The sequence below is a fragment of the Arachis hypogaea genome, chromosome 1 (genome assembly GCF_003086295.3).
Source record: "Arachis hypogaea cultivar Tifrunner chromosome 1, arahy.Tifrunner.gnm2.J5K5, whole genome shotgun sequence".
Lineage (NCBI taxonomy): Eukaryota > Viridiplantae > Streptophyta > Magnoliopsida > Fabales > Fabaceae > Arachis > Arachis hypogaea.
The window spans coordinates 26,848,877-26,920,965 of NC_092036.1; the positions used below are offsets into that span (position 1 = coordinate 26,848,877).

At 38.6% G+C, this 72,089-nt stretch overlaps 1 protein-coding gene, 1 long non-coding RNA gene and 2 other non-coding genes across 4 annotated transcripts in view; 2 read left to right on the plus strand and 2 right to left on the minus strand.

Annotated features, from left to right (window-relative positions):
- LOC112801027 (AT-hook motif nuclear-localized protein 23) overlaps positions 1-19 on the plus strand; it is a 1,655-nt gene extending 1,636 nt beyond the window's left edge. Inside the window, exon 1 of the mRNA XM_025843538.3 lies at positions 1-19. This exon is cut by the window's left edge and continues 1,636 nt beyond it. The gene's annotated coding sequence lies outside the window, so the exon portion shown is untranslated.
- A 23,564-nt stretch (positions 20-23,583) lies between these two features.
- Positions 23,584-24,172, minus strand: LOC112763635 (uncharacterized). Its single transcript, XR_003182961.2, has 3 exons — positions 24,111-24,172; positions 23,990-24,024; positions 23,584-23,674 (listed from the first exon to the last, which is right to left on the minus strand). It is a non-coding gene; the product is annotated as an uncharacterized lncRNA (long non-coding RNA).
- A 10,318-nt stretch (positions 24,173-34,490) lies between these two features.
- On the plus strand, positions 34,491-34,596 carry LOC112713369 (small nucleolar RNA R71). The gene has a single exon (XR_003158347.1). It is a non-coding gene; the product is annotated as a small nucleolar RNA R71 (small nucleolar RNA).
- Positions 34,597-45,214: 10,618 nt separating this feature from the next.
- Positions 45,215-45,322, minus strand: LOC112715193 (small nucleolar RNA R71). The gene has a single exon (XR_003159521.1). It is a non-coding gene; the product is annotated as a small nucleolar RNA R71 (small nucleolar RNA).
- Between the last annotated feature and the right edge of the window lie 26,767 nt (positions 45,323-72,089).

Here is a 72,089-nt window from a genome sequence, read left to right on the forward strand (position 1 = left end):
TAGTGACTGTGTTTTGTTTTGGACTTTTTTTTGGTAATATCAATATTTAAAGTTTATTTTATATAATATAATATTTATAATTTCGTACATATTACATCTATAATTAAATATTTATTATAATTATAAATTTATTTTAATAATAATTAATATTAAATAAAATAAATTTAAACGGTTTGGATTTTTTTTTATTATCTCTAAACATTATTATTTGTTTTCATCGCTCGGAAGTTCACTTGTTGATTAGTTCGCCAGTTCTATAGTGGCATAAGGAATGATGTCTAAGGACGGTTATAGATTGACCTATCAGGTGTGACACATGACAAATAAATTTTGAAGGTAAATTTGTTTAATTAACAGGGAAAATCAGAATGGTGCGGTAACTCATTAATGGTTACCGTGAGGGTAAAATTGGAAAGTGGATGCCAAAAATAGAATCTTGTAGTGTGGACTGTTGAGTAGGACGACAAAAGAATGAAAAATGAAACATTATTAGCTCAAAAAATAATGGGAGAAACCAGAAAAGAATGGTTGTAACGAAACCTTCAAAACAGAGTGGAAAATAAAAGAAAAAAAAAACACCTTTCTTGATTATTTTAGTAAGAAAAAGATTGACATCAAATTATTTAAAACACAACTGAAGATGACGTAAAATCAAGCTATGAAATAATAAATAATATAAATAAATTATTTTAAAATATTTTTATAATTTTAGAAATTTATAATACAAATTTATTTTTTAAATAAATTATAAAAAATGAACTAATTTCACATAATTTATTAGATATGTTGTGTGTTCATACCCTGGACCGAGCTGTAAGGTCCGGGTTGGACGAAGACAAGGGACCGACCTCTCTAAAGGCCGGCCCACTAAAAAAGAACTCTCACCAAAGAGCTCGGAAGACCCTCGCAGAAGTCCGCAGAGGCCCAATAAAAGGATCACCGACTGCTAGGAGGCGGTTGGTCCAAAGATACGATCTCACCCACAAAAGATAAGATAAAATAAACAAACTTATTTCAAAGAAAGATTGTCAAGCACTACTATAAATACACTTGAGCACCTAGGTATAACTCATACTCCAATTCTACGAAAAACCTGCCTAAAGCCCGAACTGACTTAAGCATCGGAGTCTCCTACAAGTACCACAATCCCTCGGTGAATCGAGAACCAGCAGTACCTCCCACTCCAAACAAAGTCGGGCATGGCAGCCTCGGCCAAGACCAGAAGATCTCGTTCGAGATCGAACTCCCAGTTTCAGGTAACCCACAGAACATTGGCGCTGTTGGCGGAGAACCTGGAAGTCATCCCATCGTCATGGCAGACAACCCTCCTACCAACGACCTTACCTCCGGATTAGAAGAAGGAACGCCAATGAAGAACACGGATGCTACACCGACCTCCCCGAACGACACACACCACTCCAAGGGAGACAAGTAACCCCAGAGTGCAGAAATCTTAGATGCCATCCACGAACAGCAGGATTGCCTCAAACAACTCGAGCAAGAAGTCGAACGGCAACGAGAAGCCGAGCAAGATCTCCGGAGAGAAACAAGATGGCGTCGGGAACTAGAAGAAAAACTCCTAAAACTCGAAGCCACCCTGAAAGCTAAAACCGCTCACTCCGATCGAGAAACTAGCCCCCATAAGGACCAAGACCCATTAACGAAAGAAATCATGAAAGACAAGGCCCCAAAAGACTTCAAAGCTCCTGACATGAACTCATATGATGGCACGTCTGACCCAAGCCATCACCTCAGCAACTTTAGGAGTCTGATGTATCTCATGAATGCCTCAAACGCAACCCGTTGCAAGGCTTTCCCGACCACCCTGACAAAAAATGGCAATAAAGTGGTTCGACAGCTTGCCCCCAAGATCAATCACAAGCTTCGACGACCTCGCCAAAAATTTCCTAGCCAGGTTCTCCATACAAAAGGACAAAGCCAAACACGCTCCAAGCCTGCTAGGAATCAAACAGGGACACCGGAAAAGTCTCTGCAGCTATATGGAAAGATTCAATAAAGCATGCCTCAACATACAGAACCTCCCCACAGAAGCAGCCATCATGGGACTCATCAATGGTCTACGTGAGGGGCCCTTCAGCCACTCCATATCTAAGAAACACCCTATATCCCTAAATGAAGTGCAAGAACGGGCTGAGAAATACATCAACATGGAGGAAAACTTCTGATTAGGAGAAACCTCTAAAGCTGAATTTTCCTATCCACCTTGGGACAAAGACAATGAGTCAAGGAAAAAGGAAGACCAATCCACAGAGAAACCCAGGAAATACCATAACTATACCCCTCTTCGGGTATCCTTAGTAGACGTCTACCGGAAAATATGCAACAACGAAAAGATCCCACCTCCTCGCCCAATCAAACACAAGGGGGGGAGTCGGACTGAATACTGTGAATACCACCGGATCTATAGACACCTCACTAATGAATGCTACGACTTGAAGAATGTCATAGAAAATTTGGCACGAGAAGGAAAACTAGATCGATTTCTCGCCAACAGAACGGATGAACCAAAAAAGAGAAGGAGGGATGAAGAGGGCGGACAGGCTGAACATCCCCCTCACACCCTAGAAAGGCACGTCCAAATAATCAACGGAGGATTCGCAGGAGGGGGAATCTCCAAATCATCCCACAAAAGACACCTTAAAGAAGTATACCATGTCGGAAAAGAGGATAGACCATCCGACCTCCCCACTATCACCTTCACCAAAGAAGACGCCACAGGCATCATTCCTGGGCATGATGACCCTGAGGTCATTACCATCATACTAGCTAATGCCAATCTCCACCGAACACTGGTCGATCAGGGAAGCTCCGCGGACATCCTATTCAAATCCGCTTTTGACAAGCTCGGATTACAAGACAAAGAGCTCAAAGCGTATCCCAACAGCCTGTTCTGGCTAGGAGACGTTCCGATCCAGCCCCTCGGATACATCCCACTACACACGACCTTCAAAAAAGGAACCCGGTCCAAAACACTGAGCATAGATTACATCGTGGTTGACGTGAACTCCGCATATAACACCCTTATAGGACGGACGACCCTAAATTAGCTCACCACAGTAGTCTCCACTCCACACCTATGCATGAAGTTTCCAACCCCGGAAGGGATAGCCACCATAAAAGGAGACCAAAATCTCGCGCGACGATATTATAACAAAAGTCTGAACCTTAAAGGTGACCCCAGAGGAAAGGAAAACAATACCATTGAACTCGGGGGAACCCGGGCTTGCGAAGAATTTCGTCCTCAAGCAGAAGGCGAGACCGAAGAGGTCCAAATCGGAGACACCAGAGATAAAACAACAAACATCGGTGCAAACTGGTGGTTTGAAAATTGCATTGGTTAGGAATTTTTCTTATAGAAAGAAGAATTTCGTTCTAAGCATAGTTCCAAACCAACAAATAACTCTCACATCAAATTAAATTTGGTTGTCACAAGTAACAAACTTCAAATAAGAATTAACCGAAGTATTTAAACTCTGGGTCATCTCACAAGGGATTGCAATGAAATGTTCAATTATTGGCTATGAAGGAACAAAGGGGTTTGGTTGAAAAAGGGCAAGAAAGTAAATGAACAATTAACTAAGAAAAGAAAGGAAAGATACTCTTGGCTAAACATAGGTAATTAAGATTACTATCCTTGTCTACAAACCATATATTGACAATTATGAGGAACCAAACTCATTAAGTCTACCTTCAAAAGCTTTAAGTACGTAATATCTACTCCTAAGCTTGAGGCACGTCAAATGGCTTGATCAACATCAGCCCATAAGTCCCAACCTAGCTACTAATGGACTTAGTAGTAGGCTAGAGTCAATGGTTCTCAAATTGATCACCAAGGATTCTCAAACCACCAATTCATTGGGACCCAATAACTCAAGATCACTCAATTCCCTTAGCCTAGGCCAAGAGTGGAAAAAACTACTCAAAAATTAAGGGAAGCATTCTATCAAACACTTAAAGTGCAATAAAAGTAAACATCACCAATTGCAAGAATTAACAAGACCCATAATCATCATGAGCAAGAAATCAACAATATCAATGAAAACAAACATCAAAGAGAGCATGGAAACATAAAATTGCATTAAAAGAAAAGGAAATCTAACAAGGGTCCATCAACATAAAAGAGTGTAAAATAAGAAATTAACAAGAGAAACTAGGGAATTAAGGCATTAACATAAGAAATTGTAGAAGAGACAATATGAAATCAAGAAATTACACTTAGATCCAAGAGAAATTAACCTAATCCTAACCTAATTCTAGAGATAAGAAGAAGTTTCTATCTCTAGAAAACTAACTAAAGGCTCATCATGACTAACTAAGTGCTCCCCCTTTTGCTCTAGGTTGAATTCTGTATGAAGTAGCTTCAGAAGTGAGTTGGGTTGGGCCTGGGCAGCTCAGAAATTGCCCCCAGTATTTTGCCTTTAAGTGGGTCACGTGAGAGCATCGACGCGTACGTGTCATGTACACGTCTGCGCCGTTTGGCAATTTCTCTATCCATGACGCGTACGCGTCGCCATGCGATGACACTTTTGTGCGCGCGCGCCTTGTACGCGTCCGCGTCCATTGAAGTCTTCCCAATTCTTGTTTCCTCATGCATTCTCCACTTTGTATGCTTTTCTCTTCACTTCTTCCATCCAATACCTGCCTTATGAACCTGAAATCACTAACAAAGACATCAAGGCATCAAATGGAATTAAGGTGAGTTAAAATCACCAATTTAAGGTCCTAAAAAGCATGTTTTCACATTTAAGCACAAATCAAGGGAGAGTTACAAAACCATGCTATTTCATTGAATAAATATGGGAAAAGGGTGATAAAATCCCCTAAATTAAGCACAAGATAAGCCACAAAATTGGGATTTATCAAACCTCTCCACACTTAAACTAAGCATGTCCTCATGCTAGATTCAAGAAAAAGGCAAAAGGGTATCAACATTTATTCAATGTAAAATATCTAAATGCAACTATCTATATGAATGCAAAGACTTGGTCAAAACAAATCAACTTCCAAGAAAACATATGTAAGTATAAGGGCTAGAGCAATAGGAATCAACTCAAGCCAAACCAAACCCACAATTGCATTGGATTATTAAATTAAATTCACAAACTTGCAAGAAAAAGAGTAATCATGGTGGAAACATGTAATTGAGCAATCGAACCCTCACCGGATGTGTATCCGTTCTAGTCACTCAAGTGTTTAGGGGTTGATTCACTCCGTTCTCTCCTAATCATGCTTTCCAATATTTATTCTTCATCTAACAATCAACAATCATTCAATGCATGCATACAATCATCATGAGGGCTTTCCATAAGGTTGTAATGGGCTTAGGGTCAAGGTAAGGTCATATATGGTTAAGTAGACTAAAATTTGAATCCTTGATTAGCCTAGACTTTCCACCTAACCTATATAATAGCCTGTACAATTAACTGCTAACCTAACTACCCATTTTTCACTTCTCACACACTCATGTATTTCCTCTTCATTTACAACACTTATGCATTGATTTTATTGAACTTCACTTTGGGTATTTTTATCCCCTTTTTATTGCTTTTCTTCTTTTTCTTTCTTTTCAATTTTTTTTTGACATGGATATGTACAAAAACATCAATGCATAAGGTCACCATATTTAATCTATACATGAGCATGCATCTAATTCCCAAATATGGAGATATATAATACACTCTTTTATCCCAACCAATGTTCACAAATCTCCCCAAACTTGAACAATAAACACTCATCACTAGTCTAAGCTAATCAAAAATCCAAACAAGGGACTTTTATTGTTTTTCGCTTTAGGCTTGTAATGTGCTACAATAAAAGAACAATTGGGTTAAGCATAGGCTCAAATTTGGTTAACAATGGAGAGTAAAAGGTACGCTATTTAGGTGAGTGAGCTAATGAAACAATGGCCTCAATCATATAAGTGCATGTATGCAAGGAATGATGGACATATAGAATTAAACAAATCAAAGATCACAATCATAGGAAGAGAACAATTACACACAAGAAGGAATATAAGTGGTTATAAAATGTAACTACACCATTAGGCTCAAATCTCGCGAGCTTGTGTTCTTTGCTCAAAACATGATCCACAAAGTGTATGATTCAAGCAAGTTCTAAATTTTTTTTCAATTAATTGGGGTGGGTGGTGCCCTATAAATGAGTTACTTGAAAAATTTCATCATTTTGACTAAGCTTATTAATGCAATGTTGTGATTGAGAATTTTCACAAATTCCTTAATTTACCCTTTCTTTTTCTCTTTTCAAAACAAATCTCATATGAAAAAAGGGTTAACTAAGTTTCAACAATCCAAAACATTTTTCTAATCACAACCAAAAGCTAAGACAACTATATGACTACAAAAAATTTTGGTAAAAATGGCGGTATTTTTTGGTATTTACGGCGGTTTGAACCGCCATTATTACCAAGAATGGCGGTTTTGTAAAGCGACGTAATTCTGGACGCCATTCTGGTTATTATGGCAGTTTTTTAAAAACCACCACAATTCCCTGGGTTAAAACGGTGGTTCCAAACCGCCGTTATTTACATGGATAAAACGGCGATTTTTGGATAGGTTAAAACGGCGGTTCAAACCGCCGTTATTTCAAGGGTTAAAAGGACGATTTTTGGATAGGTTAAAATGGCGGTTTGAACCGCCATTATTACCCTGACCGATTGACGTTTTAGTTGATTAAAATAGCATTTTTAAAACGCCATTTTTACCCTAACAGTAGCGTTTTGGTTGGTTAAAATGGCGTTTTGAACCGCCGTTTTACCCTGACAGTGACATTTTTTATCGTTTAAAAAAGTAGTTTTTACCGACATTTTTATCGCGTTAAATAAATAATTTTGTGATTAAAATTTCACAATAACAAAAAATCATAATCCATAAATGAAATATTATCACTGATGAGCAGATAATTTATACGCTTTTTGGCATTGTTTTTATAACAAAGTACTTTTAGGGATGTTTTCATTAGTTTTTATGTAAAATTCACATTTCTGAACTTTACTATAAGTTTGTGTATTTTTCTGTGATTTCAGGTATTTTCTGGCTGAAATTGAGGGACCTGAGCAAAAATCTGACTCAGGCTGACAAAGGACTGCTGATGTTGTTGGATTCTGACCTCCCTGCACTCGAAATGAATTTTCTTGAGCTACAGAACTCCAAATGGTGTACTCTCAACGGCGTTGGAAAGTAGACAACTAGAGCTTTCCAGCAATATGTAATAGTTCATACTTTACTCGATATTAGACGATGCAAACTGGCATTCAACGCCAGTTCCATGCTGCATTCTGGAGTAAAACGCTAGAAACACGTCACAAACCAGAGTTAAATGCCAAAAACACGTTACAACTTGGCGTTTAACTCCAAGAGAAGCCTCTGCACGTGTAAAGTTCAAGCTCAGCCCAAGCACACATCAAGTGGGCCCTGGAAGTGGATTTCTACATCAATTATTTATCCCCGTAAACCCTAGTAGCTAGTTTAGTATAAATAGAACTTTTTACTATTGTACTAAGTGTCTAGTCTTTTGACCATTCGGTCTTTTGATCATTCAGGGGGGCTGGCCATTCGGCCATGCGTGGACCATCACTTATGTATTTTCAATGGTGGAGTTTCTACACACCATAGATTAAGGTGTGGAGCTCTGCTGTACCTCGAGTTTTAATGCAAAGTACTATTATCTTTTATTCAATTTAGCTTGTTCTTATTCTAAGATATTCGTTGCACTTCAACATGACGAATGTGATGATCCATGACACTAATCATTATTCTCACCTATGAACACGTGATTGACAACCACTTCCGTTCTACCTCAGAACGAACGAATATCTCTTGGATTCCTTAATTAGAATCTTCGTGGTATAAGCTAGAATTATTGGCGGCCATTCTTGAGAATCTGGAGAGTCTAAACCTTGTCTGTGGTATTCCGAGTAGAATTCAGGGATTGAATGACTGTGACGAGTTTCAAACTCGCGATTGTTGGGTGTGGTGACAGACGCAAAAGAATCAATGGATTCTATTCCGACATGATCGAGAACCGACAGATGATTAGCTGTTCTATGACAGAGCATTTGGACCATTTTCATTGAGAGGATGGGATGTAGCCATTGACAACGGTGATGCCCTACATACATCTTGCCATGGAAAGGAGTATGAAGGATTGAAGGAATGTAGTAGGAAAGCAGAGATTCAACAGGGACAAAGCATCTCCATACACTTCTCTTAAATTCCCACCAATGATTTACATAAGTGTCTCTATCTTTATTTTATGCTTTATTTATTATTAGCTTCGAAAACCTTTATAACCATTATAATCCGCCTAACTAAGATTTACAAGATGACCATAGCTTGCTTCATACCAACAATCTCTGTGGGATCGACTCTTACTCACCTAAGGTAATACTTGGACGACCCAGTGCACTTGCTGGTTAGTTGTGCGGAGTTGTGACAAAGTGTGATTCACGTTTGAGAGTGCTACCAAGTTTTTGGCGCCATTGTTGATGATCACAATTTTGTGCACCAAGTTTTTAGTACCGTTGCCGGGGATTGTTCGAGTTTGGACAACTGATGGTTCATCTTGTTGCTCAGATTAGGTAATTTTCTTTTCAAAAATTTTTCAAAAATCTTTCAAAAAATTTTTTTCTTTATTTTCGTTTTTTAAAAATATAATTTGGAAAAATACAAAAAAATTAATAAAATCATAAAATCAAAAAAATATTTTGTGTTTCTTGTTTGAGTCTTGAGTCAAATTTTAAATTTGGTGTCAATTGCATGTTTTTAAAATTTATGCATTCTTTTTTTTGAAAATTCATGCATGTGTTCTTCATGATCTTCAAGTTGTTCTTGATAAGTCTTCTTGTTTGATCTTTACATTTTCTTGTTTTGCGTCTTTTGTTGTTTTTCATATGCATTCTTGCATTCATAGTGTCTAAACATGAAAAATTTCTAAGTTTGGTGTCTTGCATGTTTTTTCTTTTCTTGAAAATTTTTCAAAAATAAGTCTTGATGTTCATCTTGATCTTCAAAGTGTTCTTGGTGTTCATCTTGACATTCATAGTGTTCTTGCATGCATCATGTATTTTGATTCATAATTTTCATGTTGTGAGTCATTTTTGTTGTTTTTCTCTCTCCTCATTAAAAATTCAAAAATAAAAAAATATCTTTTCCTTTTTTTCTCATAAATTTCAAAAATTTGAGTTGACTTAGTCAAAAATTTTTTTAAAACTTAGCTATTTCTTATAAGTCAAGTCAAATTTTCAATTTTAAAAATCCTATCTTTTCAAAACTTTTTCAAAAATCAAATCTTTTTCATTTTTATTTTATGATTTTTGAAAATTTAAAAATATTTTTCAAAATATTTTTCTTTTCTCTATTTCATAATTTTCGAAAACTTTACTAACAATTAATGTGATTGATTAAAAAATTTGAAGTTTGTTACTTTCTTGTTAAGAAAGGTTCAATCTTTAAGTTCTAGAATCATATCTTTTAGTTTCTTGTTAGTCAAGTAATCAATTTTAATTTTAAAAATTAAATCTTTTTCAAAATATCTTTTCAATCATATATTTTCAAAAATTTGATTTCAAAAAAAAATCTTTTCTAACTTTTTATCTTTTCAAAATTGATTTTCAAATCTTTTTCAACTAACTAATTGACTTTTTGTTTGTTTCTTATCTTTTTCAAAACCACCTAACTACTTTTCTCTTTCTAATTTTCGAAAATGCCTCCCTCTTTTTCAAAATTCTTTTAATTAACTAATTATTTCAAATTTTAATTTTAATTTTATTTCTTCTCTTAATTTTCAAAAATCACTAACCTGTTTTCAAAAATAATTTTCGAAAACTCCTCTCTCTCATCTTCTTCTATTTATTTATTTATCTACTAACACCTCTCTTCTACTCAAGAATTCGAACCCACTCTTCCCCCTTGTGTTTGGATTCTTACCTTTTTCTCATTTCATTCTCTTATTCTTCTACTCACATAAAGGAATCTCTATACTGTGACATAGAGTATTCCTTTTCTTTCTTTGTTCTCTTCTTTTTCATATGAGCAGGAGCAGGGACAAGAACTTTCTTGTTGAAGCAGATCCGAAACCTGAAAGGACTTTGAAGAAGAAGCTAAGAGAAGCTAAATCACAATTATCCAGAGAAACCCTTGTAGAGAATCTCGAAAAAGAGAGAGACATGGCCGAACACAATAACAATGGTGGAGGCGCAAGGAGGATGCTTGGTGATTATACTACACCTACTTCCAAATTTGATGGAAGAAGCATCTCAATCCCTGCCATTGGAGCAAATAATTTTGAGCTGAAACCTCAACTAGTTGCTCTAATGCAACAGAACTGCAAGTTTCATGGACTTCCATCAGAAGATCCCTATCAATTTTTAACTGAATTCTTGCAGATCTGTGAGACTATTAAGACTAATGGATTAGATACTGAAGTTTACAGGCTCATGCTTTTCCCTTTTGCTATAAGAGACAGAGCTAGAACATGGTTGGACTCACAACCTAAAGATAGCCTGGACTATTGGGATAAGCTGGTCACGGCCTTCTTGGCTAAGTTCTTTTCTCCTCAAAAGCTGAGCAAGATTAGAGTGGATGTTCAGACCTTCAAACAAAAAGATGGTGAATCCCTCTATGAAGATTGGTAAAGATACAAGTAGAAATATGAAAAGGTGTCCTTCTGACATGCATTCAGAGTGGACCATTTTGGATATATTCTATTATAGTCTATCTGAGTTTTCTAAGATGTCACTGGACCATTCTGCAGGTGGATCCATTCACCTGAAGAAAATGCCTGTAGAAGCTCAAGAACTTATTGACATGGTTACAAATAACCAATTCATGTACACTTCTGAGAGGAATTCTGTGAGTAATGGGACGCCTTATAGGAAGGGAGTTCCTGAAATTGATGCTCTGAATGCCATATTGGCTCAGAACAAAATGTTGACTCAGCAAGTCAACATGATTTCTCAAAATCTGAATGGATGGCAAAATGCATCCAATAGTACTAAAGAGGCATCTTCTGAAGAAGAAGCTTATGATCCTGAGAACCCTGCAATGGCAGAGGTGAATTACATGGGTGAACCCAACGGGAACATCTATAATTCTTCATGGAGAAATCATCCAAACTTCTCATGGAAGGATCAACAAAAGCTTCAACAAGGCTTTAATAATGGTGGAAGAAACAGGCTTAGCAATAGCAAGCCTTTTCCATCATCTTCTCAGCAACAGACAGAGAATTCTGAGCAGAGCTCCTCTAGCTTAGCAAATATAGTCTCTGATCTGTCTAAGGCGACTTTAAGTTTCATGAGTGAAACAAGGTCCTCCATTAGAAATTTAGAGGCACAAGTGGGCCAGCTGAGTAAGAGAATCACTAAAACTCCTCTTAGTACTCTCCCAAGCAATACTGAAGAGAATCCGAAAAGAGAGTGCAAGGCCATTGACATAATCAAAATGGCCGAACCTAGAGAGGAAGGGGAGGACATGAATCCCAATGAGGAAGACCTCATGGGATGTCTCCCACACAAGAAGGAGTTCCCTATTGAGGACCTAGAGGAATCTGAGGCTCACATAGAGACCATAGAGATTCCATTAAACCTCCTTCTGCCATTCATAAGCTCTGAAAACTATTCTTCCTCTAAAGAGGATGAAGATGTAACTGGAGAGCAAGTTGCTCAATATTTAAGAGCTATCATGAAGCTGAATACCAAGTTGTTTGGTAATGAGACTTGGGAAGATGCACCTCCCTTGCTCATTAGTGAACTAGATACATGGGTTCAGCAAACGTTACCTCAAAAGAAACAAGATCCTGGTAAATTCTTAATACCCTGTACCATAGGCACCATGACCTTTGAGAAGGCTCTGTATGACCTGGGGTCAGGCATAAATCTTATGCCACTCTCTATAATGGATAAACTAGGGATCTTTGAGGTACAGGCTGCCACATTCTCATTAGAAATGGCAGACAAGTCAATAAAACAGGCTTATGGAATGGTAGAGGACGTGTTAGTGAAGGTTAAAGGCCTTTACATCCCTGCTGATTTCATAATCTTAGACACTGTGAGGGAGAAGGATGAATGTATCATCCTTAAAAGACCCTTCCTAGCCACAGCAGGAGCTGTGATTGATGTTAACAGAGGAGAATTAGTCCTTCAATTGAATGAGGACTACCTTGTGTTTAAGGCCCAAGGCTATCCTTCTGTAAACATGGAAAAGAGGCACGATAAGCTTCTCTCAAAACAGAGTCAAACAAAGCCCCCACAATCAAACTCTAAGTTTGGTGTTAGGAGGCCACAACCAAACTCTAAGTTTGGTGTTGAACCCCCACATTCAAACTCTAAGTTTGGTGTTGGGAGGTCCCAACAATGCTCTGAAAATCTGTAAAGCTCCATGAGAGCTCACTGTCAAGCTATTGACATTAAAAAAGTGCTTATTGGGAGGCAACCCAATTTTTATTTATCTATATTTTTATTGTTCTTTTATATTTTATTAGGTTCATGATCATGTGGAGTCACAAAAAAAATACTAAAATTAAAAACAGAATCAAAAATAGCAAAGGAAACAGCAAACCCTGGAGGAAGAGCTTACTGGTGTTTAAACGCCAGTAAAGAGCATCTGGCTGGCGTTCAACGACAGAACAGAGCATGAATCTGGCATTGAATGCCAAAAACAAGCAGTATCCTGGTGTTTAAATGTCAGGATTACACCCTGAGGAGAGCTGGCGTTAAACGCCAGAAACAAGCATAGAACTGGCATTCAGCGCCAGAAACATGCTGCAGATTGGTGTTGAACGCCCAAAACAAGCATCAACCTGGCGTTAAATGCCAAGATTGCATGCAGAGGTCATTTTACACGCCTAATTGGTGCAGGAATGATAAATCCTTGACACCTCAGGATCTGTGGGCCCCAGAGGATCACCTCAGGATCTGTGGACCCCACAGGATCCCCACCTACCTCAACTCACCCTCTCTCTTCTTCACACAATCCAATAACACTATTCCCCAAAAAAACCCTTCACCAATCACCTCAACCTCTCTTCCCAATCACCTCTTCACCACTCACATCAATATCTCTTCCCCATAAACCCCACCTACCTTCAAATTCAAAATCTCTTTCCCACCCAAACCCACCTTAAATTGTCGAACCAAACCCCTCTCCCTCCACTATATAAACCCATCCATCCTTCTTCATTCTCACACAACACCACCCTCTCTTCTCTTCCTTGGCCGAATACATATCTCTTTCCCTCTCCTCCATATCTTCTTCTTCTTCTTCTATTCTTTCTTCTTTTGCTCGAGGACGAGCAATATTCTAAGTTTGGTGTGGTAAAAGCATAGCTTTTTTGTTCTTCCATAACCACTTATGGCACCTAAGGCCGGAGAAACCTCTAGAAAGATGAAAGAAAAGACAAAAGCTTTCACCTCCGAGTCATGGGAGATGGAGAGATTCATCTCAAAGGTCCATCAAGACCACTTCTATGAAGTTGTGGCCAAGAAGAAGGTGATCCCTGAGGTCCCTTTTATGCTCAAGAAAAATGAGTATCCGAAGATCCGACATGAGAATCAAAGAAGAGGTTGGGAAGTTCTAACCAACCCTATTCAACAAGTCGGAATCTTAATGGTTCAAGAGTTCTATGCTAATGCATAGATCACTAGGAACCATGATCAAAGTATGAACCCGAATCCAAAGAATTATCTTACAATGGTTCGGGGGAAATGCTTAGATTTCAGTCTAGAAAATGTAAGGTTGGCATTCAACTTGCCTATGATACAAGAAGATGCACGCCTCTACACTAGAAGGGTCAACTTTGATCAAAGGTTGGACCAAGTCCTTATGGATATATGTGTTGAAGGAGCTCAATGGAAAAGAAACTCTAAAGGTAAGCCAGTTCAATTGAGAAGACTGGACCTTGAGCCTGTGGCTAGAGGATGGTTGGAGTTCATCCAACGCTCCATCATCCCCACTAGCAACCAATCCAAAGTTACTGTGGATCGGGCCATCATGATCCATAGCATCATGATTGGAGAAGAAGTAGAAGTTTATGAAGTCATCTTTCTAGAACTCTACAAAGTAGCCGAAAAGCCCTCCACCTTGGCAAGGCTAGCTTTTCCTCATCTCATTTGCCATCTATGCTACTCAGCTGGAGTTATCATAGAAGGAGACATCCTCATTGAAGAGGACAAGCCCATCACTAAGAAGAGGATGGAGCAAACAAGAGAGCCCATTCATGGATCTCAAGAGACACATGAGGAAGCTCATCATCAAGGAATCCTTGAGATGCCTCAAGGGATGCATTTTCCTCCAAACAACTATTGGGAACAACTCAACACTTCTCTAGAAGACTTGAGTTATAACATGGACCAATTAAGGGTGGAGCACCAAGAGCACTCCATCATTCTCCATGAGATTAGAGAAGATCAAAGAGCTATGAGGGAGGAGCAACAAAGGCAAGGAAGAGACATAGAGGAGCTCAAGGACATCATTGGTCCTTCAAGAAGAAGACGCCACCATCACTAAGGTGGACTCATTCCTTAACTTCCTTGTTCTTATCTCTCTGTTTTTCGGTTTTATGCTATATGTTTGTCTATGTTTTGAGTCTTTATTACATGATCATTAGTGTTTAGTAACTATGTCTTAAGGCTATGAATAATTCCATGAATCCTTCACCTTTCTTAAATGAAAAATGTTTTTAATACAAAAGAATAAGAAGTACATGAGTTTCAAATTCATCCTTGAAATTAGTTTAATTATATTGATATGGTGACAATACTTTTTGTTTTCTGAATGAATGCTTGAACAGTGCATAATTTTGATCTTGTTGTTTATGAATGTTAAAATTGTTGGCTCTTGAAAGAATGATGAAAAAGAGAAATGTTATTGATGATCTGAAAAGTAAAAAAAAATTGATTCTTGAAGCAAGAAAAAGTAGTGAAAAAGAAGCTTGCAAAAAAAAAGAGAGAGGCAAAAAAAATTATATAAAAAGAAAAAAAAAAGCAAGTAGAAAAACCCAATAGCTCTTTAAACCAAGAGGCAAGAGCAAAAAGCCAATAACCCTTTAAACTAAAAGGCAAGGGTAAAAAGGGTCCAAGACTTTGAGCATCAATGGATAGGAGGGCCCAAGGAAGTAAAATCCAGGCCTAAGCAGCTAAATCAAGCTGTCCCTAATCATGTGCTTGTGGCATGCAGGTCCAAGTGAAAAGCTTGAGACTGAGTGGTTAAAGTCGTGATCCAAAGCAAAAAGAGTGTGCTTAAGAGCTATGGACACCTCTAACTGGGGACTTTAGCAAAGCTGAGTCACAATCTGAAAAGGTTCACCCAGTCATGTGTCTGTGGCATTTATGTATCCGGTGGTAATACTGGAAAACAAAGTGCTTAGGGCCACGGCCAAGACTCATAAAAGTAGTTGTGTTCGAAAATCAACATACTTAACTAGGAGAATCAATTAACACTATCTGAACTCTGAGTTCCTATAGAAGCCAATCGTTCTGAACTTCAAAGGAAAAAGTGAGATGCCAAAACTATTCAGAAGCAAAAAGCTACAAGTCCCGCTCATCTAATTAGAACTAATATTAATTGATATTTTGGGATTTATAGTATATTCTCTTCTTTTTATCCTATTTGATTTTCAAGTTGCTTGGGGACAAGCAACAATTTAAGTTTGGTGTTGTGATGAGCGGATAATTTATACGCTTTTTGGCATTGTTTTAGCTACTTTTAGGGATGTTTTCATTAGTTTTTATGTAAAATTCACATTTCTAGACTTTACTATTAGTTTGTGTGTTTCTCTGTGATTTCAGGTATTTTCTGGCTAAAATTGAGGGACCTGAGCAAAAATCTGATTCAGGCTGACAAAGGACTGCTGATGTTGTTGGATTCTGACCTCCCTGCAATCGAAATGAATTTTCTGGAGCTACAGAACTCTAAATGGCACGCTCTCAACGGCGTTAAAAAATAGACATCCAGAGCTTTCCAGAAATATATAATAGTCCATATTTTATTCGAGATTAGATGATGCAAACTGGCGTTCAACGCCAGTTCTATGCTGCATTCTGGAGTAAAAACGCCAGAAACACGTCACAAACCAGAGTTAAACGCCAAAAATACGTTACAACTTGGCGTTTAACTCCAAGAGAAGCCTCTTCACATGTAAAGATCAAGCTCAGCCCAAGCACACACCAAGTGGGCCCCGGAAGTGGATTTCTACATCAATTATTTATCCCTGTAAACCCTAGTAGCTAGTTTAGTATAAATAGAACATTTTACTATTGTACTAAGTGTCTAGTCTTTTGACCATTCGGTCTTTTGATCATTCAGGGGGCTGGCCATTCGGCCATGCGTGGACTATCACTTATGTATTTTCAACGGTGGAGTTTCTACACACCATAGATTAAGGTGTGGAGCTCTGCTGTACCTCGAGTTTTAATGCAAAGTACTACTATCTTTTATTCAATTCAGCTTGTTCTTATTCTAAGATATTCGTTGCACTTCAACGTGACGAATGTCATGATCCATGACACTCATCATCATTCTCACCTATGAACACGTGATTGACAACCACTTCCGTTCTACCTCAGAACAAACAAATATTTCTTGGATTCCTTAATCAGAATCTTCGTGGTATAAGCTAGAATTATTGGCGGCCATTCTTGAGAATCCGGAAAGTCTAAACCTTGTATGTGGTATTCCAAATAGGATTCAAGGATTGAATGACTGTGACGAGCTTCAAACTCGCGATTGTTGGGTGTGGTGACAGACGCAAAAGAATCAATGGATTCTATTACGACATGATCTAGAACCGACAGATGATTAGCCGTGCTGTGACAGAGCATTTGGACCATTTTCACTGAGAGGATGGGAAGTAGTCATTGATAACAGTGATGCACTACATACAGCTTGCCATGGATAGGAGTATGAAGGATTGAAAGAAGGTAGTAGGAAAGAAGAGATTCAACAGGGACAAAGCATCTCCATACACTTACTGAAATTCCCACCAATGATTTACATAAGTATCTCTATCTTTATTTTATGCTTTATTTATTATTAATTTCGAAAACCTTTATAACCATTATAATCTGCCTAACTGAGATTTAAAAGATGACCATAGCTTGTTTCATACCAACAATCTCTGTGGGATCGACCCTTACTCACGTAAGGTATTACTTGAACGACCCAGTGCACTTGCTGGTTAGTTGTGTGGAGTTGTGACAAAGTGTGATTCACGTTTGAGAGCGCTACCAAGTTTTTGGCGCCATTGTTGATGATCACAATTTCATGCACCAATAACTCATAAACAAAGTATTAATATAATATATAATTTTTTATTATTGGAAATTAAAAGTAATAACTTTTATACAAAAACTTGTCTTACTAAACTTACCAAAATACAAGGATTGCAATAAGCACTAATTAGTCAAATCTACCATCTAGTTCCCTAAACTATGAATATACAAGACAAATAGCTTAGCTAAGTGATGATGAATAAGATTTGAAGGCCAAAAGTTTCCTCCTTTCGTAATTAGCTTTAAAACAAGCCTGCCTTAGTTTCTTGGTTTCTTGTGTGAGTTCCATCCCGGGACTTGCTCCAACATCTTTGTTTCTTGCTCCAATAGAAAGTAAACTATATGCAATAAAATTTACTCACAATGTAGTAAGGGATGACAAAGTCCCTATTGAGGAAGGTAGCTGACCACTCAAGTTGTTATTTGACAAATCCCTGAAGCATAGCACATGATTTTCAATACTGAATACCAATATGATTCAACACAATCTTTTTACATAGAAATCAAACTCCGATACAAAGAACACTTTAGATTTATCCAGTTAAAAGGTTTAATCGTAGCTAACATTTTGTGCAGAAGAAGAGTTAGCGAGAAAGAGAGCATATTTAACAAAACACTCAAGACACAACAAATATAAATATTTTACTGATTCTTTTCAAGTATTTGCATTTTGCACGATCTAGTACCACAATGCATTAGCATTACACAAATAAATATGAAAGCATGTGTATATAGGAGCACTCTACCTTAACTTCTTTAAGCCATAAATTCTTTAATTCTGGGTCACCAAGAATAGTTGAAACTATAAGTGCTCCATGAACAGGTGGATTACTGTACATTGGTCTAGCAAGTAGCTGCAATTGACTTTTTACTGCCACAGCTTGTTTCTCATCTTCACAAAGCACGCTGCAAGCAACTTAAGAATGAGTTCCATCCTTTGATGAATGTCATTGAAAGGCAATCTAAGATTTTAAGATTAAGAATTTTCAATGTTTAAACACATTTTAAATGATTCCATTTTTATAGAAAATGAAATATATTAAATAATGTTCTTTTAGTGAATTACCATCTTGGTAATTCCATTGGTCATCTAAAATAAACTTGAACCAATTGAGGATACAAAATCATAATAATCATGTGAAAGCTTGTGTCTTAATTATTATGACTCTGCTTCAAGCAGAAAGCTAAGAAGGAAGCCAAAATTTATGAAAGCTGAACTACGAAAATCAATTTAACAAGAAACTTAAATTGAAGTACGAAATAGTGTATATATATATGTTATGTACTAAAAGAATGATCTCAGTTCAACATATACCATTATAAACTGTTTACGCCATGTCAAAGAAAGGAAAATGACCTTTAACCTGAAACAAGAAAAGGGTCAATAATCCAAATCAGAACAAAAAATTAAAGCCCGGCAATGTTATATACCATTATAAACTGTTTACCAATTTACCTTGAAGAGGGACGAGATCTCTCGCCATTGTTCTTCTGAAAGATCTACTCTAGTAGGATTGTGAGCACAAGTATGAAGCAGAAAGAATGAACCATCTGCTGCATTCTGTATAAAAAGTAATAGTTCTAAGAGGTTAAAAGTATAAATTACTAGCAACATTTGATCTAAAAGTTGACCAAGAAAGAAAAATCTGAAGAATGAAGGTATTATACCTTTATGATAACAAAACCTATTATCATGAGAGAGACCTAAAATATCAGAATGAAAGAAAAATTTCCAAGTACATTTGTAAATATGCCTATGGCAAAAAGATGACTAATTACTATGTCCAAAACAACAACAACAACAAAGCCTTGTCCCACTAAGTGGGGTCGGCTACATGAATCAAACGACGCCATTTTGCTCTGTCATGTATCATGTCTACAGTGAGACCGTTTACATGTAGATCTCGTCTGACCACCTCATGGATGGTCTTCTTAGGTCTTCCTCTGCCTTTCGCCCTTTGTCCATCTTCCATCTCATCCACCCTCCTGACTGGATGTTCTATCGGTCTTCTTCTCACATGTCCAAACCACCTGAGACGCGATTCAACCATCTTTTCCACAATGGGTGCTACTCCAACTCTCTCCCTTATATCTTCATTCCTTATTTTATCCAATCGCGTATGACCACTCATCCATCTCAACATCTTCATCTCTGCCACACTCAGCTTATGTTCGTGCTCCCCTTTAGCCGCCCAACACTCCGTACCATACAGCATCGCCGGTCTTATAGCGGTGCGATAGAATTTACCTTTAAGTTTTAAAGGCACTTTTTTGTCGCATATAAAACCAGATGCACTCCGCCATTTTGACCAACCTGCTTGGATCCTATGATTTACATCATGTTCAATCTCTCCATTATCCTGTATGATGCACCCGAGATACTTAAAACTTTTAACTTTTCGTAGGGTGTTCTCTCCAATTTTCACCTCTATATTGGAGTTTTCCCTTCTCAGACTGAACTTACATTCCATATATTCCGTCTTGCTACGGCTTATGCGCAGACCATACACTTCTAGAGCTTCTCTCCATAACTCCAACTTCTTATTTAGGTCTTCCCTTGACTCTCCCATAAGGACGATATCATCGGCAAAAAGCATGCACCATGGCACAGGCTCTTGGATGTGCTCTGTGAGTACTTCCAAGACTAATGTGAAAAGGTATGGACTTAAGGATGATCCCTGGTGTAATCCTATACCAATAGGGAATTCCTCTGTCACACCACCTTGAGTCTTCACACTAGTTGTGGCCCCATCATACATGTCTTTAATTGCCCGAATATATGCGATCCTTACTCTCCTCTTTTCTAAAACCTTCCATAAGACCTCCCTTGGTACCCTATCATACGCTTTTTCCAAATCAATAAACACCATGTGTAGATCCCTTTTATTACTACGATACCTCTCCATCATCCTTCTTAATAGGTATATCGCTTCAGTGGTAGATCTGCCTGGCATAAATCCAAATTGGTTCTCTGTTACTTGTGTCTCTTTTCTCAACCTCCGTTCTATCACCCTTTCCCATAACTTCATAGTATGACTCATAAGCTTAATCCCTCTATAATTTCCGCAACTTTGTATATCCCCCTTATTCTTGTAGATAGGTACCAAGGTGCTCTTTCTCCACTCATCAGGCATCTTCTTTGACCTTAAAATCTCATTAAAAAGCTTGGTTAACCAGTTGATGCCTTTTCCTTCAAGACCCTTCCAAACCTCAATCGGGATATTATCAGGTCCTACTGCCCTGCCATTTTTCATCTGCTTTAGAGCCTCTTTTACCTCGAAGTCTCGAATCCTTCGATAGTAGTCAAAGTTTTGATCTTCTTCGCTTGTGCATAATCGACCAAGGCTCAGAAGAGTCTTCTGTCCCTCATTAAATAACTCGTAGAAGTAGCTCTTCCACCTTTCATTAATCTTCTCCTCTTGAGCCAACACCTCTCCATCCTTATCCTTTATGCACTTAACCTGATCTAAATCTCTCGTTCTTCTTTCCCGGCTCTTTGCAATTCTATATATACCTTTTTCTCCTTCTTTCGTGCCTAAAGACTGGTAGAGACCCTCATATGCTCTTGTTCTTGCTTCACTTACAGCCACTTTTGTCTCTTTCTTAGCCGCCTTATATTTTTCCCAATTATCTGCATTGCGGCATAAAGACCACTCTTTAAAGCATTCTCTTTTTATCTTTATCTTTTCTTGTATACTCGCATTCCACCACCAGGACTCCTTGTCTCTTGGTCCTATTCCTTTAGATTCACCAAAACTTTCTTTTGCTGTTCTTCTAATAACTTCTGCCATCTCCCTCCACATTTCTTCCGCGCTTCCATTCCCATCCCATTTTGCCTCTTCTCCTACCCGTCTTAGGAAGCTTCTTTGTTCCTCACCTTTCATCCGCCACCACCTCGTCCTTGGGTTCTTCGTATGATGTCTTTTCCTCAACTTTTGCTCAACGCGAAAATCCATGACGAGCACCCTATGTTGTGTTGTCAAACTCTCTCCCGGGATAATTTTACAGTTAATGCAAAATTTCCGGTCGACTCTCCTCAACAAGAAGAAGTCGATTTGAGAGCTTGTCATGCCACTCTTATAGGTTATAAGATGTTCGTCTCTCTTTTTAAAACATGTATTTGCGATGAGAAGATCAAAAGTTGAGGAAAAGTCCAAAATAGTTTTACCCTCGGCATTGATCACCCCGAAACCATGGCCTCCGTGAATACTCCCATATCCAGTCACTTCTCTCCCAACATGGCCATTTAAATCTCCTCCTAAGAAAATCTTATCTCCCAAAGATATGCCTTGAACCAAACTCTCTAGATCCTCCCAAAACCTTATCTTGTGTTGTTCGTCCGAACCCACTTGCGGTGCATAGGCGCTAATCACATGGAAAGCACCTCCCTCCACCACAAGTTTGATAGAGATGATCCGATCTCCCACCCTCTTGACATCAACTACGTCCTTCTTCCACTGCTTATCCACAATTATTCCAACTCCATTCCTATTCTTCACCTTTCCTGTATACCAAAGTTTGAAACCAGAAGAATCCAACTCCCTAGCCTTTGCACCAACCTATTTCGTTTCTTGTAGGCACATAATGTTAATCTTCCTCCTTGTCATGGTGTCCACCACCTCCATGGACTTTCCTGTTAGAGTGCCTATGTTCCATGTCCCAAATCTCAACCTTTTGTCGCTTCGACCTTTACCTTTTCCTTTGTGAACTAGCTTATTTACCCTCGTCTGTTCACGAAAACGCGAGAACCCTTGCTCATTTAACACTACATCCGGGCACCGATGCAGCGGCTCTTGCTTTGACACCGTACTCGAGCCATACGGCGCGTTACTTCCGGGTAACGACCTAGCTTTAGCGCAATAATGTCTTTGATTCATGTCATGGGGGGTTCGGCTATATTTTTACGTTGGTTGCCGAAGACCTAACACAACCCTCCTCCTTTATCTGGGCTTGGGACCGGCTATGTACCGTCCATGATAAAAAAATTCAAATGTGAAAAAGATATAGATGCATAAAATCAAGATATAGATGCGTAGTTATTTTGGTTTGAATCCATTATTTTTCTTTTCTTTAAATGCTTGCTTGGTGTTGCAGGTCAGATGTGAACAATGGAATTTAAACTCATCAAGACCATACTATCTCACACATATAATGCAAATCCTTCAATACTACTAAAGCAATCCAAGTGACTTTGTAGTACAAATTGATCACATACGCACATTATTGTTTACTTTGATGAATCTTGAATCATGCATATCATCTATTTTAATTCTTCTAATAATCAAGATAGATGCATAAAATTCAGACATGTATGTGTTATTGATCTGAATTCTTCTAAAGTTATAGCTATATATATGTGATGTCTGTGTGTGCGTCTAAAGTTATATATTAATGAGAATTCATATCAAATTATTAGCTTCTTTGGATAGAAAACAATCTTCACCTGAGAAGGTGCACCGTGAAAGTGACCCCCAAGACTAAACTCTCTCGATTACACATAATTTGGTTAATTTTGTATTTTTCAAGTCCTATAATACAGAACAGTGGGGACAGATAAGGGAAATATACAGATCAATGAATATTACCTGTTGTTGCTTCTTAAGCGATTTTTGTTTGCTTTTTCAACAGCTCACCTTTAGCATTACAATCAGAGAGTGCTGAAGTAAGCTTATCATTTAATCTTTTCAAGTCTTTCTCCAATTCTTCTTTATCAGATAGAAGAGCCTGTACCTAAAACACATAACAATTATTTTTACTTGTAGTTTTCAGCTTCCTCCGATCCTATAAAAATGTCTAAACATGGACCAACAATGCAAATTGAAACTACCATCAGTGAGCTAGGAAAGTACCATATATAGTCTTAAACTCTTAATTGTGGAAACATGGTGAATAACTCAATTATCTAAAAGTGACTTCTTTTTAAATGGGTCCCTTTTAGTGAGGAGACAAGAGCACAAGGGGCAACACAAAAGAGAAGCATTTGTTTCTTTCCAATCCAATCCAGTAAACTGCACATGTGTAACAACATAAATTCGGCCTTATTACTAGCAACTTTATTCAGCTTTTCCTATTAACAGAAACTTAGATAAATTTGGTATTAGTTTACTTACTAAAATTATAGGATAAATTGTATCACAATAAATAAATATTTGCAAAATTATTTACAGATCGTCTATATACTAATAAAAAGAATCTCACAACAATAAATATCAAAAAAATTTAAACTAATTATTTCAAGGTTACAAGCACTATTTTAAGTTCAGCATGTTAATACTCACTAGATGAATGAAAAGATGATGTCTATCTTCAAGTGGTTCTTATTTAGGTAGCTTCCATCTTCTAAATAGTTCCAAATCAATTTATCTTCATCACCTGCACAGAAAACAACCTCATTGTTAACAACTTCATTGTTCTCTAAAGCAAATAACTTAACAAAGCACAAAACCAAGTGTCAAGCTAATAAAAGAATTTGTTGATATGTTTGCAAAAGAGATATGTCACATACAACAATGACTGAATAAATGTATAGACAAAAAAATAAGCATTCAAGCAATTCATCAAACACGTGCTATGCAAATCAGTAAAGCACGAACCGAAAGCATATTTACAAATCAAAACCGAGAAGAGAATGCAAATTTGTATATACGCATGTAAGAAAAAATCGAAGAAATTACATGAAGACCTTACCCCCAATTTCTGCTAACAAGGAAGAAAATCAAAACCTAAAATTATAGAAATAGAAGTAATAACAATTTGCAAAACAAAATATGAGTAATTAAAAAAAGAGAATGTGGATTTGTATATAAACCTAATTCAACGAAGATGGAGAAGGAGCAGCTTCATAGAGGATAACACAGTGGAGCAGAAAAATGACACAGCAGATCCATTAATTAAAGTGAAACGTTGATGGAGGAGATCGTAGCTGGAAGAAAAGCAGCTTACCGCCAGAGGAGAGCCTCGTGGATGAGATTGCAGATCTCATGTTGCGATAAAAAAACTTCTTGCTTTTTCACATTGGGATGGAGGCTCGATCAAATAAACAAATTAGATGAGTTTTTACTTTTTATATCAGTGAAGCAGGAGCAGGAGCAGGTAATGGCGTTTAAAACCGCCAAAAGCACCAAAAAACCGCTGCTTCGTACCGGCAAATTACGGCAGCCGCATAATGTAACATCCTGCCATACAGAGTCTTATGCTTAAGTCATAATTTAGAGATGACAAGATATTACGACCTCTAAAATAAAAATTTAGTACATATAGTAGTATGAATGATTGATTTTAACTAGGAGCCTTTGTAGAAAAAAAGGGGGTAAACAAAAATCGCAACTCAAAAGCGCAACACTCCGATCGATAACGTAACGAACAAGGATGAACCAGCGCGAGATTATATATATACAAAAGAGTGTCAAAAATGAGAATATCAAAACTCAAAATCCGATTGCGAAGATAACCGGTCTGAGCATAGCAATATATACATATAAATAGAATAAGATATCCCAAGGAAACCCAAAGGGACACAAATACGTAAAACCTATTCTCCAAAATCTCCTATAAGAGGAGTCATCACAGTTTGTATTATTTAACGGAAATAAAAGTATCTAAGCAAAACATATAAACTAAAACAGAGTCCCCAAGAACAAAAGATCTTCGCTAATCCAGAAGTCTCCAGCAGGCCTCAGTGAGAAACCTCATGTCCTGCGTCTGAAAACCACAAAATCCGCATGGGTGAGAACCAGAGGTCCCCAGCATGGTAACAGCTTCCACATATATAATACATAATAATAGAGGAAAGACGAAGGCAATCCTAGAACTTCCTCCAGATAATTCAAAGTTTATAAACAAGCTAAACCATAAAGGGCATCTAACTAAAGATTCTTCAGTCTAACTAATACTTCCCTTTCCAATTCCTTCAGACCTCCCAACCACCAGCAGAAGTATAATATAGCAAACACAGTTATTTCAAACAAGAAATATACAAATAGGAACAGATAAGGCATTTAGACAATTAGCAAGTAATATGCAGTCAAATAAGCAGTCTCAAACAATTCACATAGTATGTATATGATGAATGTCTGTCCCTAATGGCTGATGATATCATCTGTCGGTTATAGAGCCAACCCGACAAGTCCTGATAGCTAACCATTGGACAGTCCTTCTGTCGTGTCTCCCCAACTCGAGTTATACCCACTATAAATTTGATCATAATCATGATCCATATCCATTACCCTCACTAGTGAATATTTATGGAGGTGAGCTCATCCGGGCTTTCACAGTGCCCGGTCACCCTGACGACATAGGGTCAAAAGAGCTTTGAGTCTCAACCTGGAGCACGTGGTGGCTAGCCACTGCTTTCTCCCAAGGAAACTCTCATCTCCGATAGTGGAAGTGCCACATTCACAATTCATTCAACATCATATATGCATTTATTCTTAGCCCTAATCATGGCTCTGCCGTAACACGGCAATAATCCAACCATCCGGCTCACGGTTAAATCCATAACCAGCCATTTCATTAACAATTACGGCCTTTCGGCCCATGGCATAACAAGCACTTCCACCACCATCCTCCGCCTCTTGATGCACGGAAAATTCATCTCATAACAAATTTCCTTCGGCAAGTGTACCGAGTTGTCGTCAAGTAAAAACTCACTATAGAGTGAGGTCGAATCCCACAGAGATTGATTGATCAAGCAACTTTAATTAGAGGAATGTTCTAGTTGAGCGAATCAGAATTTGATTTGAGATTTGCAGAAAATTAAATAGCGGAAAAGTAAATAGCAGAAAAAGTAAATGCTAGAAATAAAGAGCTGAATATAAATGGCATAAAGTAAATTGCAGAATCTTAAATGGGAATGGGGGAAATGCTCATAAAAGTAAATGGCAGAAATTAAGGAGAATAGGTAAGATCAGAAATGGGGAGTTCATTGGGCTTAGGAGATGTTGTATTCTCCGGATCAAATTCATTTTCATCTCTTCCTCAATCAATGCATTCATTGATCTCCTTGGCAATCTTAAGTGATCGAATTCTAATTCCTTGGTAATCCAATCTCTCAAATCTTGATCAATAGCCAATTCCTTGGTAAATTGCTCATGAGAAGAGATGAAGTATGGTCACTGATTATACCACATGCATTCCCAAATCAAGTATTGGTAGGATTATAGTCACATATCCATCGAAACCCAATTTGGTCCAACATGAGAAAGCATTTCTAGCATGATCTCTTCATTCCTCTTCCAAGGTTCCGAAGAGATCCAAGTATGAATAGCTTCTTTTCCAGTATAACTACCCAATTGGATGAAGATTGAAAGCTTTCTAGTAAAATCAAGAGAAAAGATAGAAGAAGAAGAATGAAAACTAATATTGATCCATCAAATTGCAGCAGAGCTCCCTAACCCAATGAAAGGGGTTTAGTTGTTCATAGCTCTGGAAAATGAAAACAAAGATGGAGAATACATCCTGAAAGTAAAACTAGAAGTTGCAGAGAAAGTAAAATACAGAGAGTAGTTCTATGCCCAAGGCTCCCTAAAGTTTTCCAAAAAGCCCATATCTAATTCAAAGCTACTCCTATATATACTACTCTTCTGATCTTCTAATTGGCTCTTCAAATCTTGGGTGTGGGCCTTTGGATCTTGAGTTTGAAGCAGTTATCCTCTTTATTGGGCTTAGCTTTGCTTGCAGAGAGAAAATGTGAAGTAGGCAGGGACTTTGGCTTAGGACGTTAGTGGTGTCAACGTTAAGTGAAAGTGTGGGTTCGAGAACGTTAGTGACAATCACCTTTTTCACTAACGTTCCTAACCCAAATATGATCACATTGACTTCAACGTTAGTGGCACTAACGTGACCACTAACGTTGCCTCTTGGTCCTTCGCATACATTATTGGGACTTACCTTTCCAATAATGTGGTGAGTCACCCCTTCTCCTTATGTTAGAGTCCACGTTAACTAGGTTAACGTGGCTTCTAACGTAGTAATGCCAATCCTTCGAGAACGTTAGTGACACTTACCTTTGTCACTAACGTTCCAATGTGCCCCTACTTCCCACGTTAGAGTCCACGTTAACTAGGTTAACGTGGCTTCTAATGTAGTAATGCTAGCCATCTCCAACGTTAGTGACAAAGGTGAGTGTCACTAACGTTGGCTCATTATCTCTTTATCCACGTTAACTAAGTTAACGTGGGAGTTAACGTTGCTCATGGTGGCTCTTGGTGGTTCACCCCAAAGTTAGTGACAAAGGTAAATGTCACTAACGTTGGCGATCAATTGCCATCTCCACGTTAGCTTCCACGTTAACTAAGTTAACGTGGCTCATGGAGGCTCGGCCAACGTTAGTGACAAAGGTGAATGTCACTAACGTTGGCTTCTCTTTTGCTTTCCAACGTTAGAGTCCACGTTAACTAACTTAACGTGGCAACTAACGTGGCCACTCATTAACGTTGCAAGCTAGCTCCCATTCCATGTTAGAGGTCACGTTAGTTAGACTAACATGGCTGCTAACGTGGTTCTTCCTTGCTTCCTTTGTCCTGAAATCAAGTAACAAAGTGCATCAAAGTTCTAGTCTAAGTCATGAGTCATGCATCATCCAATTTGTCATATAATTCATGCAAAATTCTCATGAAATCATGTAAAGTGCACAATGTAAGCTTGAATCAAGATGTAAGTGAATATCCACCCAAAACTAGTTTATTTCTTAAGAAAATGCATGAAACTACCCTAAAAACAGTAAAGAAAGGTCAGTGAAATTGGCCAAAATGCCCTGGCATCACCTCTCACATAATCATCTTTGATCCTCATTGATCATTCATTTTTCCCTTGCTTCACTCGCAAGTTACCACATCCCCTAGCTCCTTTTCTCATTGCTAGGCATATCATAATGATTTAAGACACAAGTGGTGAGATTGAAGGCTTAGAAGTGTGAAATTTGGCTTTTAAAACTCAAAAATCAACTTTGGGATGAAAACAGGGCCACGCGTATGCGCACTCCACGCGCACGCGTGGATGTCCACAAAACTCATCGATGCGTATGCGTCATTGGTGGACGAAATTGTGATCATCAACAATGGCTCCAAAGACTTGGTAGCGCTCTCAAACGTGAATCACACTTAGTCACAACTCCGCACAACTAACCAGCAAGTGTACTGGGTCGTCCAAGTAATACCTTACGTGAGTAAGGGTCGATCCCACAGAGATTGTTAGTATGAAGCAAGCTATGGTCATCTTGTAAATCCCAGTCAGGCGGATTTAACTAATTCAAGAGATTATTGTTTTTTCAAATAATAATAATAAATTAAATAGAAAATAAAGATAAAGTTACTCATGTAATCCAATAGTGGGAATTTCAGATAGGTGTATGGAGGTGCTGTGTTCCTTCTGAATCTCTGTTTTCCTATTGCTTTTATCCAATCTTGGTCACTCCTTTCCATGGCAAGTTGTATGTAGGGCATCACCGTTGTCAATGGCTACATCCCATCCTCTTAGTGAAAATGGTCCAAATGCTTTGTCACCGCACGGCTAATTATCTGTCGGTTCTCGATCATGTTGGAATAGAATCCCTTGATTCTTTTGCGTTTGTCATCACGCCCAGCAATCGCAAGTTTGAAGCTCGTCACAGTCATTCAATCCCGGAATCCTACTCGGAATACCACAGACAAGGTTTAGACTTTCCGGATTCTCATGAATGCCGCCATCAATTCTAGCTTATACCATGAAGACTCTGATCTCACGGAATGGAAGGCTCGGTTGTCAGGCGAGGGGCAACCATGCGTCGTGCATCAGGAATCCAAGAGATACGCATTCTAGCTCTCGCTTGTAGAACGGAAGTGGTTGTCAGGCACGCGTTCATAAGTATGGATGATGATGAGTGTCACGGATCATCACATCCATCAGGTTGAAGTACGAATGGTATCTTAGAACAGGAATAAATTGAATTGAATAGAAAATAGTAGTAATTGCATTAAAACTTGAGGTACAGCAGAGCTCCACACCCTTAATCTATGGTGTGTAAAAACTCCACCATTGAAAATACATAAGTGATGAAGGTCCAGGCATGGCCGAATGGCCAGCCTCCAGTGTCTAAGATCGCATAAACCGATCAAAGATGTCTAATATAATAGTAAACTATCCTATTTATACTAGACTAGCTACTAGGGTTTACAGAAGTAAGTAATTGATGCATAAATCCACTTCCGGGGCCCACTTGGTGTGTGTTTGGGCTGAGCTTGATCTTTACACAAGCTGAGGCTTATCTTGGAGTTGAACGCCAAGTTGTAACGTGGTTTTGGTGTTCAACTTTGGTTCATGACGTGTTTCTGGCGTTTGACTCCAGAATGCAACATGGAACTGGCGTTGAGCGCCAGTTTACATCGTCAAATCTCGTATAAAGTATAGACTATTATATATTTCTGGAAAGCTCTGGATGTCTACTTTCCAACGTCGTTGAGAACGTGACATTTGGAGTTCTATAGCTCTAGAAAATTTTTTTCGAGTGCAGGGAGGTCAGATTCCAACAGCATCAGTAGTCCTTTGTCAGCCTTTTATCAAAGTTTTGCTCAGGTCCCTCAATTTCAGCCAGAAAATACCTTAAATTATAGAAAAACACACAAACTCATAGTAAAGTCCAGAAATGTGAATTTAGCATAAAAACTAATGAAAACATCCCTAAAAGTAACTAGATCATACTAAAAACTACCTAAAAACAATGCCAAAAAGCGTATAAATTATCCGCTCATCACAACACCAAACTTAAATTGTTGCTTGTCCCCAAGAAACTGAAAATCAATTAGGATAAAAAGAAGAGAATATACTATAAATCCCAAAATATCAATGAATATTAGTTCTAATTAGATGAGCGGGACTTGTAGCTTTTTGCTTCTGAACAGTTTTGGCATCTCACTTTTTCCTTTGAAGTTTAAAATGATTGGCATCTCTAGGAACTCAGAGTTCAGATAGTGTTAATTGATTCTCTTAGTTAAGTATGTTGATTCTTGAACACAGCTACTTTTATGAGTCTTGGCCGTGGCCCTAAGCACTTTGTTTTCCAGTATTACCACCGGATACATAAATGCCACAGACACATGACTGGGTGAACCTTTTCAGATTGTGACTCAGCTTTGCTAGGGTCTCTAGTTAGAGGTGTCCAGAGCTCTTAAGCACACTCTTAACCTCTTATCCATTGATGCTCAAAGCCTTGGATCCCTTTTACACTTGCCTTTTGGTTTTAAGTGCTATTGGCTTTTTCTGCTTGCTTTTTATTTTTCTTTCTATTTTTTTTTGCAAAATTTTTTTTCACAAGCCTATGTTCTTCACTACTTTTTCTTGCTTCAAGAATCAATTTTATGATTTTTCAGATCATCAATAACATTTCTCTTTTTCATCATTATTTCAAGAGCCAACAAATTTAACATTCATAAACAACAAGATCAAAAATATGCACTGTTCAAGCATTCATTCAGAGAACAAAAAGTATTGTCACCACATCAATATAATTAAACTAAATTCAAGGATGAATTCGAAACTCATGTACTTCTTGTTCTTTTGAATTAAAAACATTTTTCATTTAAGAAAGGTGAAGGATTCATGGAATTATTCATAGCCTTAAGACATAGTTACTAAATACTAATGATCATGTAATAAAGACACAAACATAGAAAAACATGAAGCTTAAAAATCGAAAAATAGAGAAATAAGAGCAAGGAAGTTAAGAAATGAGTCCACTTTAGTGAGGGTGGCGTCCTTCTCTTGAAGAACCAATGGTGCTCTTTTCCTTAGTTGCTCCCAATAGTTGTGTGGAGAAAAATTTATCCCTTGAGGCATCTCAGGGATTTGTTGATGAGGTCCATGAGTGGGCTCTCTTAATGTGCAGTCAAATGCTCTATTACCGAGCTAGGGACCCTTGAGATGAATCTCTCCATTTCCCATGGAAGCTTTTATCTTCCCTTTTCTCTTTTTTTGAGGTTTCTCTGTCCTTAGGTGCCATCCATGGTTATGGAAAAACAAAAAAGCTATGTTTTTACCACACCAAACATAGAATGTTGCTCGCCCTCGAGCAAAGAAGAAAGAATGGAAGAAGAAGAAGAAGATATGGAGGAGATGGAGGGATGTGTGTATTCGGCTATATGGGTGGGATTGGGTGGGAAAGAGATTTTGAATTTTGAAAGTAGGTGGGGTGTATGGGGAAGAGTGGATGGATGTGAGTGGTGAATGAAAAACAGAAGGGATGACTGTGAATGGAGAGAGAGAGGGTGAGGTAGGTGGGGATCCTGTGAGGTCCACAGATCCTGAGATGTCAAGGATTTATATTCTTGCACCAATGAGGCGTGTAAAATGCCCTCTGCATGCAATCCTGGCATTTAACTCCAGATTGATGCTTGTTTCTGGCGTTAAACGCCAGCTCTAAGCTTATTCTGGGCGTTCAACACCCATCTGCAGCATGTTTCTGACGTTGAACGCCAATTTTCCTCAGTGTGCAATCCTGGCGTTTAAATGCCAAATTGCTGCATGTTTCTGGCGTTCAACGCCAGATCCATGCTCTGTTCTGGCGTTGAACGCCAGCCAGATGCTCCTTACTGGCATTTAAATGCCAGTAAGCCCTTCCTCCAGGGTGTGTTGTTTCTTCTGCTATTTTTGATTCTGTTTTTAATTTTTGTATTTATTTTATGACTCCACATGATCATGAACCTAATAAAACATAAAAGAACAAAAAAAAAGTAAAATTAGATAAATAAAAATTGGGTTGCCTCCCAATAAGCGCTTCTTTAATGTCAATAGCTTGACAGTGGGCTCTCATGGAGCCTCACAGGTGATCAGGTCAATGTTGTATAGTCCCAACACCAAACTTAAAGTTTTGGTTGTGGGGATTCAACACCAAACTTAGAGTTTGGTTGTGGCCTCCCAACACCAAACTTAAAGTTTGATTGTGGGGGCTCTGTTTGACTCTGTACTGAGAGAAACTCTGCATGCTTACTCTCCCTTGTTACAGAAGGATAGCCGTGTGCCTTAAACACAAGGTAGTCCCCATTCAATTGAAGGACTAATTCTCCTCTGTTAACATCTATCACAGCTTCTGCTGTGGCTAGGAAAGGTCTTCCAAGGATGATGCATTCATCCTCCTCCTTCTTAGTGTCTAAGATTATGAAATCAGCAAGAATGTAAAGGCCTTTAACCTTTACCAACACGTCCTCTACTAATCCATAAGCTTGTCTTACTGACTTGTCTGCCAGTTGTAATGGGAATAAGGCAGGCTGTACCTCAATGATCCCCAGCTTCTCCATTACAGAGAGTGGCATAAGATTTATGCCTGACCCTAGGTCACACAGAGCTTTTTCAAAGGTCATGGTGCCTATGGTACAGGTAGGGGTGGCAAACGGGCCTCAACCCGTCGGGCCAGCCCGCGTAACCCACCAAAAAAGGTGGGCTGGGCTGGAAAATTAGGACCGCCAAATAGCAAAAACCCGCTTAACCCGCACCGCTTAAACCGCGGGTTTTGGCGGGCTTTGGCGGGGCGGGGCGGGCTTCCCCGCCGGGCTTAGTGTTTTTTTAGTGAGGGGGTATTTTTACAATTTTTTGGCCAAAACCTAACTTCCTCCAACCTAACATACAAGAGTATGAAGATAAAAATTGAGTGGTTTGGATTATGTTTATGTTACTTTGAAGAGAATATTTATAATTATGATTTAAATTATTTTTATTTTGTTTTGGAGAGAATATTTATACTTATGTTTTGAATGAAAACTTAGTTTATAATTATGTTTATTAGATATTTATAATTACAAAGATTTTAATGTTTATGAATATAAAAAATATAATTTTTTATGCTTTTAGAAATTATAAATTTATTAATATGGTTCTGAAATTATATATATTGTTTAGTAGTTAATAGTAAAAAAAAAAGGAGCTTAGGCGGGCTTAGCCCGCCAACCCGCCAGCCCCCTGTTAGGCGGGGAGGGGTGGGATTCTAGGACCGCCTCACTAGGCGGGGCGGGGCGGGCCAGCCCGCCAAAAGGCGGGCTTCTGGCGGGGCGGGGCGGGCTTCCCCACTTGCCACCCCTAGGTACAGGGTATTAAGAATTTTCCAGGATCATGTTTCTGTTGAGGTAAAGTTTGTTGAACCCATGTATCAAGTTCACTAATGAGCAAGGGAGGTTCACCTTCCCAAGTCTCATTACCAAATAACTTGGCATTCAGCTTCATGATGGCTGCTAGATATTGAGCAACTTACTCTCCAGTTTCATCTTCATCCTCTTCAGAGGAAGAATAGTCTTCAGAGCTCATGAATGGCAGAAGGAGGTTTAATGGGATCTCTATGGTCTCTATATGAGCCTCAGATTCCTTTAGGTCCTCAATAGGGAACTCCTTCTTGATTGAGAGACGTCCCATGAGGTCTTCCTCGTTGGGATTCACGTCCTCTCCTTCCTCTCTAGGTTCGGCCATATTGATTATATCAATGGCCTTGCACTCTCTTTTTTGATTTTCTTCAGTATTGCTTGGAAGAGTACTAGGAGAAGTTTCAGTGATTTTCTTACTCAGCTGGCCCACTTGTGCCTCCAGATTTCTGATGGAGGACCTTGTTTCACTCATGAAACTTAAAGTGGCCTTAGACAGATCAGAGACTAAATTTGCTAAGTTAGAGGTACTCTGTTCATAATTCTCTGTCTGTTGCTGAGAAGATGATGGATAAGGCTTGATATTGCTGAGCCTATTTCTTCCACCATTATTAAAGCCTTGTTGAGGCTTTTGTTGATCCTTCCATGAGAAATTTGGATGATTTCTCCATGATGAATTATAGGTGTTTCCATAAGGTTCACCCATATAATTTACTTCTGCTATTGCAGGGTTCTCAGGATCATAAGCTTCTTCTTCAGAAGATGCCTCTTTAGTACTATTGGATGCATTTTGCCATCCATTCAGACTTTGAGAAATCATGTTGACTTGCTGAGTCAACATTTTGTTCTGAGCCAAAATGGCATTCAGAGCATCAATTTCAAGAACTCCCTTCCTTTGAGGCGTCCCATTATTCACATAATTCCTCTCAGAAGTGTACATAAACTGGTTATTTGCAACCATGTCAATAAGTTCTTGAGCTTCTGCAGGCGTTTTCTTTAGGTGAATGGATCCACCTGCAAAATGGTCCAATGACATCTTAGAGAACTCAGATAGACCATAATAGAATATATCTATCATGGTCCATTCTGAAAACATGTCAGAAGGACATCTTTTGGTCATCTGTTTGTATCTTTCCCAAGCTTCATAGAGGGATTCACCATCTTTTTGTTTGAAGGTCTGAACATCCACTCTATGCTTGCTCAGCTTTTGAGGAGGAAAGAACTTAGCCAAGAAGGCCGTGACCAGCTTATACAGGAGTCCAGGCTATCTTTAGGTTGAGAGTCCAACCATGCTCTAGCTCTGTCTCTTACAGTAAAAGGGAAAAGCATGAGCCTGTAGACTTCAGGATCTACTCCATTAGTCTTAACAGTCTCACAGATCTGCAAGAACTCAGTTAAAAACTGGTAGGGATCTTCTGATGGAAGTCCATGAAACTTGCAGTTCTGTTGCATTAGAGCAACTAGTTGAGGTTTCAGCTCAAAATTGTTTGCTCCAATGGCAGGAATTGAGATGCTTCTTCCATCAAACTTAGAAGTAGGTGTAGTATAATCACCAAGCATCCTCCTTGCATTATTGTTGTTGGGTTCGGCTGCCATCTCCTTCTCTTGTTCGAAAATTTCAGAAAGATTGCCTCTGGATTGTTGTAATTTAGCTTCTCTTAGTTTCCTCTTCAGAGTCCTTTCAGGTTCAGGATCAGCTTCAACAAGAGTGTTTTTTTCCTTGTTCCTGCTCATATGAAAGAGAAGAGAAAAAGAAAAGAAGAGGAATCCTCTATGTCACAGTAAAGAGGATCCTTATTATTAGTAGAAGAAGAAAAGAATAAAGAAAGGAGAACCCAAACACAAGGGTAAGGATAGAGGCAGTGATTGGAGATGAAGAGAGGTGAAGAGGAGTGTTAGTAAATGAATAAATAAATAGAAGAAGATGAGAGAGAGAATTCGAAAATTAATTTTGAAAAGGAGTTAATGATTTTCGAAAATTCAAGATGAGATAGAATTAAAATTAAAATTTAAAACAATTAGTTAATTAAAAAGAATTTTTTTTTAAAAAAGAGGGAGCTATTTTTGAAAATTAGAGAGAGAGAAGTTGTTATGTGGTTTTGAAAAAGAAAAGAAACAAACAAAAAGTCAAATAGTTAGTTGAAAAAGGTTTGAAAATCAAATTTGAAAAGATAAGAAGATAAGAAGTTAGAAAAGATATTTTAAAATCAAATTTTTGAAAAAGATAAAATTTTGAAAAAGATATGATATAAAAGATAAGATAAGATAGATTTAATTTTTAAAATTAAAATTAATTACTTGACTAACAAGAAACTAAAAGATATGATTCTAGAATTTAAAGATTGAACCTTTCTTAACAAGAAAGTAACAAACTTCAAATTTTTGAACCAATCACATTAATTGTTAGCATATTTTTCGAAAAGAAAGATAAAATTAAGAAAAAGATTTTTGAAAAAATTATTTTAAAGAATTTTCAAAAAATAGTAAAAAAAATGAAAAAGATATGATTTTTGAAAAATATTTTTAAAATATAAGATTTTTAAAATTGAAAATTTGACTTGACTTGTAAGAAACAACTAATTTTAAAAATTTTTGACTAAGTCAACTCAAATTTTTGAAAATTATGAGAAAATTAAGGAAAAGATATTTTTTATTTTTGAATTTTTTTATGAGAGAGAAAAACACAAAAATGACCCAAAACATGAAAATTTTGGATCAAAACACATGATGCATGCAAGAACACTATGAATGTCAAGATGAACACCAAGAACACTTTGAAGATCATGATGAACATCAAGAACATATTTTTGAAAAATTTTTTATGCAAAGAAAACATGCAAGACACCAAACTTAGAATTCTTTAATGCATGGACACTATGAATGCAAAAATGCACATGAAAAATAACAAAAAACACAAAACAAGAAAATATCAAGATCAAACAAGAAGATTTACCAAGAACAACTTGAAGATCATGAAGAACACCATGAATGCATGAATTTTCGAAAAATGCAAGAAAAATTTTAAAGCATGCAATTGACACCAAACTTAAAAATTGACACTAGACTCAAACAAGAATCACAAAATATTTTTTATTTTTATGATTTTATTATTTTTTTGTATTTTTATTATTTTTTTCGAAAATATTCTTTAGAAAAACGAAAATAAAGACAATTTTTTGAAAGATTTTTGAAAACTTTTTTGAAAAGAAAATAAAAAGAAAATTACCTAATCTGAGCAACAAAATAAACCGTTAGTTGTCCAAACTCGAACAATCCCCGGCAACGGCGCCAAAAACTTGGTGGACGAAATTGTGATCATCAACAATGGCTCCAAAGACTTGGTAGCGCTCTCAAACGTGAATCACACTTAATCACAACTCCGCACAACTAACCAGCAAGTGTACTGGGTCGTCCAAGTAATACCTTACGTGAGTAAAGGTTGATCCCACAGAGATTGTTGGTATGAAGCAAGCTATGGTCATCTTGTAAATCCCAGTCAGGCGGATTTAACTAATTTAAGAGATTATTGGTTTTTCGAATAATAATAATAAATTAAATAGAAAATAAAGATAAAGTTACTCATGTAATCCAATGGTGGGAATTTCAGATAGGTGTATGGAGGTACTGTGTTCCTTCCGAATCTCTGTTTTCCTACTCTTTTATCCAATCTTTGTCACTCCTTTCCATGGCAAGCTGTATGTAGGGCATCACCGTTGTCAATGGCTACATCCCATCCTCTCAGTGAAAATGGTCCAAATGCATTGTCACAGCATGGCTAATCATCTGTCGGTTCTCGATCATGTTGGAATAGAATCCCTTGATTCTTTTGCGTTTGTCATCACGCCCAGTGATCGCGAGTTTGAAGCTCGCCACAGCCATGATCCATATCCATCACCCTCACTGCTGAATATCTATGGGGGTGAGCTCATCTGGGGCTTTCACAGTGCCCGCCACCCTGACGACATAGGATCAAAAGAGCTTCGAGTCTCAACTTGGAGCACATGGTGGCTAGCCACTGCTTTCTCCCAGGGAAACTCTCATCTCCGATAGTGGAAGTGCCACATTCACAATTCATTCAATAGCATATATGCATTTATTCTTAGCCATAATCATGGCTCCGCCATAACACGGCAATAATCCAGCCATCCAGCTCACGGTTAAATCCATAACCAGCCATCCGGCTCACGGTTAAATCCATAACCAGCCATTTCATTAACATTTACGGCCTTTCGGCCCATGGCATAACAAGCACTTCCACCACCATCCTCCACCTCTCACATAATCATCTTTGATCCTCATTGATCATTCATTTTTCCCTTGCTTCACTCGCAAGTTACCACATCCCCTAGCTCCTTTTCTCATTGCTAGGCATATCATAATGATTTAAGACACAAGTGGTGAGATTGGAGGCTTAGAAGTGTGAAATTTGGCTTTTAAAACTCAAAAATCAACTTTGGGATGAAAACAGGGCCACGCGTACGCGCACTCCACGCGCACGTGTGGGTGGCCACAAAACTCATCGACGCGTATGCGTCATGCACGCTAACACGTGGATTGAAAAATAGCCAAGAGATGCGCACGCGTCAGCCATGCGTACGCGTGGTTGTTCTCGTGCCCCAGGCACAAACCTGGCACAGTTTTGGCACAACTCTCTGGAAAATGGCTGCGCATTGGGTGCAGCACTTCGGCGCGCCCGCGCACACCACGCGCACGCGTGGATGGTGCTTTCTAGAAGAACGGCGCGTACGCGCCAAGTGCGCCTACGCACGGGGGGGTCATTCTGCTAAAAATTTTCTAAGTTCAAAGCTGCAGAATTCACAGATTCAACCCCCAATCTTCCAAAGGACATAACTTTCTCATTTTAAATTGTTATTCACCCGTTATTTGAATGGCATGGGCATCCCGGATCCAATTCAATTCTAAACAGATTTGGCACAAAACGGAGATCCGTAGTCCAAGTTATGTCCCACCAAAGTATGCCTAAAACCATGTTTTTCATACAAAACCACAAAGTGCCATTTTCAAAACAAGCCATTTTCAACTCATTCCAAAATCAATATAAACATGCCAATTTCATCCCTTTTCTTTGAAATCAATCAAAATATATCAAATTCAACATCAAGCCTCCTCAGCTAACACATTGACATATTATCTCAATTCACAAAGCATCACCCCACTAATTTAACACTTCTCAATCAAATGGCTAAGAGACAACACATAAACATGCCATACATACTTTCTTATCCCAATTTCCAATAATACCATTTCCAATTAACCATCATTACACATACTCAATATCATACTCACCATCAACATGGTGTCACCCACAATTCAACCTCAATTACTCATCAAGTATATATCACAACATGCAAAATTCTCATACATCATACCATCAAGGCATCAATAATCATCATCACATATATGACCACATCATATATCTCAACCATTCAACAACATCAACAATTCAATGCCTATCTTAGGGCTTCTAGCCTAAGTATTTCCTACCACATTACATATTAGATACGGGAAACCGAGACCATACCTTAGCCGATTTCCCAAGCTCAATCGGAGCACTTCCAAACCACTTTTCCTCAAGCTCTTAAGGCCTCAACACTTTTAAGAACAGATTTTTCACCACCAAATCCCTTTTCAAGCTTTTCAAAGTCACCAATGAAGCTCCAATATTCACATACACACAACCTAAGCCACAATCATCATACCCATACACAACATCTCAATACCCAAACATCATAGAACAACAAATTACACTAGGGTTGAGAATCTTACCACACTCAAGGTCCAAAGAGGCAATATTAATCTTCTCCTTCAAGAGAGTTGGGTCATATAACATCAAAGAGCCCAAAATCTCAACATTTTTGCTCATGAAACTCGAAAACAAGATTGGAAATTGGAAGAGAAAAACGTGGCTTACCTCAAGATTGATTAGAGCTCTCCACGGTGAACGTGTGGCCACAAACGGTGCGGCAATCGGAGCTCTAGATCAAAAGTTATGGTGGTTTGAAGATTAACCAAGGGAGAGAACTTGAGAGTGTGTTCTTCCCTCCATGGCCTCCATTTCAGCGTGTGTGTGTATCAAATGAGGAGAGAGTGTGCTGAAAACTATGGTTTTGGTTTAGTTATGTTGGGCCAAGGGCCTACTTTGGGTCCGGTTGGCCCAGTTTGGACCGTTCGGTCCAATCTTGGTCCGAATTCTATAAAATTGGTACCGAAATTCTCATCTCAATCTCCTCTATCACATTTAGCCATAAAAATCACATTTTGGGCATTCTAGAATAAATTCTCATTTATGGGTTAATAGCCGTTAATTAACTGGGTTTTACACATAAACTGCCTCAATTTACGAATATATCGGCAATTTTGTAGAACCTCCATTATGTTGCTACCATTTCATGGCTCTTTTTTGTAGTGTATAAAGAGATTCCAACAAAAAATATTTACTCATGAAAATGCAAAATGTGATAAACTAAAATGAAAATATGCAACAGCTAAGATAAAAGTATCCATAATACTAATATATACAATAATCCTAAAAAGAAGAATGCAAAATAACAGAAACTAGGAGATAAGTGTCTGAAAGATGTTTACCACACAATTGATATCCACTGACGGTAACAACGGTGACTTCGCCACACTTAAGATGAAGCATCGTCCTCGATGCTACTGCTCGAGCTCATAATGGGGGTCAACAGTCGTGTCTGGCTGCTGGGACTCAGGCTGTGACTATGCCTCCTCAGGAGGCTGCTGAACCTCTGGGATGGCCTGTGTCTCTGGTGGTGCCTCTGACTGAGCTGGTTCCTCCTCATGCTACTCCTTCTCAGATGCGGGAGAGTCGGAGAGAGGGGGCAACTCAATGCCCTGTGCTATGAATTCCTGATCCACTCTATCAAGGCGTCGCATGATGCGACGCTTTGTGCGCTCTATGAATTGAAACAGACGTTGAACCAGAAGGTAGGTCGGCTCGGGTGCTGGTGGTGGTGGTGTAAGAGATGTTGGGGCAGATGGTGCTGATGGACCTACTGTAGCTATGGAAGAAGAGGGTCTAGCTCCCTCTATGGCTGCTCTAGCTCGGGATCTGCGCCGGGATGGGGCTTCTCGTGCACCCACGTACCCCACGGAATAATATTCTCCTTGTCGTCGTCGTCTGGGGGTGGTGGTAACACGTCATCGTCCCTCCACGGGGCACCGGCTAACTCAACCATCCTAGTGACCCATGTGGGAAATGGTAGTAAGCCACGGATATGTGCTCGCCACATGTACCTCCTGATCAACCGGGAAAAATATACCTCCTTCCCCTCCATGACACAGCCGATCAAGACGAGCATGTCCACCGGAATCTCAGAAAAGTGGGTAGTAGGCATGACATAGTGGGCGAATATCTGTTGCCAAGTCCTAGCCTCTCTAGATAAATGAGCAAATAGCATCCCCTTGGGCTTCTTGTTGCCCGAATACATCACCCAAGGGGCTTCCGCTGTGGCAATTACTTCCCTCAAGGCATCATAGTCAAAGGTCATACACTGCATTGCCACCTCTGCCTGCTCATACGCATCTGTGGCACCAGTCTTAGGTAGGCAATGCAATGCATCTTCAATAGTAGCCTCACTAACCAGAATCTGACCGCCTCGTAGATAAACTGAATCAAGAGTCGCTCTGAAGAAGTTACAGTAGAATTCCTTGACCCATGAAGTGTTTATCCTTCCCACTTCTCTATGAACAAAGCCCAGGCCTTGTCTCTCAATGAGAGCCATCATGGAGTGCCTCAGATCATCGTGAAGGGCCAATTTCTTCTCAATATTCAGATTTTTCGTCCGATAGGCTGGGAAGCGTAGCTCACAGTACAAGTTAGGAAACTTGGCCGTGTCGGTGGGCTGAAGCTGTTGGTTCGCCTTATCCACTTCATTGAGTGGGTTTCTGGCATAGTAGGCATAAGGAGAAAGAGTAGGCTCTTGAGGTGTCTTCCTTTTCCTAGAGGTAACATTGGCTTTCCCTTTATCAGCTGATGAGTGGATAATTTATACGCTTTTTTGCATTATTTTTACATAGTTTTTAGTATAATTTAGTTAGTTTTTTGTATATTTCTATTAGTTTTTAAGCAAAATTCACATTTTTGGACTTCACTATGAGTTTGTGTGTTTTTCTGTGATTTCAGGTATTTTCTGGCTGAAATTGAGGGACCTGAGCAAAAATCTGATTCAGAGGCTAACAAAGGACTGCAGATGCTGTTGGATTCTGACCTCCCTGCACTCGAAATGGAATTTTTGGAGCTACAGAACTCTAAATGGCACGCACTCGATTGCGTTGGAAAGTAGACATCTAGGGCTTTCCAGAAATATATAATAGTCCATACTTTGCTCGAGTTTAGACAATGCAAACTGGCATTTAACGCCAACTTTATGCCCTATTCTGGCGTTAAACGCCAGAAACAAGTTGCAAAGCAGAGTCAAACGCCAGAAACAAATTACAAACTGGCGTTCAAATCCAAGGAAGACCTCTACACGTGAAAGCTTCAATGCTCAGCCCAAGCACACACCAAGTGGGCCCGAAAGTGGATTTCTGCATCATTTACTTAATTTTGTAACCCTAGTAACTAGTCTAGTATAAATAGGACTTTTTACTATTGTATCTGGGATCTTGGTATCTATCTTTGATCAGTTTATGCGATCTTAGACATTGGGGGCTGGCCTCACGGCGATGTCTGGACCTCTATCACTTATGTATTTTCAACGGTGGAGTTTCTACACACCATAGATTAAGGGTGTGGAGCTCTACTGTTCCTCGAGTATTAATGCAATTACTACTGTTTTCTATTCAATTCATGCCTATTCTTATTCTAAGATATTCATTCGCACTTCAACATGATGAATGTGATGATCCGTAACACTGATCACCATTCTTACTTATGAACGTGTGCCTGACAAACACTTCCGTTCTACCTGCAAAAGCTAAAGTGTGTATCTCTTGGATTCCTGGTCCATGACGCATGGTTGCCTCTCCTAACAACAGAGCCTTCCATTCCGTGAGATTAGAGTCTTTGTGGTATAAGCTAGAATCTATTGGCAGCATTCTTGAGATCTGGAAAGTCTAAACCTTGTATGTGGTATTCCGAGTAGGATCTGGGATGGGATGACTGTGACGAGCTTCAAACTCGCGACTGTAGGGCGTGGTGACAGACGCAAAAGGATAGTAAATCCTATTCCTACATGATCGAGAACCAACAGCTGATTAGCCATGCGGGAAACCGTAGAGGACCTTTTTCACTGAGAGGATGGGAAGTAGCCATTGACAACGGTGAGACCCTACATACAGCTTGCCATAGAAAGGAGTATGAAGGATTGGATGAAGGCAGTAGGAAAGCAGAGATTCAAGAGGGATAAAGCATCCCCAAACACTTATCTGAAATTCCCACCAATGATTTACATAAGTATCTCTATCTTTATTTTACGTTCTATTTATATTTTAATTATTAAAACTCCATAATCATTTGAATCCGCCTGACTGAGATTTACAAGGTGACCATAGCTTGCTTAACGCCGACAATCTCCGTGGGATCGACCCTTACTCACGTAAGGTTTATTACTTGGATGACCCAGTGCACTTGCTGGTTAGTTGTGCGAAGTTGTGAAAAAGAGTGATATTACAATTGTGCGTACCAAGTTGTTGGCGCCATTAAGATCACAATTTCGTGCACCAAGTTTTTGGCGCCGATGCCGGAGATTGTTCGAGTTTGGACAACTGACGGTTCATCTTGTTGCTCAGATTAGGTAATTTTCTTCTTCTTTCAACTTTTATTTTATTCTCAAAAAGTTTTCAAAAATCTTTCAAATTTTTTTTATTTTCGTTTTTCTAAAAATAATTCTCAAAAAATCCAAAAAAAATTTATAAAATCATAAAAACCAAAAATATTTTGTGTTTCTTGTTTGAGTCTAGAGTCAATTTTTAAGTTTGGTGTCAATTGCATATTTTTATTTTGCTCAAAATTTTTCGAAAACTCATGCATGGTGTTCTTCATGATCTTCAAGTTGTTCTTGGTAAGTCTTCTTGTTTGATCTTCATATTTTCTTGCTTTGTGTCTTTTCTTGTTTTTCATATGCATTTTTAGTTTGTTAGTGTCTAAACATGAAAAATTTCTAAGTTTGGTGTCTTGCATGTTTTTCTTTTCTTGAAAGTTTTTCAAAAATAAGTCTTGATGTTCATCTTGATCTTCAAAGTATTCTTGGTGTTCATCTTGACATTCATAGTGTTCTTGCATGTTTTCTTTGTTTTGATCCAAAATTTTTATGTTTTGAGTCATTTTTGTGTTTTTCTCTCTCCTCATTAAAAATTTAAAAATAAAAAAATATCTTTTCCTTATTTTACTCATAAATTTCAAAATCTTTAGGTTGACTTAGTCAAAAATTTTTAAAATAAGTTGTTTCTTGTTAGTTAAGTCAAGATTTCATTTTTAAAATTCTTATCTTTTCAAATCTTTTTCAAAAATCAAATCTTTTTCATTTTCTCTTAATATTTTCAAAAATTTTAAAAATTGTTTTTCAAAATCTTTTTCTTAATTTCATTTCAAATTTTCGAAAACTTTACTAACAATTAATGCGATTGATTAAAAAATTTGAAGTTTGTTACTTTCTTGTTAAGAAAGGTTCAATCTTTAAATTCTAGAATCATATCTTTTAGTTTCTTGTTAGTCAAGTAATCAATTTTAATTTCAAAAATCAAATCTTTCTAAATTTCTTTTTCAAATCTTTTTTAAAATAAATTTCAATCATATCTTTTTAATCATATCTTTTTCAAACTTTGATTTCAAAAATCTTTTCTAACTTCCTATCTTTTCAAAATTGATTTTCAAATCTTTTTCAACTAACTAATTGACTTTTTTGTTTCTTTTACTATTTCTTATCTTTTTCAAAACCACCTAACTACTTTTCTCTTTCTAATTTTTGAAAATCATCTTCCTCTTTTTCAAAATTCTATTAATTAACTAAATTGTTTCAAATTTTAATTTTAATTTTATTTCTTCTCTTAATTTTCGAAAATCACTAACCATTTTTCAAAAACAATTTTTGAATTCTCTCTCTCTCTCATCTCCTTCTATTTATTTATTTATCTACTAACACTTCTCTTCTACTCATAATTTGAACCCTCTTCTCTTCTCTCTGTGTTCGAATTTTTCTTCTTCTATTCTTTTCTTCTTCTACTCACATAAAGGAATCTCTATACTGTGACATAGAGGATTCCTCTTCTTTTCTGTTATCTTCTTTTTCATATGAGCAGGAGCAAGGACAAGAACATTCTTATTGAAGCAGATCCAGATACTGAAACGACTCTGAAGAGGAAGCTAAGAGAAGCTAAAACACAACACTCTAAAGAGGACTTTACTAAAATTTTTGATAAAGAAGTAGAGATGGCCGAACCCAATAATAATGGTGGAGGTGCAAGGAAGATGCTTGGTGACTTTACTGCACCAAATTCCAACTTTTATGGAAGAAGCATCTCAATCCCTGCCATTGGAGCAAACAATTTTGAGCAAAAGTCTCAATTAGTTTCTCTGATGCAACAGAATTGCAAGTTTTATGGACTTCCATCAGAAGATCCTTTTTAGTTCTTAACTGAATTCTTGTAGATCTGTGATACTGTTAAGACCAATGGGGTTGATCTCGAGGCCTACAGGCTTATGCTTTTCCCTTTTGCTGTAAGAGACAGAGCTAGAGTATGGTTGGACTCTCAACCTAAAGATAACCTGAACTCTTGGGATAAGCTGGTCACGACTTTCTTAGCTAAGTTCTTTCCTCCTCAAAAGCTGAGTAAGCTTAGAGTGGATATTCAAACCTTCAGACAGAAAGAAGGTGAATCCCTCTTTGAAGCTTGGGAGAGATACAAGCAACTGACTAAAAAGTGTCCTTCTGACATGCTTTCATAATGGACCATCCTGGATATATTCTATGATGGTCTATCCGAATTATCTAAGATGTCATTGGACCATTCTACAGGTGGATCTATTCACCTAAAGAAAATGCCTGTGGAAGCTCAGAAACTCATTGACATGGTTGCAAATAACCAATTCATGTACACTTCTTAAAGGAATCCTATGAATAATGGGACGCCTCAGAGGAAGGAAGTTCTTGAAATTGATGCTCTGAATGCCATATTGGCTCAGAACAAAATGTTGACTCAACAAGTCAACATGATTTCTCAGAGTCTGAATGGATTGCAAAATGCATCCAATAGTACTAAAGAAGCATCTTCTAAAGAAGAAGCTTATGATCCTGAGAACCCTGCAATGGCAGAGGTGAATTACATGGGTGAAGCCTATGGAAACACTTATAATCCCTCATGGAGAAATCATCCAAATTTCTCATGGAAGGATCAACAAAAGCCTTAACTAGGCTTTAATAATGGTGGAAGAAACAGGTTTAGCAATAGCAAGCCTTTTCCATCATCCTCTTAGCAACAGACAGAGAATTTTGAGCATAGCCCCTCTAGCTTAGCAAACATAGTCTCTGATCTATCTAAGGCCACTCTAAGTTTCATGAATGAAACAAGGTCCTCCATTAAAAATTTGGAGGCACAAGTGGGCCAGCTGAGTAAAAAATCACTAAAACTCCTCCTAGTACTCTGATGTGTGGAAAATGATCAAAGACAAAACTCACCGGCAAGTGTATTGGGTCACATCAAGTAATAATAACTCACATGAGTGAGGTCGATCCCACAGGGATTGAAGGATTGAGCAATTTTAGTTTAGTGGTTGATTTAGTCAAGCAAACAAGAGTTAATTTGAGTGATTTGTGATTGACAGAAGCTAAATTGCATGAATTATAAAGGGAGAGGGAAAAATTGTAGTAAATTAAAGAGCTAAAGAATTTAAAGTGTTGAATCTTAAAGAACAAGTAAAGTGAATGACAGTAACTTAAAGTGTAAGAAATGTAAATTACAGAAGCTTAGAATGCAAGAAATGTAAATTGCTTGAATGTAAAAGGGAATTGGGAGCTGGGATTGCAGAACTTAAACAAAGGAAAGTAAATTGCAAAAGACAGAAAAATAAGAGAAGAATTAAACTGAAGTAAATCTCAAAAAGAAAAGTGATTAGGCTTGAAGCAGCCTTAACAGAGGAACAGAAAAGAAATTTCAGATCTCAGGGGTCAAGAGACTAGAAAACCAAGTCTAGATCTCACTACCTTCCTTGATCCAATTCAGAAAATTATTCAAAGAAAAAGGAAAGATGAAAATTGGTAAGGAGGAACTCAAATTCTTGAATTATGCAGCAAATTAAACAGAGAGATCTTAAGAGGAGAGTGAGAGAATTTCCTCAATTCTTCACACTTAAGACCCAAGCAAAACTTTCCAGGAAAGAAAACAGGAATGCCCAATGGAAGAGAACTCAATTCTCCTTCCAATTCAAGCAGAAGTTCCCAAAAGAGCAAGCAGAATTCAAAACAAAAAACAAAATGATCCAATTCTCCAATTACAATTTCAAAAAAATCAAAGAGTGAAAGTAAAAAAAGTAAAAAAAAGTCCTTTCTACATCTAACTAACACCTATTTATACACTTCCTAATTTGGATCTAAGAAATTGGGTGGGCTTTTAAATTTCGTGAAGAAATGAATTAATTTGGATTTTTGGGTGAATTTTGGGCCATGGTGCACCTCCCAGGGGAAAGCTCGGCTCTTGGCAAGAGCTTTGGTCAAGAGCTTCGGTTCCCTTCCTTGCTAAAGTGTGCGCACGGTCCTCCCTTGTGACAAGAGAACAAAGCTCTTTGCAAGACCTTTAAAATCTTGGCAAGAGCTTTACTTGTCCTTGAGGTCCATGGTTCAAGTCTTGGGTGGAGCACTTGTGGAGCTAATTTTCTTGGCATAAGAGTAGCGCCCAAAGTTTCTCTTCCTTGAGGTTCCATGTTCGATCCTTGGTGAGGGAAGTTGCTGGCCATTTTCCTTGGCAAGTGAGTGGCACACAAGGCCTTGCTTCCTTGATGCTCCCTATTCGAACCTTGCTGAATGAAAATAAGCCAATTTTGGCTTGTTTTCCCTTGTGGAATAGCGCTGCCCCTTTCCCTTTGGTCATGGGTTCAAGCCTTGGTGAGTGCATTGTTGAGCTTTTTCTCCTTGACTTTTCCCTTGGAATGCCCGAAAAAGCTCTTGGACAAAGCTCTTGGCAAAAGCTTTGCATGTGAGCTTGCCTTGCTTCCTTCTTCCATGTGCTTTTGATAAAGCTCTTAGCAAGAGCTTTAAGCTCTTGGCAAGAGCTTGGCCTTTGAATTTTTGAAGGAAAGCTCTCCACAAGAGCTTTAAGCTCTTGGCAAGAGCTTTGTGCCCTTGTTCCTTGAATGCAGCCGCGCTTTTCTTCCTTGTGCCACACTTTCTTTCTTTGCTTAGATCATGCTCCTTAGGCTACGCTTTTCTTATTTTTTCTTTTCTTCACCTACAATTAATTAAAACAACCAATCAAAGTATCACACAATTCACAAAGCTTAAAATTCATTTAAAAACAATTTAATTTTAGCTTAAACTTCATGATTTTGTTTCAATTAAAGGGTGGTTGATTGATTCAAAGAAACCATGAAATTCCACTCCAAATTACTTACTTACAGTGCAAGAAAGTGCATAAAAACTAATGAAACAAGTGAAAAATGCTTGCAAAACTAGCATATGACGACTTGTCATCACAACACCAAACTTAAATCTTGCTTGTCCCCAAGGAAGCATAAAAAATAAGAGGGAATGTAATGAAATAGAGAAGTATGCATATCCTTATTAAGCACATAGTTGAACTTGGTTCATGGAATTTTTATGCAGACAATGGTGGTTCAATTATTATTTGCTGTTACATAAGAAATGCTTCCTCAAAGAATCACTTAAGCTTGCTGCTATAAGGCTTTACTTTTGCTTGTTCCCTTGCTCATTTTCTTTCTTTGTTTTGCTCAAAGAGCTTATTATTTATTGAAGGCTTGGTGTCAAATGTTGCTGCAGCCTTTGGCTTAATTTTGCTCAACATTCCTTCACCACAAACACATGGCTCACCCTTTTCTTCCTAGGATCATTGATGCCCAGCATCTCTTTGGATAACTAAGTGTTTTGTAGCTAGGTTGCTCTTTATTGTGGACTTTCAGTTGGCCATCCCAAACTAGTTGATCTAAGTGGCCAAGTTTTGAAATACTCCTCAGAACTTACTTGTCCAAGCATATCCTAGCACAAAAACATCACAGGTATGTGTCCTAGGGTCTAAGCTATTAGTGCCCAGCCTTATTATTTGTTTTCTTTGCCACTTTTGGCTTTTTCTCTTTCTTTTTCTTTCTATTTTATTTTATTCTCAAGGGATCTTTATTAATACAAGAATTTATAACAGCTAGCTAGTTCATACTTCAAAGAACATAACATTATGCATCATTTATTTCATGAACCATGCATTAAATCAATAATTACCACCACTAACTTTCATTCTAACTTATGCAACATTGGATATTTACTTCCTAATTCAAACATTTCTCTTTTATTCAAGCATATGGGAAACAAAGCAAAATTTAAAGCTAAGTGATGAATGACAAGCATTATGCAGATCAGCATTCTTGATAAACAATTCCACTTGCAACCAAATGAATAGTTTAGCAAGGCATACAAGAATTCCCAATTTAAAGTACTTCTTCAACAACAAGGATTAAGTGCAAACACAACCTTTTGGGTTGCAGCTTTTCATTCCTCCTCCTGTTGTATTCCTTTTGAGTCATAATGCAAATTGTCTTCAAATGTTGACTAATTTCCTGCATAATCCTCAAAAATTGCTTGCTTCTCAAGCCCTTAAGTGAATGGTTAGTATGCATCAATTGAGTGTGTCTTTTGGATTTATTTTGGTGTGAGAACACCAAACTTAATTCCTTTCCACTGCCTCTGTTGCAACAAGTTAACCAACTATGAACTCTCTAGGCCTTGCTAAGGGTTACGGATCTAAAAACTAGAAAACAACTAAATGGTAGTATGATTTGTCTGATTGCTTGGAGCTAGCATTATGTAGGAAGTGAGAGTGTATTTTTTTAGATAAAATGTTGGTGCAACACTAAACTTAGAATCTTTCATTCTCCCTTAAATTATTTTGGTGTGCAACACCAAACTTAGCTCCTTGCAATACAAACCAATTATTCAACCTTTTTATTGGAATAGCTATGAAAAGAAACTACCTCTGGTTGAGTTACCTCCCAACAAGCGCTTCTTTATTGTCACTAGCTTGACATTGGCCCCCTCTTTAGGGTGGTTGGTGGCTGTGATGTCTCAGCTTATCCCCCCACTGTGAGCTTCCTTTTTGTTCCTTCATGCTCAATTTCAGGATGCTCAAGTGAGAGTATTTTGCAAATAATGTAGTAGTCATTGGCTTGTTGGCTTGTTCCCAACTGTTGATAGATCACTGTACTTCATCACCCTTGGAGAACCCCTCAGTTGGGATTTTTTTGTTCTTCCATCCCTTCTGAGTCTTCTTCTTGCTTTTCTTTTTTCTTCTTGTTACTCCTTCTTCTTTGACAGCAACCTTTATTTTGGGACCCTCCTTCTCAGTTAGCATTTCAATTCCTTCTTGATTTCCCGCTTCCCTTTGCACAGTCTCAATCTTCTCTTGCCCTGCTATGTTGTTTGTTTCTTGCCTTGGAAGATGATTATCAACTGTCTTGCTAGTTCCTTCCTTCCATTGCAAGCTTCCTTTGTCAATTTCCATGCAGTCGTTCTTTTCATCACTGAGCTGTGTTTCTGGAAATACATTCAGGGTAATGTTTTCATCATACATTCTGAGGGTTAGCTTTCCTTGCTCCACATCTATAATGGCCCTAGCTGTGGCCAAGAATGGTCTCCCAAGTATAATGGAGTCACCTTCATCCTCATCTAAGTCTAAGACCACAAAGTCTGCAGGGAATATGAATTTGTCCACCTTAAGTAGAAGTTTTTCAATCACACCCCTGGGACATATCACTGACTTGTCTACCAATTCTAGTTGGCTTCACTTCCTCTATGCAAAGCTTTTTCACTAAAAAAGAGGGCATTAGGTTGATACTTGCCCCTAAGTCATACATTGCCTTGTTGATGGTCAGTCTCCCAATGGCACAAGGCAGAAAGAAACTTCCAGGGTCCTCAAGCTTAGGGGGAAGCCCTTTTTGAATCAATGCCCTACATTCCTTAGTAAGCAGTATAGTCTCTTTCTCATGCAAACTTCTCTTTTTATTGATAAGCTCTTTCAGAAACTTGGCATACAGAGGCATATGCTCCAATGCCTCAGTCAAGGGAATGTTTATCTCCAACTTCTTGAAGACTTCAAGGAACTAATAAAAGTGTTGATCTTTTGTTTCTTTGTTGAATCTTTGGGGATATGGCAATAGAGGTGTAAAGCTCTTCTCCACTTGCTGCTGTCTTGGAGCTAGCTCTTCTATGATCTACTTCCCTTTCTTCAAATTTTGTGGTTGGTTATCCTTTTCTTTGAGCTTCTCTGGGACATTTTTGCTTGTTGCTATGTCCTTGTTGCTAGCTTCCTCTTTCTCTGTTGGATCTTTGTTACTGTCCATAGGCTTCTTAGTTGCTTCCTTGTTGTCCACCAATGTCTTTCCACTCCTTAATTGTATAGCTTTGCACTTTTCTTTTGGATTAGGAATGGTGTCACTTGGTAATGAGTGTGATGGTCTTTCAATAGCAATTTGCTTGAAAAGCTGGCCAATCTTCCTATCCATATTCTTCATGGAAGCTTCCTGGTTCTTGGTTGTCATCTCTTGGTGCTTCATCATTTTCTCCATTAGCATCTCCAAGTTGGTGATCCTCTAAGAGTCTTGTGAGATTGGTTGATTGTGGGGTGTTGATGGTTGTTGGTAAGTGTTTTGGTTGGTGGTTTGGTTATTAGATGGATAATGGTTGGAGGTGGGGTAATTGTTTTAGGGTTTTCTATAGGAGTTTTGGTTAGTGTGCTGCTGGTTGTGGTTTTGGTTATTTCTTGGAGTGTTTTGATTTGAATTCCTTTACCATGGTTGTTGATTCTGATTGTGGCTATCTCCCCATCTAAGTTTTGGGTGATTCTTCCAAGATGGGTTATAAGTGTCACCATAAACTTTATTTTGTCCAAAACTTTGGTTATGCACATATTGGATTTGCTCTTGCAATTGGTCTTCTTGATTCTCTTCATTCTGCCCCTAAGGAGTAGATGGTTGGCTTGTGGAACTCACTGATACAACTTGTAGGCTATCAATTCTCTTAGCCATTTGCTCAAATTGTTGCTGAATTTGCTGCTGCATCACTTTGTGTTGGGCTAGGATTGTGTCTACTCTTTCTAATTCTAGCACTCCTTTCCTCTGTAATGGTTGACGTTGCCTTTGGTGAGCAAAGAAATATTGGTTGTTCGCCACCATGTCAATGAGGTTTTGAGCCTTCTCTGCAGTTTTCATCAGTTGCAAAGAGCCTCCAGCTGAGTGATCAAGTGCCTCTTGAGCCTTTAGAGTGAGTCCTTCATAGAAGTTTTGCAGCTTGTCCCATTCAGTGAACATTTCTAGTGGGCATTTCCTGAGCAGAGCCTTATATCTCTCCCATGCCTCATATAGATTTTCAGCATCCAATTGTGTGAATGTTTACACTTTCGTCTTCAATCTAATAATCATTTGAGGTGGGTAAAATTTGGCAAGAAACTTGCTAACCAAATCTTCCCAAGTGTTGATGCGCTCTCCTTTGGGAATGTCTCTAGCCACTGAGTGGCTTTGTCTCTGAGTGAGAATGGAAATAACAGCAGCTTGTATATGTCAGGGTGCACACCATTAGATTTGACAGTGTCACAAATCCTCAAGAAGGTGGATAAGTGTTGGTTTGGGTCTTCAAGTGGCCCTCCTCCAAAGGAGCAGTTATTTTGGACCAATGTGATGAGTTGTGGCTTCAATTCAAAGTTATTTGCATTGACATTAGGTGTAAGAATGCTACTCCCACAATGTCTAGAGTTTACAAATGTATAAGAGGCTAGTACTCTCCTCTATGGTTGACCATTGTTGTTGTCCACTCCTCCTGGTGGATTTATTAGATTTGTTGAGCGTTCCTCCATCTCTTGGAATTTTTCTTCTGAATCTTCTTCTCCAGCAATGCCTTTCCCTCTTTCTTCTCTTCTTAACCTTCGAAGAGTTCTTTCGTCAGTTTCAGAGAAAGTAGGTTAGAGAAAGTAGGGATAACTCTCCTTGTACCTAACATACAAACAAGGACAAGAAACACACAGAACCAGAGAACCAGTGAAACTTCAATCTATTGCTAGAATGAAGTTTTGGTTAGCTTAGGCAAATAGTCAAACAGTTACTGTGTTAGTTGAGAACAAAAGAAAAAATGCTTAATCTAGATCACCACCTCACTTAATCATTGTCAATCTATTTCAATCCCTGGCAACGGCGCCAAAAACATGATGGTGTGGAAAACAATCCAACACAAAACTCACTGGCAAGTGTACCGGGTCGCATCAAGTAATAATAACTCACATGAGTGAGGTCGATCCCACATGGATTGAAGGATTGAGCAATCTTAGTTTAGTGGTTGATTTAGTCAAGAAAACAAGAGTTGATTTGAGTGATTTATGATTGACAGAAGCTAAATTGCATGAATTGTAAAAGGAGAGGGAAAAATTGCAGTAAATTAAAGAGCTAAAGAAATTAAAGTGCTGAATCTTAAAGAACAAGTAAAGTAAATGACAGTAACTTAAAGTGCAAGAAATGTAAATTGCAGAAGCTTAGAGTGCAAGAAATGTAAATTGCTTGAATGTAAAAGGGAATTGGGAGCTGGGATTGCAGAACTTAAACAAAGGAAAGTAAATTGCAAAGGACAGAAAAATAAGAGAAGAATTGAACTAAAGTAAATCTCAAACAGAGAAGTGATTAGGCTTGAAGCAGCCTTAGCAGAGGAACAGAAAAGAAATTTCAGATCTCAGGGGTCAAGAGACTAGAAAACCAAGTCTAGATCTCACTACCTTCCTTGATCCAATTCAGAAAATAATTCAAAGCAAAAGGAAAGATGAAAATTAGTAAGGAGGAACTCAAATTCTTGAATTATGCAGTAAATTAAACAGAGAGATCTTAAGAGGAGAGTGAGACAGAATTTCCTCAATTCTTCACACTTAAGACCCAAGCAAAGCTTTCCAGGAAAGAAAATAGGAATGCCCAATGGAAGAGAACTCAATTCCCCTTCCAATTCAAGCAGAAGTTCCCAAAAGAGCAAGCAGAATTCAAAATAGAAAACAAAATGATCCAATTCTCCAATTACAATTTCAAAAAAATCAAAAAGTGAAAGTAAAAAAAGTAAAAAAAAAAGTCCTTTCTACATCTAACCAACATCTATTTATACCCTTCCTAATTTGGATCTAAGAAATTGGGTGGGCTTTTAAATTTGGTGAAGAAATGAATTAATTTAGATTTTTGGGTGAATTTTGGGCCATGGTGCACCTCCCAGGGGAAAGCTCGGCTTTTGGCAAGAGCTTTGGCCAAGAGCTTTGGTTCCCTTCCTTGCTAAAGTATGCGCACGGTCCTCCCTTGTGACAAGAGAACAAAGCTCTTGCAAAGAGCTTTAAGCTCTTGGCAAGAGCTTTACTTGTCCTTGAGGTCCATGGTTCAAGTCTTGGGTGGAGCACTTGTGGAGCTAATTTTCTTGGCACAAGAGTAGCGCCCAAAGTTTTTCTTCCTTGAGGTTCCATGTTCGATCCTTGGTGAGGGAAGTTGCTGGCCATTTTCCTTGGCAAGTGAGTGGCGCACAAGGCCTTGCTTCCTTGATGCTCCTTGTTCGAACCTTGCTGAATGAAAATAAGCCAATTTTGGCTTGTTTTCCCTTGTGGAATAGCGCTGCCCCTTTCCCTTTGGTCATGGGTTCAAGCCTTGGTGGGTGCATTGTTGAGCTTTTTCTCCTTGATTTTTTCCTTTGAATGCCCGAAAAAGCTCTTGGGCAAAGCTCTTGGCAAGAGCTTTGCATGTGAGCTTGCCTTGCTTTCTTCTTCCATGTGCTTTTGATAAAGCTCTTAGCAAGAGCTTTAAGCTCTTGGCAAGAGCTTTAAGCTCTTGGCAAGAGCTTGGCTTTTGAATTTTTAAAGGAAAGCTCTCCACAAGAGCTTTAAGCTCTTGGAAAGAGCTTTGTGCCCTTGTTCCTTGAATGCAGCCACACTTTTCTTCCTTGTACCACGCGTTTTTTCTTTGCTTAGATCATGCTCCTTAGGCTATGCTTTTCTTATTTTTTCTTTCTTCACCTACAATTAATTAAAACAACTAATCAAAGTATCACACAATTCACAAAGCTTAAAATTCATTTAAAAACCAATTAATTTTAGCTTAAACTTCATGATTTTGTGTCAATTAAAGGATGGTTGATTGATTCAAAGAAACCATGTAATTTCACTCTAAATTACTTACTTACAATGCAAGAAAGTGCATAAAAACTAATGAAACAAGTGAAAAATACTTGCAAAACTAGCATATGATGACTTGTCATCATACTCTCCCAAGCAATACAAAAGAGAACTCAAAAAGAGAGTGCAAGGCTATAACCTTACTTGGTGTGGCCGAATGCACATAGGAGGAGGAGGACGTGAATCCTGGTGAGTAAGACCTCTTGGGACGTCCTCTGGACAAAAAAGAGTTTCCAATTGAGGAACCTAAAGAATCTGAGGCTCATCTAAAGACCATAGAGATTCCACTGAACCTGCTTTTACCATTCATGAGTTCTGATGACTATTCATCTTCTGAAGAAGATGAAGACATTGTTGAAGGGCAAGTTGCCCAGTATTTAGGAGCAATCATGAAGCTAAATACCAAGCTATTTGGTAATAAAACTTGGGAGGATGAGCCTCCATTGCTCATTAATGAACTGAATACCTGGGTTCATCACACTTTACCTCAAAAGAAACAGGATCCTGGTAAATTCCTAATTCCCAGTACCATAGGCACCATGACCTTTGAGAAGGCTTTGTATGACCTGGTGTCAGGCATAAACTTAATGTCACTCTCTGTAATGGAGAAACTAGACATTTTTGAGGTACAGGCGGCCACATTCTCATTAGAGATGGCAGACAAGTCTATGAAAAAGGCTTATGGACAGGTAGATGACGTGCTAGTAAAGGTCAAAGGCCTTTACATCCCTGCTGATTTTATAATCCTAGACACTAGGAAGGATGAGGATGAATCCATCATCCTTAGAAGACCTTTCCTAGCCACAGCAAAAGTTGTGATTAATGTGGACAGAGGAAAGTTGATCCTTCAATTGAATGAGGACTACCTTGTGTTTAAAACTCAAGGATCTCCCTCTGCAACCATGGAGACGAAGTATGAAAAGCTTCTCTCAATACAGAGTCAAACAAAGCCCTCACAGCCAAACTCTAAGTTTGGTGTTGGGAGGCCACAACCAAATTCTAAGTTTGGTATTGAACCCCCACATTCAAACTCTAAGTTTGGTGTTGGAAGGTCCCAATAATGCTCTGAATATCTGTGAGGCTCCATGAGAGCTCACTATCAAGCTATTCACATTACAGAAGTGCTTATTGGGAGGTAACCCAATTTTTATTTATCTATGTTATTTCATGTTATTTTCTTTTTTTTTAGGTTGATGATCATGTGGAGTCACAAAAACAATTGCAAAAATTCAAGAAAAATAAAAAATAGTAGAATGGGCGTTTAATGCCCAGTCTGGCACTATTATGGGCGTTAAACACCAGAAACAAGCACCAGACTGGCGTTAAACACCAGAAAGAAGTAACAATCTGGCGTTAAACGCCAGAAATAGGTTGCAGCCTAGTGTTTAACGCCAGGAAAGGTATAAAAGCTGGCGTTTAACGCCAGAAACAAGCAGTAATCTGGCGTTAAACACTAGGATTGCACAGCAAGGGCATTTTGTATGCCTAATAGGAGCAGGGATGATACATCCTTGACCCCTCAGGATCTGTGGATCCCACAGGATCCCTCCCAACCTTAACTCATTCTCTCTCCCTCCATCTCCTCCATTCTTTTCTATTTCCCCTTCTTTCTTTCTTCTTTTGCTCGAGGACGAGCAAACCTTTTATGTTTGGTGTGGTAAAAGCGTTGCTTTTTTTTCCATAACCATTTATGGCACCTAAGGCCGGAAAAACCTCTAGAAAGAGGAAAGGGAAGGCAATTGCTTTCACCTCTGAGTCATGGGAGATGAAAAGATTCATCTCAAAGGTCCATCAAGACCACTTCTATGAAGTTGTGGCCAAGAAAAAGGTGATCCCTATACAATTCAGCTAGAATTGTCATAGAGGAAGACATCCTCATTGAAGAGGACAAGCCCATCACTAAGAAAAGGATGGAGCAAACAAGAGAGCCCACTCATGGACGTCAACAAGAGCGTGAGGAATTCCCTCATCAAGAAATTCCAGAGATGCCTCAAGGGATACATTTTCCTCCACACAACTATTGGGAGCAACTAAGGATAGGAGCACCAAAATCACTAGGGATGGAGCAACAAAGGCAAGGAAGAGACATAGAGGAGCTCAAAAGCACCATTGGTTCTTCAAGAGGAAGACGCCACCCTCACTAAGGTGGACTCATTCCTTAATCTCCTTGTCTATTTATTTTCTGTTTTCGGTTTTTGAGCTTCATGTTTGTCTATGTTTGTGTCTTCACTACATGATCATTAGTGTCAAGTGTCTATGTCTTAAAGCTATGAATAATTCCATGAATCCTTCACCTCTCTTAAATAAAAAATGTGCTTAATTACAAAAGAACAAGAAGTACTTGGATTTCAAATTTTATTTGAAATTAGTTTAATTATTTTGATGTGGTGGCAATACTTTTTGTTTTCTGAATGAATGCTTGAACAGTGCATATTTTTGATCTTGTTGTTTATGGATGTTAAAATTATTGGCTCTTGAAAGAATGATGAACAAAGAGAAATATTATTGATGATCTGAAAAAATCATGAAATTGATTCTTGAAGCAAGAAAAAGTAGTGAAAAAAAATAATGGCAAAAAAAATAGAGAAAAAGAAAAAGAAAAAGCAAGCAGAAAAAGCCAATAGCCCCTTAAACCAAAAGGCAAGGGTAAAAAGGATCCAAGGCTTTGAGCATCAGTAGATAGGAGGGCCCAAGGAAATAAAATACAGGCCTAAGCGGCTAAATCAAGCTGTCCCTAACCATGTGCTTGTGTCATGAAGGTCTAAGTGAAAAGCTTGAGACTAAGTGGTTAAAGTCGTGATCCAAAGCAAAAGAGTGTGCTTAAAAACTCTAGACACCTCTAACTGGGGACTTTAGCAAAGCTGAGTCATAATCTGAAAAGGTTCACCCAGTTATGTGTCTGTGGCATTTATGTATCCGGTGGTAATACTGGAAAACAAAGTGCTTAGGGCCACGACCAAGACTCATAAAGTAACTGTGTTCAAGAATCAACATACTGAACTAGGAGAATCAAGAACACTATCTAAAATTCTGAGTTCCTATAGATGCTAATCATTCTGAATTTCAAAGAATAAAGTGAGATGCCAAAACTGTTCAGAAGCAAAAAGCTACAAGCTCCTCTCATCTAATTAGAACTAAGTTTCATTGATACTGTAAGATTCATTGTATATTCTCTTCTTTTTATCCTATTTTGTTTTTAGTTGCTTGGGGACAAGCAACAATTTAAGTTTGGTGTTGTGATGAGTGGATAATTTATACACTTTTTGGCACTGTTTTTACATAGTTTTTAGTATGATTTAGTTAGTTTTTTGTATATTTCTATTAGTTTTTAAGCAAAATTCACATTTCTGGACTTTACTATGAGTTTGTGTGTTTTTCTATGATTTCAGGTATTTTCTGGCTGAAATTGAGGGACCTGAGCATAAATCTGATTCAGAGGCTGACAAAGGACTGTAGATGCTGTTGGGCCCGGAAGTGGATTTCTAAATCATTTACTTAATTCTGTAACCCTAGTAACTAGTCTAGTATAAATAGGACTTTTTACTATTGTATCTTGGATCTTGGTGTCTATCATTGATCAGTTTATGTGATCTTAGACATTGGGGGCTGGCCTCACGGCCGTGCCTGGACCTCTATCACTTATGTATTTTCAACGGTGGAGTTTCTACACACCATAGATTAAGGGTGTGGAGCTCTGCTGTTCCTCGAGTATTAATGCAATTACTACTATTTTCAATTCAATTCATGCCTATTCGTATTCTAAGATATTCATTCGGACTTCAACCTGATGAATGTGATGATCCGTGACACTCATCACCATTCTCACTTATGAACGCGTGCCTGACAAACACTTCCGTTCTACTTGCGAAAGCTAGAGTGTGTATCTCTTGGATTCCTGGTCCACGATGCATGGTTGCCTCTTCTGACAACAGAGCCTTCCATTCCGTGAGATCAGAGTCTTCGTGGTATAAGCTAGAATCTATTGGTAGTATTCTTGAGATCCAAAAAGTCTAAACCTTGTCTGTGGTTTTCCGAGTAGGATCTGGGATGGGATGACTGTGACGAGCTTCAAACTCGCGACTGTAGGGTGTGGTGACAGATGCAAAAGGATAGTAAATCCTATTCCTACATGATCGAGAACCAACAGCTGATTAGCCATACGGGAAACCGTAGAGGACCTTTTTCACTGAGAGGATGGGAAGTAGCCATTGACAACAGTGACGCCCTACATACAGCTTGCCATAGAAAGGAGTATGAAGGATTGGATGAAGGCAGTAGGAAAGCAGAGATTCAAGTGGGATAAAGCATCCCCATACACTTATCTAAAATTTCCACCAATGATTTACATAAGTATCTCTATCTTTATTTTACGTTCTATTTATATTTTAATTATTAAAACTCCATAACCATTTGAATCCGCCTGACTGATATTTACAAGGTGACCATAGCTTGCTTCAAGACGACAATCTCCGTGGGATCAACCCTTACTCACGTAAGGTTTATTACTTGGACGAACCAGTGCACTTGCTGGTTAGTAATGTGAAGTTGTGAAAAAGAGTGATATTACAATTATGCGTACCAAGTTGTTGGCGCCATTGAGATCACAATTTTGTGCACCATCAGCCATCCTGAAAAACAGAAATAACAGGATATAAACACTTAAACATGTAGAGGAAAGAAAGCAAGGAATGACACATTCAGAAAACAAGAGGACAGACATATAATCATGAAGTGAGTTAAGAATTCTGAATTCTTGGAATGCGAGAATTATGATTCAAAAATCAAACAAAGCCACAAACAAAAGATCCAAGCCATATTTGCACAATGCCTGTTCACTAAGCCTAATAACCGTCATACCAAAAGAATGGTAAAAAGGGTCAGTTTGAAAGTGAAAAGAAAAGTTAATTGGTCAATAAAATTAGAGGTTAGGGAACCGGTTCAAAAATTAGTAGTATGACAATTATTGGCTCAATTATGAGAAATGCACAAAGTATGGAAAACAAGCATGTTCACATTCATGTTCACATTCATGAGGAAGATGTAGTCATTGATGATGAAATATGGAATTGCAACAAGAGCAATTAAATGGAAGCAAGTCATCAATCAATGTCATGGTCACTAGATATGCAATAATTGGTATGAGGATGTGAGATATGCACTATGTGTAACAAAGAGCAACTTGAAAACATTTTGAATCAAAATGGTTACACTAGTGAGATTCACCAACTATTGCAAAGAAATGAACCTTATTGAAGAAAATGCAAGTTAAGGTCAAATGATAAGTTTAGTAAAAGTCAAAAGGTATTTGACTTAACTTGAAAAGTGAGGCATAAGAAGGTTCAAATTGAAAACATAAGGTTGGGTAGGACACTAATTGTCACAGAAATCTGACAAAGAGTTCCTCGGCCCAACCTTTTCAAAGCCTATCAACGGGAATTAGAATAAACACAGGAATGCTAGCCAAGTAGCATAGGGATTGAACTTGGTAAGGTCTAGTAACCCAAATTGAAAAAGTTGCAAGTTCAATTCTAGGTACAAGTTGAAGGAGGAGACAATTTGCAGAAAATTGGGCAGCATTTCGGCAATAATTCGGATGTTCCCAGATAGCATCAAGCAGCAAAAACAGTCATATGAGTTCAACATATCAAATAGACAAAGTAATCAAGGAATTCATATGACTCGGCAGCATTAAACAAGCAAGGCAGCAGAAGAATCAGGTCACATGAAACAGAAACAACACAGTATACCAACATTACTTAGCAAAGCATTCAACATTCAAACAAATAAACACAAACGGAGCACTTATTAGGCCTAGAATCCTCTAACCACATCCTAGCTACCTAACAGCATGCATTTCTATTTAATCCTAGCAAACAAAGTAATTAACTAACTAATCTAATCTAATCATACCAAATTTAACTAAAAGCAGTAAGAAAACAGAGCAACAGGCAGTATGAAACCTGAGAGTAGAGCAAATGCAAAATCAAAAATGGAAGTGGAGGAAACGGAAAAGGGAACGAAGGAAGTAGAGGCAGCAGGGTGGTACTGCCAGTAGCGGTGGTCCACGGCGATAGCGCACAGAACAGAGGCTGGCACAGGGGGGCACAGCAGGAAGGCAGATAGCAGAGAGAAGAGAGAAAGGGGAAAGAGGGTGACTGGGCGAGGGTCGGTGGCTTCCTAACGACAATGGCATCACGGCGGTTGCACAGAGAGGAAGAGTGAGAGAGGGTTGGCAAAGAGAGAGAGAAGGAGAAGAGGGAAGAAAAAGAGAAATGGAGGAAGAGAGGGTCTGTAGATGTTCAGCGGCGGCAGAGGTCGCCGGATGGTGGTCACAGGGGAGCTTGGAGGGATGTTACGGGAGGAGAGGGGGCAGAGGAAACATTGTAGAAGAGAGAAGTGAGGGTGCGTGACTGCGCTAGGATTTACCGCGTCCCTGGATAAGTGAATTTTGGATCCACGCATGCGCGCATAATACGCGTCTGCGTGGATGGACAAAGTGAGGGATGGATGCGAAAGCGCCCTGTGTGCCTACGCGTAGGTAGAAACTGGAAGGGACGCGAACGCGTGACGTACGCGTCAGTGCAGGTTGTGACCTATGCCAGAGGCACAATGTTAGCCCAGAGTTGGCACAACTCTTAGGTCCTTCGCTTGGATGCTGCAGCGGCGCATTGACGTGTACGCGTCATGTGCGGGTGTGCGTGCATCACTTTTTTTTCAGAAACATTAAAAAACAGCTTAAAAATTCCTCCTAACCTTTTCTATGACTCAAAACCAACCAAAAATACAAAAACAAAACATACTTTTGGAACTTTTGAGGATTTCTCAACAATTTGAGGAAACTTGCAATCCAAGCAAAAACTCAAATTCAAGGAATCATCCTTATTCAATGCATAAAATGTATTAATCAACTTAGCAACCAAAAGAAAATTTCAACGAAGTAAAGAAATGCCTATAATGGCAACTCAAATCATTTATTATATCTACAAGAGAATGGAAAGAGTTTACCATGGTAGGGTGTCTCCCACCAAGCACTTTTGGTTAAGTCCTTAAGTTGGACATTTGGGAAGCTCCTTGTCATAGTGGCTTATGCTTGAACTCATCTTGGAATTTCCACCAATGCTTGATTCTCCTTTGTGCTCCAAGATTTCCAATAAGTTCCACCAAGTCTTGATGGAGTCCTTCACAAGATAAGGGTTCCCAAAATTGATCCTCATATATACCTGGATCCCAAATCTTGTTTTCGCTCTTTATTTTATGAATATGGGTGGAACGGAAGTATGACCCAAGTTCTAATTGAGTTCTTGTAAAACTTGAAAAAGCTCTTTACTTGAACAACAGCTTGAAAACATATTATACTGAATTTCTAATTGTTTGTATTTAACGGGATACGTGACATATAATCCCCTTATTTTTGGATAATTAGGATTCTTTTGGCATATAAACTAGAAATTGATCCTCACCCTCTAATTGGAATTAATTGACCAAGAAATTGGCAGTTAATGAATTTTAGAGGAGACTAGGAAGGTCTAAGGAATTAGGGTCTAGTCATACACAGTTTGCCATGAATTAAATCTTACATAATTAAATTAGTTAGTAAGAAAAGTCAATCCGGAAAAATAGATAACTCTGAAACCTTAACTATCTTATCCATATTTTATTCCCAACTCATTGCTGCTTGCTTTTTGAAATTCTTAATTTACTATTTAATGCTCTTTGAACTTCCAACACTATTTTCTGTTTGTCTAACTAATCCTATCAAACACTATTGTTGCTTGATCCATCAATCCTCGTGGGATCGACCCTTACTCACGTAAGGTATTACTTGGTACGACCCAGTGCACTTGCCGGTTAGTCTGTGGTGTTAAAAACCGCACTATTGACCATCATTTTCAAGCAAACCATACTCAAGTGAGAATGTAAATCTTAAGAATAAGAATTTTACCCACTTGAATGTTGTACGGGGTGGTGGTGACTTAGGAAGGGAGACTTCCCTACACTTAGATAATGCGAGATCCATTCCATTGTGCTCTTCCTAGGTTTCCACCTCTTCTTTAGTCTCCGCATCAAGCTCCATCGAAAAAGATTCAATTGTAGAGAGGAAGTCATCAATGATTAGTTCCTTCTCTTGGTCAATCCTCCCAAAATCTTCAAACATGAATTGCTTCGGATGTTGCATACTGTTCATACCCTGGGTCGAGCTGTCCGACCCGGGATGCTCTACTGACAAGTCGACCGGCCTCTTCAGGTTAGGACAATCCGACCTCTTCTCAAAGAGCTCGGTCAAATCACCAAGGAAAGCCCAAAAAAGGGCCTAAACGGAGGACCACGCCCCAAATCCTAAGGCAGCCCAAAGCCTACAGAGAGAAAGGCGATTCCTTTGAAGATAAGATGACCTTACTTGAAGATAAGATAAAGATAAGATAACTAACTTATCTTATCTAAAAAGGTCACTCCACACTTCTATAAATACACTGGAGAACCCATGTGTAACTCATACTTTGATTCTACTAAAAACCTGCTTAATACCCTTGCTAACTTAAGCATTGGAGTCCCTTGCAGGTACCACCACCCTCCGGTGACAAAGGATCAGCAGCATAGCTTGGCAAACAAGTCGGACACAATAGCTCTGGCCACCATCCACCAGCCGGATATGTCAACTCTGACCAGTACAGAAGATCTCATCCGAGATTGACCTATAGTTTTAGGTAACCCTCGGAACATTGGCGCCATTGCCGGGGAACCTGGAAGTCATCCCATCACCATGGCGGACGACCATGACAATTACCACGATTCAGATCTAGAGGATAGAACGCCGCACAAAAATGCGGACACTACACCAAAGGATACTCCTCAACTTAACAAAGAAAAGAATTCTCCAAATGTGGGAGCCATGGAGGCACTTCAGGACCGTTAAAAAAAACTTGAAGAAGAAGTCCTACGTCAACGAGAGGCTGAGAAAGACCTACAAAGGGAAATCATTGATGTGTAGAAAGGGGAACTAGTCTTGAGATTGCATGAAGAGAAAATGGTCTTCAATGTCTTTAAAGCAATGAGTTACCTCAAAGAATCTATAGGAGAATGCATGCTGGTAGACACCACGGAATAGATAGTTCAAGGAGTCATGGAAGAAGAACAATATGGAGAAAGCATTGAGCTAGAACAAGCACCAGATGGAGAACTACCACAAGCAACCATGAGGAACTCAATCATGCCAACTACCACAGATAACAAGGATGCAGAGTCACCAAAACTAGAGCTGAAAGCCTTACCAACCAGCTTGAAATATGCATATCTGGGTGCTAACAACACTCACCCAGTAATCATAAATTCAAGTCTGGGTAAGGAACAAGAAGAGGAACTTATCCAAGTGCTGAGACAACACAAGGATGCCATAGGCTGGACACTTGCAGATTTAAAAGGGATCAGTCCTTCAATGTGCATGCATAAAATCTTACTTGAAGAGGATGCTGAACCCTCAAAACAGCAACAAAAGAGGCTAAACCCAACTATGAATGAAGTAGTTCAGAAAGAAGTGTTGAAATTGTGGCAAGCAGGGGTGATCTACCCCATCTCAGATAGCCCTTGGGTAAGCCCGGTGCAAGTAGTCCCTAAGAAGGGAGGAATCACTATTGTGGCAAATGAGAAGAATGAATTGATGCCTACAAGGACAGTGACCGGATGGCGTATGTGCATTGACTACCAGAAACTTAATGAAGCCACCTGGAAGGATCACTTTCCCCTACCCTTCATGGACCAGATGCTTGAATGATTGGCAGGACATGAGTATTATTGCTTCCTAGATGGATACTCGGGCTATAATCAAATTGTTGTAGACCCCAAGGATCAGGAAAAAACTTCATTTACTTGTCCATATGGTGTCTTTGCTTATAGGAGAATGCCTTTTGGATTGTGCAATGCACCTGCAACATTCCAAAGGTGCATGCTCTCCATTTTTTCAGATATGATTGAGAAGTTCATAGAAGTATTTATGGACGACTTTTATGTGTTTGGGAACTCATATTCTGATTGCCTATACCATCTTGCCCTTGTGCTAAAAAGGTGTCAAGAAACCAACATGGTTTTAAACTGGGAGAAGTGCCATTTTATGGTAACTGAAGGGGTGGTTCTTGGTCACAAGATTTCAAAAGATGGCATAGAAGTAGACAGGGCAAAAGTGGAAGTAATTAAAAAATTACCTCCACCTTGCAATGTCAAAGTAATCAGAAGCTTTTTGGGACACGTTGGGTTCTATAGGAGGTTTATCAAAGATTTTTCAAAGATTGCAAAACCCCTTAGCAACCTACTTGTCTCAAATACTCCTTTTATTTTTTATAGAGAGTGCATGGTAACCTTTGATGAACTCAAAAAGAAACTCTCCTCTGCACCTATTATAGCCCCACCAAGCTGGGACCTTCTCTTTGAACTAATGTGTGATGCATCTAATTTTGCTGTTGGTGCTGTTCTAGGATAGAGGAAAGACAAGCTAGTACATGTTATTTACTATGCTAGCAAGGTCCTTAATGAGAATCAAAGGAACTATACCACCACGAAGAAAGAACTTTTAGCCATAGTTTTTGCTTTTGATACGTTTAGATCATATCTCATTGGCTCAAAAGTAATTGTGTTTACTGATCATGCAACACTCAAATACTTGCTTACCAAATAAGAATCTAAGCCCAGACTAATAAGGTGGATCCTGCTGCTCCAAGAATTTGATATTGAGATTAAAGATAGGAGCAGAGCAGAGAACAAGGTAGCTGACCACCTCTCAAGGATCCCATAAGAAGAATAAATGCAGCAAGTAGCAGTAAATGAAAGCATTCCTAATGAATAATTGATGATGATTCGAGTAGCCCCTTGGTTTGCAGACATAACTAACTTCAAGGCTATTGGGGAGCTACCAACTAACATCAATAAGCACATAAGGAGGAAGCTAATCAAGGATACCAAACACTACATCTAGGATGACCCCTATTTGTTAAAAAGTGTGCTGATGGAGTCCTAAGAAGGTGTATATCCCATGAAGAAGGGCAGGAAGTGTTATGGCAGTGCCATGGGTCAGCATATGGAAGTCACTTCAGTAGAGAAAGGACAGCAGCAAAAGTGCTTCAATCCGAATTTTACTGGCCAACAATGTTTAAGGATGCCAAGAAAATGGTGTCAAGGTGTGATGAATGTCAAAGAGCTGGTAATCTAACCAAGAGGAATGAGATGCCACAGCAATACATACTAGAGCTGGAGCTATTTGATGTATGGGGGATTGATTTCATGGGACCCTTCCCAACCTCCTACTCAAATAGCTACATATTGGTGGCTGTTGATTATGTCTCAAGGTGTGTAGAAGCCATAGCAACTGCAACGAATGACAACAAAGTTGTGATAAGCTTCTTGAGAAGGAATATCTTCAGCAGATTTGGAGTTCCCAGAGCTCTCATTAGTGATGGAGGGACACACTTCTGCAACAAACAACTCGAGACACTCCTTCTCAGATATGGAGTAAAGCACAAAGTGGCCACTCCATACCACCCACAGACCAACAGGCAAGCCGAAATCTCCAATAGAGAGCTAAAACAAATCCTTAAAAAAAATTGTTGGAAGCTCAGTAAAGGACTGGTCTAAAAAACTGGATGATGCACTGTGGGCCTACAGAACAGCCTATAAGACGCCCATTGGGATGTCTCTATACCAATTGGTATATGGAAAGGCTTGTCACTTACCAGTTGAACTTGAGCATAGGGCATTTTGGGCTCTAAAAATGTTAAACTATGATGAGTAAGCTGCTTGAGAAAAGAGATTAATGTAACTCAATGAGCTGGAGGAGTTTAGAAATCAAGCATATGATAATGCAAAAATCTACAAAGAGAACACAAAAAGGTGGCATGACCAATAGATAGCAAGAAGAGAGTTCACTGAAGGACAGAAGGTGTTACTCTACAACTCAAGACTCAAGTTCTTTCCTGGAAAACTTAAGTCTCGATAGTCAGGACCTTTCACCATACTCAAAGTGTTTCCCTATGGTCATGTGGAGCTCATGGAGGACAAGACTCAGAGAACTTTTTCTGTCAATGGCCATAGACTCAAACACTACTTGGGAGGCTCCTTGGAGGAGCAGAGAGTGAGCTACAAGCTCAGCTAAAGATGAAGGAATGTCAAGCTCATGACAATAAAGAAGCGCTAGTTGGGAGGCACTCCAACACTTTATCCTTTTTTATTTAATTGCTTTTCTTAGAAGTAGTTTAAATTTTGTAGCTTTAGATAGTTTAATTTTCAGTAATTAGGATTAGTTTACAATTATAGATTAGAAAGTTTGATATTAGCTTTGATAGCTAGATTTTCTTTACACTCTCTTATTTCTTTCTATTTGGGAATTGCAACTTGATGAATGCATAACTAATGATGAGTGAATGGGCTGAGAACTAGCTAAATTGCTAAGTTTGGTGTGGCCTCTCACCCACTTAATCTAGGCTTACAAACAATTAATAGTTTGATTTTGAAGAGTAAGCCCAGATATTAAGTTTAGTGTGGCGACCACCAAGGATCACATAGCAGCCCAAGTCACCCAATTTGAAAACACTTAATGCTTTGGTAAGAACATGAACGTGGTTTAATGAGTTCAAAGGAATTGGAATCAAAAGAAAATGAAAAGATTATTCCACTCTTATGAACACATTAAATACACAATGATGAAACCAATTTATTAAGATGCCAAAGAATTAAGTTTGGTGTCCCAAGGGACACCCATCAGTTGCAATCCAATTCATTCTTGATGAGAAGGAATGTGAAGGGGGTCTTTTATCATTACTAATGGGTTCAATTTCAACTTCAGGAGAGAAGATGGGGCCCACATGGTAAACAACTCATAAATCAAGGAAGTCAAAGTGTACTTGCACTTTGGAACTCGACACATGCAGAAGACACTATGAGAAAAGAGTTGGTGCCTCTTCCCACGCTAGGCGCCACTCCTCAAAGTGGGAAAACATTTAACCCTTTTTATTTCCCACCCTTCAAACCACACCATTCACCCATTATAAAAGCTTCACCCCCCATCTCCTCTCCCATTTCAACAACCCCCACACCCCTCACATTCACTTCTCTTTTCATCTTCTACTATCTCTCATCCCCTACTTTCTTCTATTTTTTCTTGATTGGGACAATCAAGTCCTAAGTTTGGTATTGGAGCAAAACCTTGTTTTGCCTTATCTTTCTTTCAACCCCCATTTTTTTACAATTTCAAGCACACTCTCCCAACCTAATGACACCACCAAAAAGCTCAGCCTCAAAGAAAAGAAAAAGCAAGGAACCATCCTCTGGATCCTCAAGCTCTTCTAATGAATACAAGTTCCTCTCCGCATTCAACCAAAATCAATTCTATGGTTGGGTGAGTGAGAGGAAAATCATTCCAGAATTTGGGTTTCAACTAGGGAGGAATGAGCATATTGAAATCAACATTGAGATTGACAATAGGGGTTGGTCACTTCTATGCAACCCACCGAGGAAAGTGGTAGAAAGCTTGGTGAGGAAATTCTATGCCAACACAGTGCCTCAACCAGGACAACACTATGGCTACATTAGCTATGTAAGGGGGAAGTCCATTGACTACAGCCCCTCTAGCATAGAAAGAATGCTAATGGTAAAGAGGACAAGCTCCACTCGGAGCTATGAAGAGAGAATGAAGCAGCAAGACCCTGGGTTTGAGGAGATCCTGAATGAAATTTGTGTGATGAATGTGCGTTGGATAAATGACAAGGATGGGATACCCAACCAATTGAGGAGAAGAAATTTGAGCCCCCAAGCTAGAGGGTGGCTAGAATTTGTGAGGAGGTCCCTAATCCCCACATCCAACACTTCAGAGGTGACCAAGGAGAGAGCGGTGCTCATCTATAGCATCATGAGAGGAGAAAACATCAACGTGGGGGAGATGATCACCAATAACATCAACAAAGTGCTGAAAAGCACCAGTGACAACACAAGGTTGGCATTCCCCAGTATTATACAGAGGCTATGTGATGAGTCTGGAGTTGAAAAGATCATTGATGAAGTGCTTGTTAAGCAAGACAAGTTCATAACTACCAAAAAGATGGCCAAAGTGGTGGCTGTTGATGAGCGGATAATTTATACGCTTTTTGACATTGTTTTTAGGTAGTTTTTAGTATGATCTAGTTACTTTTATGGATGTTTTCATTAGTTTTTATGCTAAATTCACATTTTTGGACTTTACTATGAGTTTGTGTATTTTTTTGTGATTTCAGGTATTTTCTGGCTGAAATTGAGGGACCTGAGCAAAACTCTGATAGAAGGCTGACAAAGGACTGCTGATGCTGTTGGAATCTGACCTCCCTACACTCGAAATAAATTTTCTGGAGCTACCGAACTTCAAATGGCGCGATCTCAACGGCTTTGGAAAGTAGACATTCCGAGCTTTCCAGCAATATATAATAGTTCATACTTTGTTCGAGATTTGATGATGTAAACTGGCACACAATGCCAGTTCCATGCTGCATTCTGGAGTCAAACGCAAGAAACACGTCACGAACCAGAGTTGAACGCCCAAAACACGTTACAACTTGGTGTTCAACTCCAAGAGAAGCCTCAGCTCGTGGATAGATCAAGCTCAGCCTAAACATACACCAAGTGAGCCCCGGAAGTGGATTTATGTATCAATTACTTACTCTTGTAAACCCTAGTAGCTAGTCTAGTATAAATAGGACTTTTTACTATCATATTAGACATCCTGGATCCTGGATTTTATTTTTGATCCTGTGATCACATTTGGGGGCTGGCCATTTGGCCATGCCTGGACCTTTCACTTATGTATTTTCAACGGTGGAGTTTCTACACACCATAGATTAAGGGTGTGGAGCTCTGTTGTACCTCAAGTTTTAATGTAATTACTACTATTTTCTATCCAATTCGATTTATTCCTGTTCTAAGATATTCGCTGCACTTCAACTTGATGAATGTGATGATCCATGACACTCATCATTATTCTCACCTATGAACGCGCGTGATTGACAACCACTTCCATTCTACCTTAGACCAGGCGCATATCTCTTGGATTTCTTAATCAGAATCTTCGTGGTATAAGCTAGAATTGATGGCAGCATTCATGGGAATCCGGAAAGTCTAACCTTTTCTGTGGTATTCCGAGTAGGATTCCGGGATTGAATGATTGTGATGAGCTTCAAACTCCTGAAGGCTGGGCGTTAGTGATAGACGCAAAAGAATCACGGGATTCTATTCCAACCTGATTGAGAACCGATAGATGATTAGCCGTGCTGTGACAGAGCATTTAGACCATTTTCACTGAGAGGATGGGATGTAGGCATTGACAATGGTGATGCCCTACATACAGCTTGCCATAGAAAGGAGTGATAAAAAACTAGAAGGAAGAAGTAGAAAAGCAAAGATTCAGAAGGAACACAGCACCTCCATACACCTATCTGAAATTCCCACCATTGAATTACATGAGTAACTTTATCTTTATTTTCTATTTATTTTATTATCATTATTTTAACCAATAATCTCTTAATCCATTTAAATTCGCCTGACTGGGATTTACAAGATGACCATAGCTTGCTTCATACCAACAATCTCTGTGGGATCAACCCTTACTCACGTAAGGTATTACTTGGACGACCCAGTACACTTACTGGTTAGTTGTGCGGAGTTGTGATAAAGTGTGATTCACATTTGAGAGCACCAAGCCTTTGGAGCCATTATTGATGATCACAATTTCGTCCACCAAGTTTTTGGTGCCGTTGCCGGGGATTGTTCGAGTATGGACAACTGACGGTTCATCTTGTTGCTCAAATTAGGTAATTTTCTTTTTGTTTTGTTTTCAAAAATTTTTCAGAAAAATGTTTTTCCTTTTTTTTCGAAAATAAATAAAGAAAATACCAAAAAAATCATAAAATCATAAAAACCAAAAATATTTTGTATTTCTTGTTTGAGTCTTGAGTCAATTTTTAAGTTTGGTGTCAATTGCATATTCATATTGTTCTTGCATTTTTTCGAAAAAATTCATGCATTCATGGTGTTCTTCATGATCTTCAAGTTGTTCTTGGTAAGTCTTCTTGTTTGATCTTGATGATTTCTTGTTTTATGTCTTTTGTTGTTTTTCTTGTGCATCTTTGCATTCATATTTTCTAAGCATTAAAGATTCCTAAGTTTGGAGTCTTGCATGTTTTCTTTGCATCAAAAATTTTTCAAAAATATGTTCTTGATGTTCATCATGATTTTCAAAGTGTTCTTGGTGTTCATCTTTACATTCATAGTGTTCTTTTCTTGTTTTCTTCTCTTTCATATGAGCGGGAACAAGGAAAAAGGCATTCTTGTTGAAGCTGATCCAGAACCTAAAAGGACGCTGAAGAGGAAACTAAGAGAAGTTAAATTACAACAATCCAAAGACAACCTTACTGAAATTTTTGAACAAGAATAAGACATGGCAGCCGAACCTAAAAATAATAATGCAAGGAGGATGCTTGGTGATTATACTAAACCCACGTCCAAGTTTGATGGAAGAAGCATCTCAATTCCTGCCATTGGAGCAAACAATTTGAGCTGAAACCTCAACTAGTTGCTCTGATGCAACAGAACTGCAAGTTTCATGGACTTCCATCAGAAGATCCCTACGAGTTTTTAACTGAGTTGTTGCAGATCTGTGAGACTGTTAAGACTAATAGAGTAGATCCTGAAGTCTACAGGCTCATGCTTTTCCCTTTTGCTTTAAGAGACAGAGCTAGAACATGGTTGGACTCACAACCTAAAGATAGCCTGGACTCTTGGGATAAGCTGGTCATGGCATTCTTAGGTAAATTCTTTCCTCCTCAAAAGCTGAGCAAGCTTAGAGTGGATGTTCAAATCTTCAAGCAAAAAGATGGTGAATCCCTCTATGAAGCTTGGGAAAGATACAAGCAGATGACCAAAAAGTGTACTTCTGACATGTTTTCAGAATGGACCATAATAGATATATTATATTATGGTCTATCTAAGTTCTCTAAGATGTCACTGGACCATTCTGCAGGTGGATCCATTCACCTAAAGAAAACGCCTACAGAAGCTCAAGAACTTATTGACATGGTTGCAAATAACCAGTTCATGTACACTTTTGAGAGGAATTCCGTGAATAATGGGACGCCTCAAAGAAAGGGAGTTCTTGAAATTGATGCTCTGAATGCCATATTGGCTCAGAACAAAATGTTGACTCAGCAAGTCAACATGATTTCTCAAAGTCTGAATGGATGGCAAAATGCATCCAACAGTACTAAAGAGGCATCTTCTGAAGAAGAAGCTTATGATCCTGAGAACCCTGCAAT